The sequence below is a fragment of the Hirundo rustica genome, chromosome 3 (assembly GCF_015227805.2).
Source record: "Hirundo rustica isolate bHirRus1 chromosome 3, bHirRus1.pri.v3, whole genome shotgun sequence".
Classification (NCBI taxonomy): domain Eukaryota; kingdom Metazoa; phylum Chordata; class Aves; order Passeriformes; family Hirundinidae; genus Hirundo; species Hirundo rustica.
Window position 1 is genome coordinate 60,052,179 of NC_053452.1, and position 72,089 is coordinate 60,124,267.

General features: G+C 39.7%; 1 protein-coding gene across 1 annotated transcript; it reads left to right on the forward strand.

The window, feature by feature from the left end:
* The first annotated feature begins 2,853 nt into the window (after nt 1-2,853).
* MOXD1 (monooxygenase DBH like 1) lies at nt 2,854-52,404 on the forward strand. Its single transcript, XM_040058137.1, has 14 exons — nt 2,854-2,910; nt 3,672-3,723; nt 11,800-12,260; nt 15,879-16,025; nt 17,437-17,604; nt 17,945-18,028; nt 35,115-35,294; nt 37,582-37,684; nt 40,382-40,548; nt 41,941-42,132; nt 44,803-44,862; nt 46,577-46,719; nt 49,152-49,320; nt 51,998-52,404. Exons 1-14 carry the CDS (start codon nt 2,854-2,856, stop codon nt 52,160-52,162), a joined length of 2,148 nt encoding a protein of 715 aa, XP_039914071.1. The 3' UTR covers nt 52,163-52,404.
* Nucleotides 52,405-72,089: the final 19,685 nt, after the last annotated feature.

Sequence of the window (72,089 nt, forward strand, 5' to 3'; positions counted from 1 at the left end):
ATGAACAGACTTCAGAGCTGCAGACTGACCTTTGAGCTCTGCACAGACAAAATCATTTACTCCCAAAGGAGATTTCAAAAATTCAAGTATTGTTTCCATTCCGACTCTCAGCCTCCAAAATGCCAATTTTCTCCTCATAGGCAAAGTAAAGCGCAGCGGCAATCTGGTGCTAGCTCCAGAGCCATGGCATAGGGATGTCCTGGCCATAGGTTCTGCTGGTACAGGATTTCCATGCTGGACTGGGGGGAACTGTCCACCCTCCAGGGCCGCTGTAGCTCACCAGAAATAGCACAGCTGTTTCCCGTGAGTGTTAGCACTTCTACCAAACCAAACCTAAAAAACCTCTGGCTTGTCCTGCCTGAGATACTGCAGCATGTCCAAGGCACTAGATGGTCCTGCTGCTTTGGCTCTTGACTGAATGACTGGGAAGATCCCAGCTAACCACAGGTTTGTGTGCATTGGAGTTTTCTTTCTGTGCCTGTTTGCTGTGAGAAGAGCAGGGAGTTGGACATGCAGAGGGCAGGTTGTTTATGAGGGAGTGTGCGGCTGTTCCTCTGACAGTCTCTACAGTGCACACCTATCTCCAGCTTTGCTTCCCTCATGGCATCTGCATGCAGGCTAGTTGGGAAAGCTTATTTCATGCTTTATTTCAGCATGCTGTGTAGGACAGTCCATCATCTCGCCCTGTACTACATCCCATGTTGTGTACAGGCTCCCAAAATGTCATCAGCACCACCCTTACCAAACTGAGATGTGCTGGCGAACTTCAAAGTGAACATTTTGCACTCTTTTGTACAAATGCTTATACAATGCATGCTCTGGGAAACACTAGTTTGACTTCAGTGACTACCATTGTGCTTTAAAGGCAGCAATTTTGTACTAGATGTGTAATTCAATCATTCTTTTGAAGAGTGAGTTTGTCATCTCCATATGATTGAAACTTTATCTAGAAGTTTCTATCATCTAAGAACATAATGCACAGGCTTATTAGAAAATAAAGAAAAAAGCTGAATTTAATAAACATTCTTCATTCCTTCATCATCTTTGCCCTCAGAAAAGATAAATGTACACTTTTGGAACTGTCTTAAGGATCCCTCCTTTAGCACACAATTTTACAAAGGCCGAGTGTCCCCGAGGTCACACCCTTGGCCTCGACAGGCCCTATCACACCCCTGCAATTTCTCCTTAAATTAATCCATATCCACTTGCAGGTGTTAATGTTGTAGAAGAGAATATAAACACTCAGCGTCTCACAATTTTCTGTTTTGTCAACCGTCTGAGTCTGTACCTTTGAAGTTACTGCTATAATTGGAAGAAAGGTCACACCAATCTATTCCCTCCAAAGATTGCTTTCATTTCACCAGTATCTAATTGATTTTTTTTTCTCTCTCATTTCTTATGATGCCTTAGGTAAAAATAATTTTTGGTGCTTATCTTTTCATAAGCATTTTTTTTTCTATAAGTTGTTTTGTAGTTTCATATATCACTCGCATCACAGTGGGTGGTTGCATTCTGGAAATCCCAGCGACACTTGTAAAATTTTGTCAAGTGAAAGCTAAAAAAAACCAAGGAAGCATTACTAGTTTCCTTTATGTACTAGTTTGATTGGTTTTTACTGAATTAATATGCCATTTTGGTTGAGTACCAGGCTCTTTCTCTTTCATTTAAATGTGAAGAAAACACATTTCAAACAGTGTAGCTTCCTTTTAAAACGGATTTCACACAGCTCGGGGGTTTCAAGGGTCAACATGGCTTTTTGTGGGCCACGGTATTTTTTGTTTCCATCCAGATTTGCGGAGGACTGGGGAACGTCCGTCCAAAAGCATCATTCTGCTCGTTGTTCTCGCCCCGCCATGGCGGTGGTGCTGTGAGCCGGGGAAGGGAAGGCAGCTTCTGCTGCGGGAGCGCCGGGGACCGCACGGCCGGGCTGGCCGAGTGCCGGTGCCGCCGGGGACGGCTGCGGGGGTCTCAAGGGACGCGAGTGCGGTTCTGAGATGCGGTTTTGTAGCTGTCTCGGTGCAAACCGCTCAGGAGGTCCTCGTTCTCCACTTAGAATGCAAAGAGAACTCTCCCGACGGGGGATCTCCTGCTCAGCTCCATCCGTCCGCCGCACCGTGCGCTCGCACTAAGTGGGGAGGCGGCCGAGAGTGGGGAAGCGCTCGTCTGCCTCCAGGCTTCCTCCCGTGGAATTCTTCCACCGGAGTTAGAGCTGCCGGGGGGCCGGGGAGGTCTCCCGTCCACCGCCTTCCCTCCGCTTCCCCGGTCAGGAGGAGACTTTTGGGTGGCTGAGGCGAACTCCGAGCATCTCGGCGAGCAGCCCCCGCGGCGAGCGCACGGCAGGTGCTCCGGCCCCGACGGGGGAGCCGGGGCGGCGGCCGGGGCCGGGCCGGGCCGGGGCGGGAGCGAACAAAGCGGCGCCGAGGACGCGCTGCCCCGACGGGGCCGGCGCGGTGCCGCCCGCAGCGGGGGCGGGGTGACCGGGGCACCCGGCCCCCCTTCTCCCCACACACACACACACGCACGCACAGACACACGGACAGACACACAACCCCCGCACACGCACACCGCGCCCGGGCACACGCCGAGACGCACAGGCGGCCGCTGGTGCGCGGCGAGAGGATGCGGCGGCTGCGCCCCTGGGCGCTGGTGCTGGGCGGGCTCCTGTGTGCCTGTGCCTGTGCCGGGGCCGGGGCCGGGGCCGGGCCGGCGCCGCGGAGCTACCCGCACAGCGCGGTGCTGGACGGCGCGGGCGCCTACCGCCTGCACTGGGGCCGCCGCGGCAGCGCCCTCGCCCTCCGCCTGGAGGTGCGCACCCGCGGCTACGTGGGCTTCGGGCTCTCGGCCAGCGGCGGCATGGCCTCAGCCGACATCGTGGTGGGGGGCGTGGAGAGGGGCCAGCCCTACCTGCAGGTAAGGACCTGCTCCTTCCCCGCGACTGCCGACCCGGGTCCTCTTTGTCCGCCCACCTTCCCCCCGCTGTCCCTATCTCGGGACGCCCTTCTTTCCCTGCCCCAGGTTTCTTCTGCAGCCTTCTTGCCCTGCATACCTGTACCTCTCTACTTCTTCCTTTCACCCTTCGGGCTATCCCTATTCTTCTACGCTCCTTTCCCTGGGAGGAGATACTTCTTTTCGATCCGTTCTCTGCCAGCCTTCCCTCTAAACTTCTACATGGATTTCGTTAAAGGTGTCAGGTTTCTTTCCTCTTTATCCAGAAGATATAACAGCCCTATTCCCTCCCTTTTGGGCACCCTCTCCCGCCTGCCCGCTGAGCCTAGACCCGCGGAGGAGAGGGGTGGGAGGGCAGAGTCTCTCCCAGGGAGGTGTGGTACCTTTCCCCTCACCCTGCCGACAGCTGGCGGAACTTGGCCGTCCTGGTGCCGCCTGAACTTGCTCTTTCTAATCCCGCCGCTATGAGGGCAACATCCCACCAGCTTCCAAGGCTGCCGATGTCCCCTTCTGCTGGCGCACAGCCGATGCTGCTCCTTTTCTTGGTGTTCCTCCTCTCCTCACCTGGAAGTGTTTTGACCCAGATGTTGGAAAGGACTATGCAGAGTAAACATTGGGAGAACTCCTGGTACATGTCCTTGGTCTGGTAAAGCAGACTCAGAGGTGCCCAACTCTATTGGCATCATTTTCTTGAGGTGTTTCTGTAGTGTTCTTGATATTGTCAGGACTACGTCTGGGAACAGGAGTGTGGAATGGAGGCTTTGCTGGTGCTTACAAGTGAGTCATTCCCTCCAAAAGGCGCTGGTGGGCAGGTGGAGTAGGAGCCATAAGAGGGGAGGGGACCCACGCCTTTGGTCCCCTCTCATCAACTTGAGTCCAGCAGGCAGGACGTGCTCTGGGGTCTAGGGAGCAGGGCAGCTTGTCCCATGGATGACTGATAGGGGAATCTGGCCTGGAACGACATGTTGTCACCCACAGCTGCTTGAATAATAACTCGGAGATGCAGTTTAAGAGCAGGGTGGTTGTTAGAGTATGGTATAGGAGAAGTCATCGGTCCTGATTATGTTAGAACTAGTTGATCTTTGAAGCTGCTGCTTAAATTTTAAAAGGTTTTTCCTTAAGAATATGAATTTGCTGTTAACAATTCACCATAAGAAAATAAAATGCGTAATATGATCTCCCTTGACTATTTGTCAAGGTTTTATAAAATCAAAACTTTTCCAGAAGAATTGAGCTTTTAGTATAAATATTTTCCTTTTCAAAATTTCTTACACTCTTTCTTTCTCCCATTAGTTTGCTGTATGAAGTTTAGGCAAATATTTGTCTTCCTTAAGTTCAGACCAGTGATTTTCAGAATATTGCTTTCTCCATATTTCAAAACGAAGATAATTTTTCTTGAAGCATAAATAAGAGACTAATAATTGTAAAAAATAAAACCACTCTAGTCTGCTCATTGAGCAGTGAGCTCTTCACTCACAGAATGAAAGGCTTTCTGAAAGGCTTTGCAATTTGAAAGACATACCTATTAACCATTAAAAGAAACCCAAGATTTTTCCTGGTTAATTCTCAGATCCTGTTAGGATAAAGCCAGTCTTTTAGAAAAGCATCCAAACCTAGTGTAAAGACATCCAGTGGTGGAGAATCCATCACTTCCTTTGATAGTTTGTGGCAATAACGAGTCTCAGATGTTCCTGATTGGCAGGATTAGCTTGTCTTGATTTAGCTTTCAGCTATGTATTTTCTCTATATGTTAAAAACCCTACTCCCCCTGCATACCGCCTTCATAAAGTTATTTCTATGCTGCAATCGAGGCAATCAAGTTACTTCTCAATTTTCTTTTTTGTTAAATATATAGATTGAGCTCTTTAGCATCACCGGACATTTCCCCCAGCTCTCAAAGCACTTTTGTGGCTCTTTTCAGCACCCAAAACAGGTTTTCAACATCCTTAAAAACGGCCCCATGCTAACTCCATTCTTCCACAGGTTTTACCCACCAACATTCTGTTACAAATAGAAAAGGACTGCAGCAGGACTGCCTGCCGATACAAACCTACTGATATTTCCCTGAAACACTAATTTAGCACATAAATTGTAATGCTAAGAGCTATGAGTTACTTTCCTGCACTTTTGAGTAGGTGAGACGCAGCAGAAATACTTTTGTTATGCTTGCTTGCCACTTGAGGCTTGCTCCATCTCCATTCCTTCTTCAGATCTAGGTAGCATGGTTTCTTTTTAAACTGAACTGAGGTTTTTTTTAAAAGTTGCTCAGTTAAAATTTTTCCATACTTGCACCAACAAGGAACGGCCACAAACAAAGATGATAAACAAAATTTGTCCAGAGACTTTTTCTGGTCAGGCAGCAGGGAGTGCTAGAAAATGAACAAATTGTTCTAATATATCTAATATCCAATTCTTTCCTTTACTGGACAAACAAATACAGTTAATATTTTAAAAATTTATTCTGTGTTAAGTGTAGATCATCATAATTTAGATTATTTCCTACTGAAAAAGATTTTTTCATAGATAGCAGCCTTAAAAGTATGTGGTTTTATGCCTAGCTGCACTCCATGAAATATGTACACCCTATAATGAATGAACCTACTTTTCTCTTTGGTTTTAGAAATATGTTTTTATTCCATGACCATCTGTTGGAAAATGTACATCGTGGTCTAAACTCTTAGAGGGGTCATTTTTTGGTTTCTTTGAAAGTTTTGAGATGCTTGTTAGTGGCCTGACATTCAGATGTTCTGAAACACCTTTATAACCTTTCAAGTGGGCATTGAAATTGCTAGTCCCTTGGGTCAATTTTGCCTTTTTCCCCCCAAATTCTCTCTCCTTCTTTAAAAATAGAAAGTGTTCTCAGAGGTAAGAGTTCTCTTCTGGGAATAAACATGTAAATATAGTTAGACTACAGGTTCCAGTTAGGGTAAAAAGCACATACTCCTGTCTGTGGAAGATCCATGTATTGGGGTAGAGGAAAACTGCCAGATAGTTTTCAGAGAAAAGAGAGAAAATGTTTCCTCTGGCATTTATTCCTCATCCTCTCAGAGCAAGTAAATGCTATTCCCACCGTCAGCAAACAGTGTTTGCCTTGAAAAAACTTGGTTACTCAAAGTCCTGGATATCCAGGGTTGGGTTTTACTTTCTCAGTTTTCAGCATATCCTGAACTTGGGTGGAATGAACTGTTTGGTTTGGTTTCCTTTTCTGTGTTTGAGCTGTATTTAATCTGAAAGTGTGTCTGACATAAGCAAAGGTTCAAACAATTTGGAAGTCTGTGGCTTAGATTTGTCTAAATATATCAAGGTGAAAAGTGTTACGATGAAAAGAGGAACAAACCTTCATGGTGTACCAAAGTAGTTTTTTGAAGAGCATTAGAATAGAATGATTAGGGAATTATACATTTACTGTCCTAACGTTTCAGAAGTTCGATACTTGAAATGGGAACCTAAACATATTTTGGGAGAACGCAGAGGACATGGCATGGATACATGTACGCATACATGCATGATTTAGTGTTTTGTTGTGAAGGAGGCACCTCCACCAAGCAGAAGGAGAAAAAGGAGATCAATGAACAGACTATTCTCACACATTACTGAGAGCCTGTGGTGTCAGAGTAGCAGACTGGGTGGCGTTTGGTTGAGCGTGTTTGAGAACAAGAAGATACCGATGGGGGTCGGTATTGGAAAGCTGGGAGCCGCCTTTGTCTCTATAGGGAGGAGCTGGACTAAGGAGGGTTCATTCTTAGCAAAATGTTACCTTGATATATTTCCATGGTCATTTGCAGCATGTGTTACTCTTCATACAAGATCTTGGGGCAGCCTTAGATTTTGCATCTAGTTTTGTCATTCTTTTCTTCTTCTTCTTCTTCTTTTTTTTTTTTTTTTTTTTTTTTTTTTTTTTTTTTTTCTTTCCCCTAATGCATCTCTTTTGTGCTTATGAATTGACACAGCATGCATTTTCTTGCTAGACCCATGCCTTTTCCTTGGTCTCCACCCCTGTCTGGAATTGTGCATCCCCACCCACAGCACGTAGCTGCTGAGAGCCCCATTTTGAGGAGAGTAATCCTCCTTGATGAATGCCTATTTTGTGCAAGTTATACAAGAGGGTTGCATTGTTAGAATCTTCTGTTGAACTTGCACAAAAATAGTCCCTACTCAGGGTGAATAGGGACTGTGTGTCACTAAAAAGTACTTTATTATTCATTAGAGCCTTGCTTGTTAACTGTCACCCAAACTAAAGAATATCTGTTATCAAATGTATCCCATAGAGTTAGCTTAATTGCTCACAGGGAAGTACTTGGAAGAGATTTTAAAGGACAGAAAACACTGAGCATTTTCAGTACTTAACGATATGCCGCTTTTAAGTGCACTCATGCCAACAGCAACAAAAGAAGTGTTTAGAAAACAACTTGAAAGGCACCAAGAGAGAGATGCGGAGCAGCGAGTGCCACACTGACATATCTCAGTCAGTGTTTTGTTGGAGGTATTTCATGCCTTTGGGCATTGGGGCAAAATCTCCAGATGACTAATGTCTCCCTCTTGGCTTCAATGTGAGGCATAAAGAGACACTCCAGTGTACATCTCCACTGGCTGGGTGCTTTGTAGTTCCCTTTGAGAGGTACAATAGTTAGGACAAGGAAGCAACAGTTGGTGGACAAAAGATGAGAAGAATTCTGAAGCTTGTAATTTGCGGGCCTTCGGGGGACTGTTTTCAAGAGTTTGGTTGGGATAGTTTTTCTTTGTTTGTTTTTTCTTTTTTTCTTTGTCGAATTTTTTGTTCTTTGGATTTTGGAAACACCAAGAAAATGAAATTTTCTCACATCTCCCCAAAAATATGGAATTTTAGCCACTGTGAGTGATGCAAAGGCTTAAAATAATGGGGGATGATTTAATTCCCAATATAAACAAGTATCACAGAAGCAGGAAGGGGAAGAAGGGAGATTTTCCAAGGCAGATCCAGAAATTTTGAGAACAAGTATCCCTAAGTGTTGTGCTTGAAAATCCCCTAAGTGTTTTTAATCTTCCTCATAATTGAAGTAATTAAAATAATTAAACCAGAAAACTTGGACTGGATAAATGTGGCTCCTGTGTAAGGAATGTTCCTTGTGATAAAATGCAGTTCTGAGATTGTATCGTGCAGTATCTCCTCCTTACTGATTTTCTTTCCCTTAAAACACTTTGCTACATGTTTTGTCTAGTCTCCTTGTTTTAGGACAGCCTTTAATCTAGCTTTATATCTTCTGATATAACTGGAATATAAACTCTTAAATTCACATTTATTCTTGATGTAAAGGCTTGTATAGGGCCTTGGTACTCTGCCACAATGCCAAATTATCCATGCCAATATGCAATGTCGTATTTCAGCCTTTATCCACTAGTGCCTCTTGCACCTTCTTGTGCTGTTAGATAGGTCTCCACACTTCAGTGTTTTCATTTGTGTGTAGAGAAATTGATATGTTTTACTTCTGATATGTCTTACTTCTCAGGAATGTCACAGAAACAAAGGGATGCCACTGCCAGCTGTAGGCCACCCTGGGCAGCATTTAACTGTATATAAGAAATATACGGAAGTGTATTCAAGTGTCCCAGTCTGAATGAGAAAAGGCATATTTCTAAGTAAATAATTGTGTTTCATGTATTAAAAATAAATGCCCTCTTTTTCTGAAGAAAATTCATGAACATATACATACATGTGTACAGGCATTATCTGTTTCTGTAAATACACAAATGGAAATGTGCATATTTGTGTATATGTGTGTCTGCATTTAAAGTACAGACACATACGCAATTATCTGTTAGAGAAAAAAAAAATTCAGTCCTTGTCAGAGTTAGTAGTGCACCTGAAGTAAATAGTCCACACTCTAGTGTGTGTCAGCCAGTTTAATTGGAGCTGTACCAGGAATTGTGTACAGCTTATCGAAACTGCCCGTTTGAGAGATCGAGGCTTCCTAGCAAGGACTGAATCACTTCACACTAATCTGCTGTGTAGGTAAAAAAGTCAAACAAACAAAAATAACAACCCCAACCACCCAAAACCCCACTCACCCAAACAACCAGAAGCAAACAAAAAACCCCTGAACAAAAAACCAACGCAACATGCCCCCACCCCCTCTCTAACTAGTAAATTAATTATAAACAGACTGCTCATGGGACAGTAGCTGTGATCTTACTGATCCCACTTACTTTAGGAACTTGATTGTTGCTGTACCCTTTGTATGGTTATTTTTTTCATTTGCAGCCAATCTCAAGATTGGTTCAGTCAACTGGAATGCTCTCAAGGTGTTCTTACACAGCACAGCGATGCTTTCAGGCTCCTGCTCCATGTTAGATTGCTGTGAGTGGGCTCTGCTTTTCCCCAGCATAAGAGCATAGTAAGATCTTTGCCTGAAACTCAAGCTGAAATTTATTTGAGGTTGCAAAACAGTTTGGTTTGCTTATTTGTAAACTCATGCTCTGTTTGGTTCTTGCCAAATACAGTGTAAAACCAGCTTCTTTTAGGTGGTAACATCTAGTGTATACTGGAACCTTGAGCAGCAGGATTCCATTTAAATTGAATGCAACAATAAAAAAAAGAGAAATGTTAACCACAGTTATTTTTTTTGGAAACCCAGAAGGGCATAACATGGTGCTTATTTCAAACAAATGTTTCGTTCAGTTCTTTTCCTTACTGTAGCAGTTCATCCACCCTATTTATACTAAGATAAATCCTGTCCTGTGCTAACTTTCATCTTTGTTACAGCTTCATGATCCCTTTTGCCAAGCTTCTCTTTGGTATTTAGCATCAGATTGGTAAATTGGGGATTGTCCTAGGGTGACTTTATGATGCTTGTATCCCCAGTCATCTGTTCTGTTTATGCTGGATATTAAATTCTGCACCTTTAAAACTAGATCTGAGAGTGGAGGAGGGGAGAAGGAGAAGCAGTGGATTGTCTGTGGTGGATGTATTCAAAAACATGAAGGTAAGAGCTTCAGCATTCCTGCTTCCAGGCTGTGTTATCTGCAGCACGGACAGTGGGAGAGAGCTCTCCTTTGCTTTTAGTTAGTTTTTAGCTAGCTGAGGCAGAGAAGTTCCCCAGACGGTGGCTTTTCTTTTTCTTTGAACTGATCAACCTGCTCTGGACTGAAGGCCCAGAAGAACACCAGGATCTCACACCTGTGGCCCACCAGGGCCTGGGATGTGGCGTTTTCCATTGCAGGAGGGACTGATAAGAGACTGAGTGAGCCGAGCTACACCCCACAACAAGGACTTTCTGAATTTGCCATCTCTTCAGGACAGCAAGAGGTTTTATTGTTTATTGTTATTCAGTATTTTTATGCTTGTGAGTACTCTGTTTGTTAAATAAACATTTTTTTCTACTTTTCTCCAAGGAAATATTTTTCCAAACCAGTTGAGGGAGGGGCCACCTGAATCTACTTTCTAGAGGGTCCCCTTTGGAAGTTTCCTCCCAAATTTGCCCTAAACCAGGATAGGGATGTTTCAAACTCCGTGTGTTGGCTACAGAACATCAGTAAGGGCAGGTTGAAACACAACTTGTTTTCCTGTCCTTTCGCATTCCTGACATGTCCCTTTTTTTACTTTTAAGTGTTAGACTGCTGTTGGAACAGCAGTGATGGCCTAGTTAGTGAAGAACGGCTCACATAAATTGGGTTGGCTGAGTTTCTCACAAGCTGAACCCACAAGGCGATTGCTGGATGGGGCCACAATCTGAGAATTATTTTATGCTCCATGAGGTTGAAAGGTGATATATATAATTTAGGATGGGAAATGGATATCATAAACAAAACAATCTTGTACATTGTAAAGATCTGGGGAGAGAGTCCCATAAACACCTGCTTCAGTCTGTGATGACAGCTGGTAGGGCTTTTGGGGTCAGGCTTCCCTCTGCAGCTGTGCTTGCATTCTCTAAGGAGAAACCAGCGTCTTCATATCCTTAAGAAATTACTCTCCCTGACTGTTTGTGGAACAGAAATCAGAAACCGTATATACCACCTTTTTTTTTTTTTTTTTTTTTTTTTTTTTTTTTTTTTTTTTTTTAAGGAGAGAGGCTAATGGTATCTGGCAAACAGTATAACATGATCTGCCTCACATCTGGAAAAGAGCATAAAATATCTTGTAATGTCAGGAAGATTTTTCATTTTCCATATGTTGTTTCAACTTCTAGGTAATGTGCGGAAGGAGATACTTAATTATTTGATGGATTGCATAACTTAGTCCAGAGTTCAATATACCATTTTATGCAGTATTATCAAAGAGAGTACAAAAATTTTAAATGTTTTACATGTAAACAATTTACATAAGAAACGCTGAAATAGACATCTTTGTTATCATGTTGCATGACCAATAACACTTCTGAAGCTTTTTTAAACATTTTGTCTTTAAATAACCAAAGATATTCATACTAGAAAAATATAGTCACTTCACCATTCTATTTCACTAATTCCTACACTTCTGTACAGCTGATGTGTAATTTGAAAAATTTCTCTCAATTAAACATACAATATATATATTTTTTGTGTATAAGAAACTGGAGAATCTGGATGCAAGTACTGAATCAGTACATAAATCCGTATCGTGGATTTATCCCCACGCATGTAAGCATTTCAGAAATTCAGTTTTCAGGACTTGAAAATTATTGTAGAGCTGTTGGGACTTGCCTTGGTTTGAAAGACAGGTGTCTGCTAAGGAAGGCAGGAGCCTCCCTTGGAATGGAAAATGCAAACCCCCTTCCTCCGAATTATTATAGTTTTGAAATTAAGGGGCTCTCAGGCAAAGATGTGGTAATAGGAATAACAGTTCTTTACTAATATGTCTAATAAATAAACAACAGCCACTACGGCATTAACACCGAACAGAACCACAAACCCAGTACCGGCCTTACCGGCTGTGGGCGCTCTCCCCGCCGGTGCAGTTCCGCTCACGGCCGGCAGGGGCGCTGCTGGCCCCCGGCGGGCAGGGCAGGTGCGATGATTCCCCCGCGGCTGCAGGGGGCGCTGTGGTGCGGGCTCGGGGAGCACGCGGCGATGGCGGCTTCGTCAGGATGGGAAGTGATGGAAGAGAAGCTTTGCTTCACAAACCCCTGGGGCTGTTGATCCCGGTGCCCCAGCAGAACTCTCAGAAGCAGCAAGCTGGGCCCACAGGATGTCTCAGCGGGCAGACAGGGAGTGCAGGGCTAGAGTGCAGCAAAAGCTCAGAGCAGTACCAAAGAAGCAGCAGGGGCAGGACAGCGGCGGCCCGGCTGCCAGCAGAGCAGGGAGAGGTGAGCTCAGGATCCCAGACACCTGAGCAGATGGAGAAAAGTCCCTCTTTTAGTGAGGTAGGGTGTTAATAAGGTCCCAGTTCAGCAGCTGCTCCTACAAGCAGAGGCTCACCCTACAGCAGAGGAAGCAGCTCTGGGCTGGGATCCAGCAGCAGCACCAAATTTCCTTCCCCAAGCAGCAGCTCCAACCGTCCTCCTCCAAAGCCAAGAGAGAGCCAACAGCTGCACCAGCCCGTCGTTTACCTGCACAATTCTCGCAGTATCTCTCCCCTTGGAGAAAAAGTCATGGATAACAGAAGTGCAACCAGGTGCCCTCCTCCCCTGAGCTTGAGCACTTTTATTTTCTTAAATACCCAGTTGTTAATGTTTCTTAGCAACTTATGGGGAAAAATTTTATAAGTAAAAAGGAACAAGAGGGAAAAAACCTAACCCCCAAAAAGACTCCATGAAATTTGTATCAGTGTAATCTACCCTAAAAAAGGCACAGGTTTTCTAGCTAACTGTGTAGGCTGGCAAAACCAGATCTGTGTAAAAAAAAGATTGTACCATGTTAGAGACTTTTCCTGCTTGTTGGGAAGAATAAACTGTTCCAGTATCGAGCCCATTTTAGAACTATCTGTGATAGATATCAAAGCACTGTAATGCTGTGGATTAAAACATCCCACTCCTTTCTTTACAGAACTAAATAAGTGAAACTTGTGAATTTGGATGAGCTCTGTTTTACAGTGGTCTAGACCTGAGAGAGTTTCAAATTAAATTTATATTTCCTTAGTTTAGCTGAAGCCCAAATGCCCAGCTTACCTTCTCTGGCCTCTGCTAGGTCCATCCTCTGTACTGCAACTTTTCAAAGGCCTTCAGAGATATACATCTTTCTCCTTCGACTAGACAAAAGAGTGGAGTGTAGGCAGTCCAAATGTGATGGGTTTGATTGCATTTGCACCAGGACTTTTGGCTTTATTTTTTTACTCTGAAAGGAAGCATAGAATATGTATAAAGGTACAGACAACATGATATATCTAACATTTTTTCACTATTCCAGATTGCAGATTTTTCCAAATTGTGGCTGGAAAAGATGTGGCATCACAGATTGTCACTGCATCATCATTTTTGAAAACCTTTTGTTCATTCTGTTTTGTACACTGCACATCTTAAAGGCTTTTAAGCTCTGACGAGTAAACCGAGCAGTCAACAAAGTTTGGCTTAAAATCTTCTGTGTGAACAGAGAGAGATTCATATAGTTCCTGCACAATATGGCAATATTTTGTTTTAAAACTGGAAAACAAACCACATTCATGTGAGAGGCTGAGCAATCAAATTTTGAGTTGCTCAGGGTTTTTTGGTTTTGCTGGGTTTTGTTGTTTTTTGTTTTGTTTTGGGTTTTTGTTGTGGTGGTGTTTTGTGTGTGTGTGTGTGTGTGAGTGACGTTATTTTATTTTTATGATAAATATCTGGATAATTTGCAACAAAGGAGGTAAAAATAGCATTAGCTACATCTAGCCACAAAATAATTTCAGGTGGAATCACTGAAATCAGCAAGGTTCTGTTCATTTTTGACAGCAGGGGTGGGCAGCCAGTGCCTGAGCAGACAGCAGTGTGGGTGTCCAGTACAACTCTCATCCCACAGGGAGCAGCCTGGTCCTCTCTGGGGGCCTGGGCTTTGGGGCCACCTTCCCCAAAGCATTCACCAGCAGCCACGAAAATGAGCCCCTGGTGGTGAGCCAGAGCTGTGACCTGTCTTTGACTGTCATCCAGGCAGGTGAGATAATTACACTGACAACCACGTTATCATGGCATATCTGAGCTTATACCTTAATTACAGAACTTCTTTGCATTATTTTTGCATTCTTGCCTCAGGCTCATGGAACTCAGGACTATATCACAAAGTGTTTTTTTCTGGTTAGAGCTGTGTCCTCTAGACTTGTGATGAAAAGGTGAAGTTCACCACAAAACATTTGAGTGTGCACACCGTTTCTTCACGTTTCTCAGCTTCCCTTCTCACTGGTTTCAGGCAGGGAGTCTGTTCACATGAGCAAAAGCTGCTCTTGACTTGTATTCTCCAATATTTCAAAGTGTGGGTGCTTTCACTAAGAATGTCTTCCTCCAATTCAAGGTAACATTTAAGCAAAGATATCACACTTCAATAAAAAATGATGTTCAAAAGGTTACGTTTCTTGTCCAGACAAATACTTACCAACTTAGAGATGGAAGCAGAGATTCAAAAGAAGAGTGTTGTCGGAGCAGGAATGGTATTATGTATAGGCAATACACTGCCTCTTTCCAAGTTCTAATGCAGGGCTAAAGTGGAGTGTTTTGATCCCATAAAGTATCTATCTTCAAAGAACCATCGCAAAACAAGTCTTATTATTTCTGTCTGGAAAACAGCAAATCCAAATTTCTCTAAACAAGTACAACTCATCAGTTTGCTTTCTTTCAGGTCCCAGCCCTGTGTTTTGCTCTTTTTAGTGATTATTTTTCCATTTGCCTATTCTCTCATGTATGTACTTAATCATTTGTATTTCTAAGAAGTGGTGACAGGAAAAGAAGAACTCTCTGGTGTCTTGCCCACACACAGATTTCTAGGGTGGAATTAAGTTTAAGATCACAGCTCCTAAATGACCCTTTAGTGAATTAATGGAGTTTAAGTTATTTTTCACTGGTATCAAAATACTTGGGCATAACTTTTTTACTGTTTTTCAGATTGCTTACTTCAGCCTTAATGAAAGGGAAAAGCTAGAAATCTCTCCAAAAGTGAACAGAGGTCCAAACAGCTACAAAAATAAATGCCTGCCGGGACCAGACAGTGCTGCATTATTTTGCAAAGACACCACACAATTAATGGTGTCTGCCAGTAGCCTGTTCGGCATGAGAAATACATTAGTTAGTTAAAACCTTCCCCACTCCAAACCAGGAAGAAACAGCCTAAAACTCAAAGGAGGGTGACCAGAGGAGGTGCATCTGAAGCAGCAGCCAGCCCTTCCTAGGTGGCCAGGGTGGAAGGAGAGGGAGGGAGGGGTCGCAGCTGCACGGGGCTGCAGGAATCCGGGGTGAGGAGGTTAATGACCTGACATTGCTGCCATGCTACTCCTTTGTGCCGGCCTCTGCAGAGCCCTGGATGGGAAGCATCTTTCTTACAAACAGCTCCCTTGCCTCTTCCAAAACCTCAACCTAATCCCAGCAGCTTTTGTATGAAATGAGCACTTTTCGTGCTAGTTAAGCCGTAGGGTTTCTGGTTCCAGTCAATGTGCATTCAAGAGGTTTGTTTTTTGTGGGAAAGAAAAAAGCATAGGAAAAGCTGTGGAAAAAAGGAGCGACACTATTGTTGATGCAAATATTAAGCGAATTTCATTCTCTCTGTAATTTCTCCTGGAGTTTATGGCATCCCAGTTATGGTAAATAAACTTCTTGGTTGCTGGATCCAACCTTTATTTCTGCAGTTACATACAGGCAACACGTTGCTAAAATTACTTAAGGCATTTCTTTAAGCTGTTTATCGAGGAGGGTTACTTTCTTGGAGATTTTGTATAAAAAATAGTTCAGTGTCACTTCAGATTTATTGTTTGATTCAAAACTGACACTGCAGAGTTTTCCATGTTTTGAAAAAGGCTTCAGTACCGGACATAGAGTTTAATTTTTAAAATTAAATTTTAATAATGGGCCGCCTTTCTTTTATAATAGGATTATTTTACAGATGAAAATAGAGTACTGAAAAAGGACCCTCAACAGGATTACCATCTGGAATATGCCATGGAAAACAGTACACATACGATATTGGCTTTTAGCAGAGAGCTGCACACTTGTGACACGAATGACAAGAGCATAACGGTAAGAGTCTCTGGCTGTATGTAGACAAACGAAGTAATAAATAGAGGATAAATGTATATGTGATTATTAAGTTGGTAATTAGAATCTCTTTTTAGTAAAAGGACAGAATTAGAGAAATTAACTTTCCAAAATATCTGTGTGCTCAGATTAACTGGGTAAAATATTTGTGCTAGCTTTATTAAACTATTATGTTTAAATTTCAGGTTTCTTTGTTCTTCTACTTTAATACATTATGTTCTGTAACTTTTAACAAGTGTACACAGGACTGAAATAAATATCTCTGGGCCATCAAGTCCTATGTGCCATTATTATAACCATTCAAGAGAGACCAAACTGAGAAATACTTTTACGATTCTGACCTAACTTGTAATTTATCTTAGAAACAGATTTTTTTAAAAAATTGGAGAAGATACATGTAAAGGGTCTGTTTGTTTAATTTCTTTATTCAAAACTAAAAATGAAAGAATTTTATGGTAAGACTTTTCCATGGTAAAATAATTTTCATGGTAAATTCTTCTGTTGCCCTAGGGATTGCTATGCTATTTCCTAAGCATAATTTTAAATTGCATGAAGCTGATGACTTTGGTTTTGGGAGTGACAGATAGATTAGAGAGATTTGCAAGTCTTTCTCTACTTTGGCTTGTTTACTACTTCTTTTGGAAGCATTACTATGGGAATAAAACACTATATTCATTACCTGTGTTTTTACAATATATGCAATTGTAGCAACATGAGAAGCTGAAGATGCAGGAAACAAACCCCACCTGTATAAACCACCAGTTTTCCAGGGAGTCAATGGATCTCTGGTTTGAACACCTGCTCCAAATTCTCAGTATAATTTAGCATTTTGAGACACTTCAGGATTTATTATAGTACTTTGTCTCAAGGGTCATTATTGTAATCTGAGAATCCGAGGTTTACAGAGAACTGATCTGTGCAGTGGCTGTATGTTGATTTTTTAGACTGTTCTGCAATTGAATTTTAATTTTCAGTACTATCACAATTCATTGAAGGTATTCGCATCTTCACAGACCTGAGCCTGGAAAATGAGGGGGAAACATTCTGGTTGCTGATCAAATAAGTGACATCTGTTGAAAAATGTTTGTAACGTATTTAGTTGATCACTTCTTTATGAGTCTGTTCTGCCATTTGAAGATGTGATTTCAGTTCACAACATTAGGGGAGGAATCTATCAGAGAACAATTTAATTTCTGTGTATTTCCAGTTAACCTATTGAGTAGAAAACATTTTTTATTTCAAAGGCCAAATTGTGTAGGTAGATGACTCCTCCTCTGGAATACATTGTCGTTGTTTAAATGCACCTAAGTCACAGCTATTCTAGGAATTGTAGGAACTGTGTAAGGAAGATGTTGCTCCTATCCCTTGTGGACATTTTGCTTTGTTTTTTCAGGAGAGCACAGTGCGGGTAATATGGGCCTACCACCATAAAGATATGGGAGAAGCAGGTAAAAATTACCATGGATCTAATCGTGGTACAAAGAGTCTGCGTTTGCTGAACCCTGAGAGAGAGGAAGTCTCATCTGCCTCTTTGCCATACTTCGACTTGACAAACAAAGACGTAAGTTACTCCATGTTGTGGGTTTCTATGGACATGGGAATAAGGTGGTAGCCAAATCCTTGGAATTCCACAATGGATAGTGTGACTTTTATGTATAGATTAAATATAAGGGAGAAATTCTTCACTGTGAGGTTGATGAGGCATTGGAACATGATGCCCATAGAAGCTGTGGATGCCTCATCCCTGGAAGTTTTCAAGGGACTGGGCTTTTCTTTTAGTGAAAGGCGTCCCTGCCCAAAGCAAGGGGATTGGAACTGGATGATCTCGAAGGTCCCTTCCAACCCAAACCATTCTGTGATTCTATGATAATACTGTGTCCTTGCCCTTTTTATTAAGACAGGTGCCTGTGCCAGACAAGGACACAACATATTGGTGCCAAATGTTTAAGATTCCTGTACAGCATGAAAAGCATCACGTGACAAAGGTGAGTGATTCAGACTCAGAAAATTTAGAGGAATTTAGATGATTACACTTCAAATCATTTCTTGCACTTTTGTAGTTTTTTTCACTGCTAACTGGAGGGAATGCAAGACCTCTTGTCTGTATTCACAAATATGGATCAAGTGTTTGTGTATGTGTGCCCAGAACCTGGCTCAGGTGTGCCCTGACAACTGGAATGCACAGTGACAGACCCTTTCTTGCAATTCTTTTCTACTTCATCCTCTCTCCCTCAAGAAAATGAGATTGAAAATTATTTCTGTCTGTAAATAGTTCTGTCAAGGACTAAGTAAAATTGTCTAAAAGCACGTTACATCAAGTTTCTACTTTTATACAGGAATTTAATTAATTTCTTTTAACAGATAGTAATTTTAAATTTAAAAGTAATTCAGTGATGATGTTTGTTCAAATAAAGGGCCAGGTTCTTATTTGATTCCAGTCACCTTAATTTGATGACCAATGTGGTACCAGGTTACACATACACCAGTACTTTCAGCAGTTTAAAACCTAAATATTGTTTAAAAAAGAGATGAACATTGTCGTTTATTTTAAAAATAATGAAAATATGTGAATAAACATTCACACAATGCTCAGCAGGATCCTAGGTGATTTGAAAACCCACATGCATAAACATGTTTTGCTATATCACATTTTATAACTTTTCTTTCTGTTTAAAATTGAAAGCTTAAGAGTGCTGAGGGAAAGATGGTTCTCATATTTCTCCCCAAAAGCAATATACTGAAGACCTTATAAAACAACAAATGACTGAAATTTTAAATTAATTCAAAGAACTTTAACATGTGATCTCAATGTCTGTATGATAAATACCTATAACTGCTCTGAAATATTGTGTGTTTCTGCATTTTATCAGAATTAATTAATTCAAGGCCCAAATTTCTGCCTTCAGGTACTTGATCTTTAATTACATTTGAAATTTGTGACAGCTACTTTCACTGTATGAAATGGAGAATTTTCTTGTGTTACAAAATGTATGTCAAGAGCCCTAGTTTTGTTTTCAGCTGAGAGACCTTCAAAATGGTAGTACCAGAATCAAGCTTTCCATGTTAAATTTGGTGGAAGTTGTAGATATTTGCTGTTCTGCTGAGAAGTTCCTTAGAAGTATTCATTAGTTATAACTTCTGAATTTATTTTCTAAATGCTTTGCATGACTGCACATACAGTTACTAAGTTTTTTTTTAAAAATGGTGTTTGGTTGAAGCTAAAACAAGATTTGAGCTCAGAAATACACTGGCTGATTTTTCAGAATAATTTTATATTCTTTATTTTTACAATAATGTATGAAGAATATTATAGAAATGGTATTTTCAAATCAGCATTTTTTTTCAGTTAGAAATTAGAGCAGAATCTGCAGTGATTTTCCATCTTCAGAAAAGTAAGAAAAATTCATATTGTTGCTTAAAAATTTTTAGAGTGAGAAAAATGCATACAGAAAGAGAGTAGATTTAAGTAGGAACATTTCCTTAGCCTTTTTTGTGGGGGGACACAACTTATATTTTCCAATAAGTTTTAAATGCCACATAGAGGGTTGTTGTGGAATTGTATCTATGTGCTCTTGCAAACTGATTAAACATTTCCTAAAGCCTACTGATGCACAAAGGATGGAGCTTATGGCTACTGGGGAAGATATTAGCTGTGCAAACAGAGCTTGAGTTTCACAAAAGGGAGGGTGGATGAACTCTTTGGCCTGGTCAAACTGTCTGGGTTAGTTAAATACTTACATAGATACTGATTCTGGATTCCTTCTGCAGCACAGTTTTCACACAAACCTACACGTCATTTTTACAGAGAAAAACAGTGTAGACATGGTACAAATTTGTCTGTGGCATAATTTAGTCTACTTCAGTAGTGTGTATGTGATCTGGCTTTGGCCATTTCTGTGCTCCTGTATGATTTGGAGTGCTGAACCGCTCAGTTTAGCACTTGCTGGACAATGTGTGCTGTCAACAGTGTGTGCTTAGCTGTGCTGGTGTGTCAATCTGCTGGTGATCTGGGGTCTCGAGTAGGTGCAACAGCCACAGTTGGAATGTTTTTCCTACTTTCCACTGTTCTCTGTTATTTCTTCCTCTTGAAAATTGCTCTGAGCACTTTATAATAAAGTACTTTTTAAGTATCAGTTTCCTCAGGAAAGTATGATGTTTTAATCAAGGAGACAAAAAAAAAAAAATTAATCAGACCTGTCATTAAAGGTAGATGTCAAGACTTTTAATTGTCTCTGGTTAACAAATTCTAAATTCAGATTCTGAATTTAGAAGGATTTTTTAATGTCTATTGAAGATGCATTATTTAAAAAATATTATTCTTTAAGCCAGAATGTATTTAAGGTATTTACAAATATCTAATGGTGCTACAGCTGGCTAACTGATAATACTTGGGTCTTAGGGTTTGCCTGCAGTAGTGTTTTACTTTCTCCTCTTTGCACAAGACAAAGAAATATCTAGAGCAAGAGATCTCAATATTAATCAAAGATAAATTATGTAAGACCTTAGGTATTTTCTTTCTATTTACCTAATATTTATGTTACTTTCCAGGAATCACAGGTAAGGGGAAACAGCATATTTGCATTGATCAAGCTGCTCTACATGATATGTAAATTGTGCAAGAGATAAGATTTTAATCTTCTGTTAATCTCATTGGTAAAATAATGACATGGATTAGTAATTTCTCCTTATGCTGCATTTACCAATGGAGAATTGATCTTCACTGCAATAAAGGGACACTCATCCAGGTTTAGAACTTCTCTGTTAAATCTTCTTTTGTTTCACATTTCTTGCAACATTCTCCTCGGGGAAGAGATTGTGTCTTCTTACATGTGCCTACAATGCCTTCTGTTTCTAATGCCTTCAGGAACTTCTGGAGAGACAACTCATAATAACATGCCTGCTAAGAAATAAAACACAATAAGACAGTTTCTCAATAGCTGGGCATAATAGTGACAATAGTTATCCAGAAAACAACCAAAACCAGGCACTGAGGTAGTTTTGTGACTCTAATGGTTTACATCACTCCTCAGCTTTAAACTGCCTACCTGGCTGAAATTATGTCTCCTTGAAAATTTATTAAACTTCCACAGGATTTCCGCCCAGGGCAATTTCTAGTAACAGAACCAATTAAAAGTGTATTAGCTAAATTTTGAAAATAATATAGGCAGAACAGATGAAAGGAATTGCTTGGAGGAAATAGGCATTCAGGCATTCAAATCAGATGTTTGCAGGATGGCCCTGCAGTGGTCCCAGAGTGGTGGACTTTGGCTGCTCTTCACATAGGAGAGCACACGGCTGCCTCTCTGCAAACTCCTCCTGCAGCTACATGTGCATTGGCCTGTTCTGCTGCTCTGAGCTTCAGGCAGTGGCCTCAGGCTCACTACCCAAGAGATTTTCACTTTTCTCACATGCTGAAGTTAGCCAGAGGCTTTCTCAGAAGTAGGTTTTGTAGAAAAAAGCATTCCACCTATTCGGCCAGACTTTCTGGCGATGGGCTTAAGACCATGTCTTGTTGGGATTATTTGCAGTTGTCTGTAAATGTCATTATTCTGACTGGTCCTGAATGTGCCTTTTAATCACATTCCTGAAGAAAAACTCTCTGGTTTCACCAACTACACCTCAGGAAGAAACTCCCCTCCAGCAGGATCTCTCAGAAGGAGGGAGAGCGGGATCCACTGGTAGAGCAGACACGCAGGTCTGCACACCTACCCCTGCATGAAAATATTTGTCTCCCTGCTAAAGCTATGCTAAGTGCAGGTCCCTGGGTGTGGCAAGCCAACACATGCAGAGACACCACTTCACCAGGGCTGGGAGCAGGGCTGGCAGAGACAGAGGTGATCATCTCAGGGAGCACACCCTGAAAATGGGTCTCTGCAGCATCCTCCCCCTTGTAAATTACCTGGTTTGTCTATTTCTTTTTGCTCATTCAATTAAAAAAAAAAAAAAAAAAAAAAGTTATTCAGTGGCAGCAGACTGGATCTTTTGAAATCGTACCATTTTTGTACTGTAGAGATGTCCGATTTTCATGATTGTCACTGTGTGTGGATATGTGTATGCTGACACATCTCTCTGTTTTGACAAGTTGTAAGACTATTTGCTGATAATTAGTTTTTTTCTGACTGTTTGCTGAATTTATTTTTTTCCTCACTGTGAGCAGGCATCATGAAGATGTTTACCAGCAGCAAGAAAGTGAAAATTGGTTTCACATTCATGAGAAGTACTTTCCAGTGTTTCAGTAAATACAGGTCTTGCTTTATATTCAAAGCTTGTTCTTAACTGCTTTTTCTACTTGTTCTACAGATGCAGCTTTTTATTACTATCTTTAGTTTAGGTTTCAATACTCCGTGTCTTCTGTCATTTCAATTTAACTGTATTGCTTATTCAAATAACTGCATCTGCTAAGGATTCACTCTGTCTTTACATTTACATCAGGTCTTCTATGTGCCTGACTGTTCTACTGCAATTAAAAGACCTTAAGATACAGTGTTTCTTCTACTGTCTCTAGATTTTCTGTGAATCCTCTAGACCTGTGGTCTCGCTCTCCACCTGACAAATTGTTTAATGCTGTGTGTAAACTGCAAATTTAGAGTAAATACTGGTGAAAGACTGGTATGTATATTCTACATGCCAGACGTGCCATAATCTATTTGTGTGAAGCTTTTCAGCATAGCATGCCTGTGCTAGTTCCAACACTGTAAATTTCCCCCCTATGTTTTCTTAATTTCTTTTAAAAACACTGTGTTTTCTTCAGGAAAAGTGGTTCCCCAGGCTTCATTAGTAATAATCCCCTAGTCAAAAACATGTCAAATATTGAATTTTACTCCAAGAGTGGGAAAAACATTTTAGGTAAAATAAATCCCAAAATCGGGTAGTATGGTCACTTAGCCATATCTGCCTGTCTTTTCTCTAAGAATAACTCATTACTCCTTAGTTCTAAACTTTACAGGATGTTTCAAAACTAGTATAGTCAAACACCAGCAGAAATGCTGTGATGTGGCTGTGCCCAAGAGCATAAAATATTTCTGATTCTGGAAGAGAACTTTTTAAATAGGATATCCAGTTTTAGAGGGCATTTGACAATGGAAAGGAGGATAGTAGTTTTATTTTATAAGCTCTCAGAATTTTCGGTTCTTGTATAAAGCAGTCCTTCCATGAGCATTATTTGAACCTGCTTATGAGAATGGTGTGAGCAGGTTTAGCTCTGCTGAAATGGGGAAGAAGCCCCACACTGGAGATTAAACTGTGTAGTCAAAATTCAGTATCTCTTCAGTACAGCTCATGAATACTCAGGCAACATAATAAAGACAGTAAATTTTCAGCCATAGAGATGGACTTCCTCTCATTTAACTTGACTTATCTATGGGTCTGAGCCAGCAGTTTAATTGACCTTACAGTGGCAAAATTGTCTGTTTGTATCATCCTAGAGGATTTGTCAGAAATGTATGAGCTCAAGCACCCTGTGTATGGTTCAATCTCTCTCTCCACTGATGGATAAGAGAACCCAGACCACCAGCCTGTATTAGATAAGTAACTCCCAGATGAATGAATCAGGGGAGATGTATCCCAATCAAAAAGGTCAAGGGAGAGAAGAGACAGTGATAAAAGCAAAAATTGCAAAAAAATACTTTTTTAAAAACAAAATTTGCCTGTAGGAAAAATGATCTTTTCTCAACCACAGCCCCTTGTAGTTTTTTTGACACTAAGCTTACAATGTGACTAGTGAAACAGGCTGATCATATAACCAGAAAAAAACCTTAATTATTTAATATTAGCTGAGACGTGTTACATTAGGCATATTTTTATATCAGCACTAAAGTTTTCCATTGCCGATCTCTTTAGAAGAGGGAGCCTCTTTTCAATTAAAGAAAAGCCTGTATTAGAACACACCAGCAGCTGCCAGTTAATCTTCATGTTCTGTTTCGAGGCAAACTGATAAGGAAGTAAAAACTCCAAAAACTTGTTGCCAAGGGTAACTCTGCTTTTTGACAGTGGAATGCTTTAGCAATACCAAAGACCCCAGTGTGAAAATACAAAGGGACTCCAGTTTAAGAGACTGATTGATTGGAAGCCAGAAGGGCAGCTTGTAGCCTGCAGTACCTAAATGAGGGCACTGATTTTTAACTTGAGCGATACCAGACAGTAACTGCTTGTTACTCTCTGGCCTGAACTTTTACATTTTCCTAAATGTGATAACTAGCAAATTGCATCATACAGCCTGACATAAACAAATGTTCTGTATTTTCCCATGCATTCCCCTACAAAGCAATTTCAGCCCCAGTAAATTAGATTGGCAACCAAACAATCATCTTACGCTGCAGAGCTTGTAAGCTATCTGCCCTTTGATCTGCAGGGCTGGCTCTTTGGTGCAAGCCTGAATTGGCCCATTAGGCTTTGCAGTGCTAAAGATTCATGTAACTGAACAGGCTGAAAATTAAAAGTTTCCCAAGCACTGTCTGAGGAAATAACAGAAATACATTATTGTCTCATATTCTGCTAAATTATTTCGTATGCAAAATTGTTTAAGGTATTATTCTGTCCTGTGATCACAGATTAAATTATGTATGACCACAGATTTTGCTGTCCTACCAAACTTTATATTTCTTACATATTTTTATTTTGCGGTAGTCTTCTTTCATTTCACTTGGGTATCTTAACTGTAAGAATTCTTAAATTATACGGTTATTGCTGCATTATTTATTCCATACTTGGCATGCAAAATAACCCACTTCATTTCTGTCAACAGCAAAGTTGAATGTCTAGTTAATTTAATCCATTTTCTTCGTTTTTTGCTCTTCAAATGAAAACAACATCCATCCATTATGGCAATTTATTGGCCGTGCCAGCAGGTGGTAAGAAGATATGTGTGCTGCGTGATTTTTTGGTTAAATAAATGTCAGATGACAGCAGCCTTAATTTAAAATGTGACCAAAAGAAAGCATGGAAAAATGGAAAGTACAATTTCTGTGAAGATCTCCGAGTTTTATCTCTCAGTTCTGAGAGGATTTGTGTGTTGATTAACCCTATTTTGTCTTGTGCCATGTCTTTTTAGTCCTCATCCTTAGCTTTATATATGACTTTCAAGTAAATCTATGACTAGGTGATGCGCTGAAAAGATAAGAAAATTGTCCGCAGTCCAGCACTTCTTGTCATAGCAGTCAACAAAGCACTTCAGAGCAGCACTGGGCCTTCGATGAGCTGTTACAAAGCATCTTTTGTGAGAATACCAGAACAGCAAGCTCGTACGTAGTAAAAACTCTCTTGATGGGGCTTGTGTGGATGGATCACAGAACAAATCTAGGCTGATCCTACTAGCCTGTTGGCATTGTTTCTGAAGATCAACCTTCTAATTCAGATAAATCACATTGTAGCAGCATCTTAAACAAATTTTCAATATGGCAAATTAAAGTGCTCCAATAGTATTTAAATGGAGCAAATCTTTTTATTCCCATCTAATTGAAGAATTTATTTTCATTACAAATCTTTTAATCTGCAACCCCAGCTACTGGTAGTAGTTTTCAGAAAATTATATTATGACTCTCTCTAAGGCACAACAGTCACAGCAATGATCAAAGCATAGATTCATAAATTCCACATTAGTAACAGTGGAGGAGTAGGCAGACAATGGTCGGAAAAGGTCTCTCCACTGTGTCCACACATAGCAGACTGTATTGGGTTTACATGGCCAAGCTTTGGTAGCAGGGGGGCTACAGGCTGACTTCTGGGAGAAGCGGCCGTAAACTTCCTTCATGTTCCCAGGTGGCTCCAGGATGGACCTGCCACCAGCCAGGGCTGGGCCAGTCAGAAATGATGGGAATGCCTCTGGAGTAACAGTTTTAAGAAGAAGAAAAAAAGGGTTATTGTGAGATGTAATTGTGACCAGTGAATAGCAGAGTGAGAACATGCAAGAGGAACAATTATTCAGACCCCAAAGTCTGTGCAGGAGGAGGGGTGGGAGCTGCTCCCGATATGGGAGCTGAGATTCCCCTGCAGCCCTTGGTGCAGACCATGGTGAGGCAGCTGTGCCTCTGCAGCCCAGGGAGGATCACAGGGATGCAGAGATCCACCTGCAGCCCGTGGAGGAGCCCCTGCTGGAGCAGGTGGATGTCTGAGAGGAGGATGTGAACCTGTGGGAAATGTGCTGGAGCAGGGTCCTGGCAGGGGCCTGCAGACCCATGGAGAGAGGAGCCCACTCTGGAGCAAGTTTCCTGGTAGGACTTGTCACCCTGTGGAAGACCCATATTGGAGCAGGCCATGCCTGAAGGACTGCACCCTGTGGAAGAGTGAACCACCCTGGAGCAGTTTATGGGATAACTTGCCCATGGGATGGACTCACATTGGAGAAGCTCATGGAAGACTCACCCATGACAGGGACCTCACCGTGAGGCAGGAGAAAGACTCCTCTTCCTGAGCAGTGGGAGGAACAAAGTGTAATGAACTGACCATAACCCCCTTTCCCCATCTTTCTCCTCTGCTGTGTCTTAAGTTGCTGGGTCTAAAACTGTGGTTTTCTGTTTTATGAAGAGCCAATCACAGTTTTGGTTTCTAGATAATTGCTATGGTATAATTTTAATGCAGACTTTAAAAGAACCATGTAATCTGAAAATAGCCCTTCTTGTGTGACTTCCTGCATGTGTTGATGGGTGATGAAGTCCTGCAAAAGGGTGTACTAGGATCTAACTCTGGGTGAGAAAATGTGGAAATAGTATTAATGTGATCGTTACTTAACTGCATGTATTTTGTAAGCCCTCTTATGTTTGTATATTAACCCTGTGAATATAAATTCTTAGGGAGTTATGAGCAATAGTTCCTGAGAGTTGCTCTGGAGACTGTCAAGTCAAAATGATGAGCCTTGTGCTTATTTTATCCCCTGCTTTCCCTTAAACTGAAGGTGCCAGGGTGTGCACGTCGGTGGCTCCTCTAGGAGCTCAGTATCCAGATGCCTAAGGTCTTTCTCACATATGGTCCCTTTTGGTAGCCCCTCACAGAAGTCAGCATGTCATTTTCAGAAAATGTGTTTCCTGGCAGTGCGCTTCTTTATGTGCAGAACAAGAAAGGGACGCGCTGTCAATTCTCATGTGTTCTGTCTTCAGGCAAAGCTGCGTGCTCACTCCCAAGCAGGAGGAGAAAAAGTGTAACGTTATTTAGCTGCTTGATTTGAGTTGATTGTTTTGCAGTTCTACAATAGAATTTAAACATCTTCCATTGGGCCTCAAAGAAATAGATATTGCTGTGCAAGAATGGTGATTCCGTGAACAAATGGGAGTACCTTCACTGACTTTATTACTTATACTATTCATATTGTATGTTCCTCTTGAATAAATATAAATTCTTTATTGACTACCCATTTTGGCCTTAGGTCTGAAACATATTTGGTTACATATTACTTTATTATGATATTGTTTTCATAAGGAAGTAACGATGTTCATGATTAATTGCCAATTAATTCTGCTTGAAGTGTGTGAACTGTTCTGCAAGACTATGGCCATCCTGAAGACCACAACCACTGCCGGTGGCTCTGCTGCTTAGGAGTACAATGAGTGTACTGGCAGGATGCATAACCAAATGAAACATGTTTTTGCTTGACCTGAGCTTTTTATGAGACTTCTCCTCAGGGTTATACTTTTTAACTATTGCTAAATGCATTATCTTAAATCTTCAGGCGTACGTCAGGCAGAAACAATGTTTTATTGGTATTTCTTTGAGATATCCTTCCTTTGGATTTAGTCTAAATTACTGTAAGTCTTTAAAGTCTGAAACTCCTTATGAATGGCAGAGTTCCAGGTAATTAATTAGGGAAAAGAGCTTAAGAATGGGCTTGATGGCAGAGAGAACAAGAAGTCCTAAACCTATCTTTAACTCTGGTTTTTAAATGTTTGGGTTTATTGTTTATTTTGTTTTTTGATTCCTCTTTCTTAGTTAAAATATTTGAGGTGTTGGACAGAGTGACCTGCAGAAATTCTGGATGTACAGTGTAATTATTAGTAGCACTATATGGGGGATAGAAGAATGTATGTAAATTTAGATATATAGCCTTCTCCCCAGGGTAAAATCACAGCAACATTTTAATTTTACCTGAGAGTACATATTCTTTTCTTTAGAATAAAAAAAATCTTTAGAATAAAAATTCTAAACCTTAAAACAGAGATATGGTATTTAGTTCTTAATGTTGTACACTAATAAAACCTAAATAAGAGCCTTCCTTGAACAACACAGTCACAGAGTAAACAAATCATGTTTTTTTATACCAAGAACAGAAAATAACTGTGCTTTGAATAAGATTTTCCGTTTATGTGGTAAGGACCTTACCTCCTCAGTGATGTTAGAATTTTTGTTTTACTTTTAAAAGAATACCCAGAACCAGTTAAGCCCAAATGCCAACAATACAGCTTCAATCAATCAATCAATCAATCAATCAGATAACATTGTTATTTCAAATTAAAATTATGTCTGGTATTTGAATCTCATTTTAGGAAAACAAACAAACAAACAACAACAACAAAAAAAACCCCACAAACCACCTCCACACATACTAAGTACAAATCACACAAATTTCAATGCCTTAAGTTGCATGGAAGTTTCAGTCTGGAAAATTTCCATCCTTCAAGGAAAGCTTACCTAATCACATTATAAGATTAGGGCTGAGAATGGTTTCTGATGTCTGGGCCTTTTTCTTGTCTACCTCTCTTATTTTATTTAAATACAAAAATCAAGAGCTGTCACTACATGCTCATATTTTTCTCCAGCTGGAAGGTATGAAAAATGTGTATGTGTATGAGAATAATTTGGGTTCACATTTTTACCTTTGAAGGACAATTCAAGTTAAGCAGTAATGCTCCCTGTTGTACCTCAGATGTAATCATCCCTGATGACCATGAGGGAACCAGAAGCAGTGGCTTTGCTCTACTTCCTGCAATTAACTCACCAAAATATACACCTTTCTAAGTGGCACAGTGTAAACTCAGAAGCACTTGGAGTAGAGACTGGTTTATTAGAGGTGATGACTAAATTTAGGATCTGGATTGTACAGTGAGGAAAACAGCAATGAGCACTAAGCTGTGTATATGAGAATGATCTCAGGAAAGATTACAGCATCCAGTCCATGCTAGACTGCAGCCAGCTGAGCAGTGGAAGTGTCTCTTTCAGCTCTAACTATTCTGTGGCATTAATTTAATGCTTTCTGACAGACAGGGTAGGGTGGAGGCATGGGGAGGGTGGTCCCTGCCTGACCCCAGAATGCCTTAACTCTGGGCTGAAAGTCTGCAGCAGATTCATGCCGCAGGTGTGACAATGGTATAGGCAGGCTCTTCTAGTAACATGAGATAGCTGTTCAGTTCTTAGTCTTAAAATGCTGGTCCTCCCTGGAGTCATGGACTTCAACACCTACCCCAGCTTAGAGGCGTGTTTCCAGCTCTTGTTTCAGCTCAGTACACCTCTGGGTTTTGTGTAAGAGGCAGTGTTAGGCTGCAAATGTCTGGTGGTTTTCTTTCGGAATATTTATAGGAAAATAAAGCCATATTAGTGACAGTTTTTTATATTTTTATTTGGTTTTCTGAAGAAAAATCTAAGACTCTAAAAGTGATATTTTAGATAAACATTTGATCATTTCACAATTGCGTTTTAAAAAATCTCAGAAAAAATCTTGATGAGTTCTAATGAGAAGAAATCATGTCACCCTTTGAAAAAGATAAATTTTTACTGTATGTGCTTGGTACACATTTTCAAAAGAAGTACAAAGACCAAAGCATTTGGTAAGAATGTAATAGTTCTTCCTGATGAGGAGTGCAGAAAGCAGAGACCCTATAACTTGGTCTTCTGCAAAATTTTCAGATTAACTCAGCCAGTACTCAGTTTCACAAACATCACTTTTTGCTCTGAGTTAATCAGAGACATGGCAATTTCATATAAATGAATTAACCAACCAGAGACTAGAAACTCTCCTATATGTAGCAGTGCTAGTATAAAAATCAAATTTTTACTCTTCATTTTGAGAATAAAAAATTACCTTTTCTTCCCTGTGTCACTATTGTCTACCTATATGATGTGTTGTGTAAGGCTGCAGCCTTATTCAGAATCATTTACATGGCAATATACCGTACCATCGTGTCTTTAAAATGTAAGATTAATTTGGAACTACATGTTTGAGCCAGAAAAAAAAAGAAAACCATGATTTTCTTTGACATTTTAGTGTAGAAACATAGCTGTAAACAGATCAGAAACCTGTTATTTCCATATATAAAAATAAAGTCAGGTTTTTGTTTCCTGATATTTGGTGGGCCATATTTTCTAAATAGGGTCACTGTGGGGAGATTGTGAATATATTTTAATAACTTTAATCATTCCCACAAGCAGGCATTAAGAACAAACTGTGTTTATTACCATCAAAGAAATCAGAGCAAATAAAAAGACGAACAGGAATAAGCAAGAAAGACTTTCATGTTTCTGGAGATGTTTTTAACTTGTAGGAAATCTTACTTCTTGGACCACTTCAGCTGTTTGCTTTTTCCTCTTGTCTAATACATCACACATTAGTATCTTGATCCTGCTTATCATCAGCTTGAGGTGCAAGGTACTGTTATGTTAAATTTTTGGCTTCTTTTTTAAGGGGGGGAAAAAAAACCCCAAACATATGACAATGTTCAGATTGTGCAATAGATAAAGAGATTATAGGAAACAGAGGAGAGAGGAAGAAAAGTTGAGGATGAATAAGCTGGCCCTGGCAGATATAAACATTTTCTTTGTTCATGTAATGCCAGCCTGTTGACTAAAATTGGGCTTCTATTAAAATGAGTGATGAACAGTACACACGTCATCTGTTTTAACATTATAATGACTAGATTTTTTTTTTTTTTTTTTTAAGTCAGCATTTTCACAAGTCCTAAGAGATTCAGAACCATGAAGGGAGCTCTCAGCCTGCCTGACCAGTACAAATCAAGCGCCATGACCATAACCCATGCTTTGGTTGCAGAAAGCAGTGCCTTCAATTACATTTGAATGTGATATATTTTAAATGCCTCCTTCCTTGGGAGCTCTAATTTGAATTTCTGGGACTTTATAGTACATCTATTATTTTTTTCTTCTGTTAATGGGAGTCAGGTTAGTGTATTTCAGTGTGCTCAGTTTGAAAGATTTTTGGCCAAGCTTTCAAGAAGTGTGGAGAGGAAGAAACATAAAGCAAATGATCATAAATAATAAACCATGATCTTCTTCCTGCAGGTTTTATGAAAAACAGAAGAGGTTGTGCCTTGTTGCATGCACTTATGTTTTACAATCCCAAACACTTCGGGCATTTTGATGTGGGGTGGATGTAGGGCTTTTGTTCTCCATGCCTCTGGCAGTTAGGAAATGTCAAGCAGAAAATGCACTTTGCCTGCAGGGGAAGAAGTCACCGAGGTGCCCAGTGGGGCAGTATCTCTGCAGGCTTATTCACAACACGGCAAAGAGATGAACCCTGACAGCTGGGTCTTCCTTGCATGTCAGCAACAGTGAAAATTAAACAGATGAACCTCAAAGAATGAGGTAAAATGGTGAAGATAGGTAGTTATAAGCATATTCCTTTTTAGTCTCCTTTCAGCTTCTTGCTTTACTTCTTTGGCTAACAAGAGATTGGTAGGAAGTGGCAAGGACAGAGGAGGAAAATACATTTCAAAGTCACGTTTTTTTTCATAATTAATGAAAATGAAAGGTGGATTCCCATTTTTCACTACAACCCATCTAAATTACTCAGTTGTCGCTTATCTTATTACTTGGCTCAAAGTGTCATTTTACTATCCTCTTGTAGTAAGACAAGAGCAAACAAAGCTGTGTATAAATAACAATACAAATAAAAATTAGCTGTTCAGTTAAATCTGCAGAGTTTAATGGCTATTATGTACCATGCCTGTTTTTTATCTTTTTGTGTGTGTGTATTTCGCTCCTTTGCCCTAGTGTGCCACTTCAAATTATTTTCTTTCCATAAGTATCCTAAAAGTTGCACAGATTAACAAAACAGTCATGGTGACTCTTCAGGGCTGGTCCCCTATCACTGTGAATGGAGTTTGGGAAAAGTAGAGCTCTGAAAATTGTGTTATCATTCATTGAGGCTACAAGTACTCTGGTAAACAGGCCACCCTGATCTAGATACTTAATTATAGATACGTGCTTTAGCAACTAATTTTACACCTAGGACTACTTATATGCACTTCTAAATGCATTAAATATTTCCTGAATTTGACCCCTTATTTGAGAAACTCATTGATGTTCATTATTACTTGTAAGGCTGGCCAGAAAACAAATTCTTGTCTATTTGAGGAAAAAAAAAAAAAAAAAAAAAAAGGTTTGGGAATTTCTTTTTGGCTTGGAGCAAAGTAATCTGTACAGATTTGTTCTTTGTAGAAAGTCAGAGAAGAAATGTGAGGGAGCCTAAATAACCAATCTGTTCTATAAGCTAAGATGACCAGTCCGCTGAGTAAATAGAGCAGCACTCACCTGGCATGTAGAATGGCACATTTAAACCCCTGCTCCAGTTAAACATTACAGTAGAGCATGGGATTATATTTTTTCATTTTCTTTTCTGCTGAAGTTATTCTAGTAAGTAAATACAGTTAGTTATTCTTTAGATTGAGCCTTACGGAGATAACCATTAAAATATTTCCATACATGTTGGAACAATGCAGGATTAATGAGATTTTCCTAAGATTTTTTTAAATAGAATTTTGACCATTCTAATATTTTCTTTCTTTCTTATTTATATGCTGTTTGAAAGGGGAAAGAAAAATTTCTCTTTAATCAAGTTGTAAAAACATGTGAAAAGCATAATTTCACTGCTGCTCTTCATTTTTTATTTCTGCATCTGAAGAGTGTAAGTTTTCCTACAAGATGCATTGGAAAGCTGTGTAAGGATTTGTTCTAGTTTTTGTTTTTCTTTTCCTCACTTAGGAAAGCCAAACAAAACTGATTTTTGAAGTGCTGTAATTGTTTAGGTAACTGACACTAAAAACCAATGGCAGGATGTGAGTTTCTAATTTTGGTGATGTCCCATGGTTTTGAGGGGAAGCTGGTTTTGAAGTAGCCATTGTAAGCACAGCAGGTGCTGGGATCTTGTAGCAGCAGGCAGAACTATCACATGTTGGGACAAAAGTCCTTTTTTCGCTCAGCAGATATAGGGATAATATTCCCATAACCATTTTCTTGATTAACATATACAGTATGCAGAGCTTCAAAATTCATGAGGTACATTCTGGTATTTAATTTATAATTTACCATGTTGTGACTGTGTTTGGGTTCTGCAAACCCATATTTATTTGGATAAATATGCAGGTGTATGATAGACCAGAGGAAAGAAGAAAAATCAAGCTGAAACGGATTTCTGAATCTTTGTCATTCAGTTTGATATATTGGGGAATACATTCTTATTTCATGGGAAAACTGGCTCATCTTCTTCAAAAATAGCTTTTACTTCCCTAGTGCAGTAATTCACAATGATGGTAATGCTAGCTGAAACAGGGATTACTGAGAACAGTACAGATGATCCCTTATGGAGTTTTTTTGTCTTGCCTCCAGAATAAAACTTTGGTCCATCTGAATTAATTGGTTTCCTTCCAATAACTTCTAAGAGCAGTGAAGTGGGTCGGGCTCTTCTTGGGTGGACATGCAGGTACTCAGCAGCATCTGCACTCCCCAAGAGCCCAACTTCAATATACTCTGCAGATTCATGTCAGCAAGGGTGCCCTGGATGCACACAGACTCTGGCTGCTTCCTCCTGTCCTTCCTCTTTCGTAATTGATCTAGTGGTTTGAGCAATATGCAGAGAAAGAAATTGTGTTGACAGTATTTTAATAATGTAATAAACTGCTCCTGCTTACAGTGTTCTTGTCCTCCAGTAGCACATGAATGTACTTGCAAAATGAAATTGATGCAAATTTAGGATGCATATATATTCTTTCCCTGTTCAAAGTAACCTTCTCTTTCCTAATACGGAAAGGCAATTCTGCATGGCATCCTGCATCTTAAGAGTTGCATTGTCAGAACTTTACTTTTCTTGTGGAAACATTAATCTTTATCTTATTGAACTTGAAGGTAGATATGATAGAATGATGAGATCTTTGAAATATATAGATAGATGAAATCTTTGAAAGCAAATACAAGGGAAAAAAACTCCTTTCATTTTAATACTGTCTTCTATATGCTGATTTTTTGTGGAATATTTTTGTTCTGAAATGCAAAATAATTCTTTTCAGAGGTTTTGTTATTTGCCCCAGGGACATCATTTCTGACAGAGATGATTTAGCATCACCCATCCAAACAGAGAGTGAACACTTACATGGAAATTAAATAATTTTAGCCTACATGGAAGTTCTGCAGTCTAATTAAACTGGGGGCACTGGAGCACCACTGAGAGCCCTCCAGCTCATCACTGCCATAAACAGGCTGGAGCACCCAACCTCTCAAGAATGACTTCATGTTAATAAACTCTTTACAACCAAGCAGATTAAAAAAAAAAAAAAAAAAAAAAATTATATATATATATATATATATATATTCTAATTTCTTGTAGATATCAAAAAAAAAAAAAACAAAAAAAACTTAAAGTCCATTTTGAGCTGCTGAGGAATGTGTGATATACCTGTAGGCTCACCCTAGATGTACAGAATTTATGGGCAGTTGTAATTTGAAATAGTACAAAAGAGGAAGAAACAGGAATGAAAATCTCTGAGTAGTTTATATCCAACCTCCTGCTGGAATGTGGCTAAACAAGATTGGGCAGGGAGAACGAAAAGTGACAGTGGAAGACTAGGATGAGAGAAAACAAGTGAGATTGTAACAGAGATTTTGTCCAGATGAAGATTTTTCTTTCCTGCTCCTCTTTGATGCACTTGGGTAAAATCAAAATTTTGGAAACATCATTCTTTGAGTTTGCGGAGTGCTGGGGTTGAATCTCAAGCTAAGTACAATCTAACACTGAGTCTCTTCTTTTAAAATAAAAGTGCCATAGAATTTTTAGTCCTGTCTACATACCTGCATTGAAATAGTCACATTGAGATATGTTTTCTTTTTTTTTTTTTTTTTTTTTTCTTTTCATTTTACCATTGATAGGTTGAGCCATTGATCCAGAAAGGCCATGAGAACCTAGTGCACCATATTCTGCTCTACCAGTGCAGCAGCAATTTGAATGACAGTGTCCTGGACTATGGGCATGAGTGTTACCACCCCAACATGCCAGACTCTTTTCTTACGTGTGAGACGGTCATTTTTGCTTGGGCCATTGGAGGAGAGGTAGGATGAATGTCTGCCTGGCATGGTTCACCAATGGAGCTTTGTGAGGGGGTGTATCATCATGAAATTTCTTCCTAGTATATTAGTGATTACTTAATCTGTCTGTTTTTAGGGGTACAGGATCACATAAACGCTTTGCCAGTAAGTCCTCAACCTCCTCTTAGCCTTCCAAGTATGTAATGCAGTGGTCATCCTGAGTGACAACCCAAAAGTTATGAAAACAGTAGAGGGAGAGTCGATGCCTTAGAGGGGAAAGATAGCTTTGGAGCATGGAAATCTGTTGCTGTATCAGCTTGTCCCATCTGATGTGGAAATACAGTGCCTCCAGCAATGACCAGTATCTGCTACCTATGGATAATGACAGAAAGAAAAGCAGTGTTTGTACATGACTTCATAAAAGACACAGAGGCACAACTCTCCAAATGAAGCTGTACATAAATTTAATTAATTTTGTGCCTCACCAGGACCTGGTTTCACTGTTGCTCTGTTCAGACGTATCGTTCTGAAGTTTCCTTCCTGTCCAAAGAAGCATCATTTCAGTGTAGGAGAGATCCTGTGTCAGTGCAGAGCCGGCATAAGGACCACTTTGCTCATGGCAGTAGGGCATATCCACAGAAAATACAGGCTGTGATGCCATGCTGACCCCAGGCTGTGTTTGCAGCTTAGTTCATGTTAATTTAGACTTCAGTTAATGCTTTCAGCTGACATAACACAGCATGACTGCCAAAGGAATCCCAGCTCTTTGCGCCCTTGATTCACTGTGTGCCCACCCAAATGATGGTTTGGGCACAGAGAGGGACTGGGGTGACGATACTTTCTGGAACCTGCAGTCCAAAACCCTCTGCAAATGCTGCAGTGTGAGGAAGCTGGAGTTGCTACGTGGACCCATCAGAAGAAGTTTAATCCAGTACAAGCATTATCCCTGGTGTATGCTTTGTGCATTTTTGCCATCAGCTATGCTCTGACCTAGTATTTGTACTTTCAACTATCTTAATCTAAGTGAAATTAAAAATTCATACAAATAAGTTATTATTTGACAAGCCCTATGGAGGTTTTTGCAAGGATGAACCTGTTGTTAAAGACCTGTAGAGAGGAATCTGACAGATCTGGGTTACGTTCAGGTTTGCCCAAGTACCCATTTCACTAACTTTAGCTTACCCTTACAGAGAATGAAGGTGATAATAATTTTTTACTATGTATGACAATTAACTCATTAATGTCCATCAAGCATCAGTAAATTTTGATCTCAAACTGCACATTTTAGAAAGTTAGAATGTCAAATTGAATATTGAAATATTAGCTATATACAATAAAATGGTGCAGATTAATTACAATTAAAGTTAACTTGCTAAATGAGTTCATGTAGGAGATACTGGTATTTTGATTTGAATCGGGAGTGAGCTTTTGAAGTTAGTCTCCCAGTTAATCCCACTTACAAAGCTTTGTTTGTCATCATGAGGGTTTGAGAATTTGCCCAGGCCTCTCTGGGATGAAGTTAAAATAAACATGCAGGGGTGAACCCAGCACCTTTAGCAATGAAAGGGGTTCAGTGCATGGGATCTGACCAGAGCTTGTCCAGGGGAGCATCAACTGGGGGCAGTGGATGCAGCACAAGATGTTTCACCATGCAGAGCTACTTCTTTTGCTACTTCTTATTGGCTTGCTAATGGAAATGTAGCCATGAAGATCACCTTTATTGTTCAAATCATTTTAATTAGAATACAGTTACTTGTGCACAAAAAGCAAGTTAATTACATGCAACTTCAGTATTCCCTGGAAATTACTACTTTTAGAAGCTGGGAACATTTAAAATGTTGATTCACTTCTTCATAAGGGTTTTATTTTCAGACTAAGTGCTTGTTGATGCAATGTTTATAAGTTTAAAATGGAATTTTTCTTTTCTGCTCAAACAATAAATACAGAATAAATAATCATAAGATCACAGGATAATGCAGGTTGGAAAGGACCTCAGGAAGTCTCTAATCCAGCCTCCTACTCAAAGCAGGGTCAGATTAGACTAGTTTGTTCAGCCTTGTCCTCTGGAAAACATGGGATCTCCTATTTTATATTGACATAGTTATTAAGTTTATTGAGTACATAATAGATATATTTTATCACAATGCCCTGTTCAGAAAGCTGTAAAAGAAGTTATGTTTATAAATTTTATCATTAATATAATCGTATCATTGCAAGAAGGAGTCAATGTACTAACAAAAAGAAATTAACTCTTAACTATGGCAAAAAATGCCTTAACTCTGTATTGATTTCTGTGTGTATTGATTTCCAGGGCTTCACCTACCCTCCTCATGTTGGCTTATCCATTGGCACAGCAGCTGACCCTCTGTTCGTCCTTATGGAGGTGCATTATGACAATCCATCATTCACAGAAGGTTTGTAGCCTCACACTCTTTAAAACATGCCAGACTGGAAAATGTACCACACACAAGTGCTCATCCCTGCACTGCATGGCAAACAGAGCAAATAAAAAGCTGAGGGTTATTTTTTTCCTGATCAATAGTTCCTGGTTAGCAGTGTTTTTCCCCCGTCCTTGAAATTTTTTTTGTAGTATTTTTTTAGATAAACATCTGCCTGAACTGTGGGCAGTTTCTGAAGTATAGACTCAGGCTTCTAGACCATTCACTGAGCAAAATCAGTTTATCTTAAAAGATAAGCTTTTCATTTATAATAGTGTTTTAATATTGCTCCTGAATTTACTTTATATTTAGAAGAAGTAAAAGGAAGAAACCAAGGATCCCAAGAAAATCAGGGTAACTTTTAGGATGCCTTTGGGAAAGATACTTTTCTGTTCTGAAAGAGAAGTTTATTTATCAATTACTGTACCTGAGAATATTGTGGTGATTGGTACCTATGAACTGAGTAAAATCCAATGCAGTATAGTATACTGGCCTTTCTTTACACCCCCATGCGTTAAAATAAAATTTGCTATGTGGGCTATGACATTCTGCCTTACTGTGGTTTCCCGTCTTTATCTTTTAAATTAATCTTTTTTTTTTTTTTTTTTTTTTTTTTTTTTTTTTTTTTTTTTTTTTTTTTAAATTTAGTGACCGACTCTCTGCTTTTGGTGTGTGGGATACAATAAACTTCATTTGCATCCTTACTATTGTAATCTTTTTCATCAACTGTTGCATGAAAACCCAAGAAATCACATGCTGAAAAACTGTGCCTGATTTGGTTGTGTCCCTAAATCTATAATTTTGTTTTAATTGACTGTCCCGCGGGATAGTATTGGTTTAGCTGAAGTAACACAAATGAAAAGCTGGAAATCAGTGATGTTTTGTTTTCTTTTAAGCAATAGGAACAATTTTGCCTTGCTGGGACAGTCCCAAAAGACCTGGGAAAATTCAGACAGCATAGGCAGAGCAGGGTGTTTGTAATCCAGGTCATGATTCTCCTCCTCCCTGGCCAAATACACAGTGTAAGATTGTGCCAGGAGTGCAATAGAGTAGACCTAGGTGCTCCATCTGCTTCAGGTGGGGCCAAATGGGTTCTTCTGACGCAACAGCAAACCTGCCACTGGGTCACCTTCGTTTGTGTGTTTTGGCACCTGCATTTTCCCGGTTTGGGTCTTGTGGTGAAAGGCTGCACTGTTTGCCTCCCATTGTGACCAGGGGTAATGTTTTGCTAAGTGACTCAGACTGGTAGTCACTCTTGACTCACACTCAGGAGGAGTTCAAACATTTTTCAGTTTAACATGGATGGGTTTCACTGTCTCTGGTTTTGTAGTCCTTAACATTGACTTCTCATTTGAAAAGTGTCCTCTTTTGAGATTATCAGAAACTCTGACATACCGGAGTTCTGTCATACAAAAGAGTGTCTGACATTTAGACATTAACAACCTCTAACAATTTCTGAAGCAGAAATACTACAAAGGAAAAATTCATATTAATGAGGTTATACAAATATCTCCAGGAGGGGAGTGAGTATGGGTTCCCAAATGCTGAATTTAGGAAGTTGTGGGACATGATATATCACCTTAAATATGACTCATATGTTGCAGAAGGTCTCATAGCTGATTACCATTCTTAATTGGCTATGCACAGTTTATATCCTTTGTTCTTTAATAATTATATGCAGTACTCCATCTTAGGTATTTTAGTGACTGGGTAACAGTCCCTGCTCTGTCCCTCTGCCATTTGCTTATCTTAAAATAGACTGCTGATATCATATTGATGTAAAATTTGGCTTCAGGCACTGCTACGTCTGTTTTGTTTTTCAGAAAACTGATATATGTCACTAGGAAGCATCTTACCTTCTCTGGGATATTTCATATGTTTTTTACATTTTTCATTTTCAAAATTGAAATTATTTCAGTTACTATTCAAAAATACAAAGAAATGAACAGGTGAACTAACAGAACGTCGTTCCTCTGAAAACACAAATTAATCCTTTTTCATGTATATCTTGACGAATAAAAATGACTAAGAGAAGACAAGTATTCTAAGCCTTTAGATTATAAAGGCAACATAAATTATTAATAGATGCACAAGCACATATGGCTAAACATATGTGGGTGAACAAAATAGATTTGTATTATTTTGACACAGCCTCCAGACAGCAGGTTTTGGTTCTTTAAACTAAGTTTTGAAATCAAGATAAGTCCTTGAGTCAGAGCAACATTAAAGTATTCTGTAATTCTCTTATCTACTTCACTCGAGGTGGGGGTATTGTCTACAAGTCTGGGACTTAATAAGGTAATTTTTGTGTTTAATTGATGCTCTCTTAATTGGGGAGATTGTTAAAGGGATGGGTTTTTTTCATCTTAGCTAGGCTGTAATGTAACGGGCAATCCAAAGCAAAGAGAAAATACAATTAATGGCAGGACCCCAGATGAAGAAATAGCTAAAATTCTCAACTAGAAGACAGCATGTGGCTTGAAAATTTTAAAGAGAAAAAAACACTTGCTGCTTATGGTTTCACTCATTTCCATGTTACTGAGGTTGATTCCTTGATTTTCATGTAGAAAACTTATGACATAGCATGACAAATATGAAGCTATTTGGTTTGGCTTTTTTTCTCCTTTAAAAAACTGATTTTTAGCCATGGCTATCTCTGTTCTTTTGTTGCAGGCTTGATAGATAACTCCGGTTTAAGGCTAATTTATACTCCAGTTTTAAGGAAATATGATGCTGGGGTTATTGAAGCTGGTCTTTGGGTCAGCCTCTTCCACAATATCCCACCAGGCATGCCTGAATTTGTGTCAGAGGGTCACTGCACACTGGAATGTCTGGAAGAGGTATGTTCCTTGCCTGCATCCACTGGTTTTCATTCATGGAAATAATTGGAAGAGTCACTTGAATGTCTTGGGAAGATTGATAGCTACAGTTAAAAGATGTGAGCAAAGGCATCTGGTGGTACATGTTGTCTTCCAAAATGCTGTCTTTTTGAACTGGATACTTGGCCTGCTCACTACTCAGGCTGCTTTACTTATTTCAGTAATAGTGGATGACACAGGGCTTGTAATGCTTTAGTTTTGTGTGCAATATGTAAGCATACACTGCTTTCCATGGCAAAGCTATTAATAACTCGGAATAGCTAGCCGAGAAAAAAATAGTTGAGGCTAATTCAGACCTGGGCATGTGCCAGAGGCTTCTAATGTTGAATTGAAAGCCTGATAGGTACTACACCAACCACAGAAACAGAAGACCTGAAGAAGTTTTACTTTTATTAAGTATTGGTTTCATTAATATAACTTAAATATTACTTCAGGTAACGGAAGCATTGTCTAAAATCTGTGGTGACTGTCTAATAGGAGATTCTCATATACTTTGTCATTTATAGAGAAAGATTGAATTAATAACATGGTTTACAATGAAGGACGAATTAGATAAAAAATTTAGATTTGTTCTTGCTGGTGTTAAATGTTGTGTATTGTCCTGTCATTTTTCAACCTTAAAACTCTTGAGTAATCCATTATCATGAGGTTTCTGACCCTAGGACTGTTCTTGAAAGGTGTTGTGATAACAGATTATTTCTACATTGAGCTCTGAACAAGAATTAAAGTTGAGCATACTCAACACAAAGTTTAGATCAGTAGATCTCAGCTAGAATGTGAGTGATGTCAGATTTGTGTCAATTTGGAAGAGTTAATTTGCAAATGTTTTTGACCTGGAAAAAAATTCTAGATGTAATCTTACAGTAGTATTTCACTACCAGTTCACCTAAAGATGGAAAGCAGAGAATATTACAGCTGCAGCCTCTCAATTTAAAGTGCATCTCTCAGCATCATTCATAACTGCATAGAAATTCCTTTTCCCAATAAACATCTACATTCATTAGTATCAGCCATTAGCCCCAAAATAATGTGCAGGTTTGAGTACGACCCCCTTGAAAGTCTTAAAACTATTGACAATTATTTGTAGTCCAGTTGATTCTTATTTAAAAAAATGTTAGGAGTAAAATCATGTTTTTGTTATAAAAAATGATCACAGAAAAAACCCTAGCCTTATTTTGTACATAAACCCTGAATTTCTCTAACGGTTTTGGTTTTGCTCCAAACTGTATTTTTCAGTAAACTGAGTGAATTCAAAATGCATTAAGGAATGTGTTTTCACTCTCTTTGTAGACGGTGTTACACTACATTACTTTACATTTGGGACCACTGATGATGTCGGTTTCTCTTGGCCAGGCTCTAGGTGCTGAGAGACCTGCTGGGATTCAAGTGTTTGCGGTGCTTCTCCACGCTCACCTTGCTGGCAGAGCTATCAGGATGCGCCACTTCCACAACGGTGAGGAGCAGAAGCTACTTGCTTATGACGACGAGTTTGACTTCAACTTCCAGGAGTTTCAGTACCTGAAAGAAGAAAGAACCATCTTGCCAGTACGACACTCTTAATTCTTTTCCTGAAAGTGTTTAAGGGATCATGTGCCTAACATTTTCTCACATTTAGGATTAAATTTGCTACAGAATTTCTTAGCCCATCATCATAGAATTATTGGATGTTCTGGTAATTTTTCCACTTATCACTGAGTCACTAATGCATTAAAATTTCAGTGTCTCAGGAGTGTCCACATGAGTCACCACAGAACTGGCTTGGTTCACCAAATCGAGCTGTTCTTTGGGTATGTTTGATATCCATAATTTGATTTGAACTTTACTATCACACGTTTGAACAAAGCAGATTAGAAAATCCCTTGTGTGCCTGGCTGTACCATCTTCATGCACCTAGAAAGGTGAATAATGAAAATGCCACCATATAGGCTGTAGGCTTTACAGAGCTGTGGGACCAAATAGCCTATCTTCAGTGTTAGCACACAGCAAGTATTCAGCCTTACAAACATGTTTAAAAGTCAGCCAAGTCTTCTGATTGTTTCACAGTTTTTGTTGTTGGGAATAAAACTCCATGCTCGTGTTCCACCTGATGTTTAACTAGCAAACAAAACCCTTCGAAAGAAGAAATCATACAACTCTATCTACTGTATTCCTGAAAATAATGCAACATAACTTGTAGAAATATTCCAATTACAATTATACTATAAAGCAGTAGCTATGCATAGGTATTGCATGAAAAGAGTCTGTATTTTTTTGTGTGTCACTCATTTAAAATTATTCACTTTTGGGTTTTTTGTATCTTTTTAAAGTTTTTGTCATGATGACAGAAATTTTAGTGCTGCAAAGTCTGTGTGATCCAGATCTGGCCAGCAGAGCAGCTTGTCCTGGTGTGTGTGAACAAGCATGTTATTAAATTGCCATATGCAAAATGTGAAAACATTGAATTTGTTTACAGTTAGAACCACTAAGGGAGACAGATCTAAGAAGACCATTGAAATGACAGAACTTCAGAAATGGTCAGGAGCCCCATGGTTTAAACGTCAGGAGCTTATCTTCATGCCCTTTTCTCTCTTATGCCTTTTCTCTCACACTGTGAGACTTTGATATTTGTACTTTAAAGACAAGAAGCTAAAATGCTAACTTTATAGTTTAATTTCTACAGCAAAATCTGGATGTTCAAGTGCAGAATTTACTCTTTGAAGTCAAATTGCTTGTAGTCTAGGGGCTTCAAAGACAAACGGGTGTTATCTCCTGCAGGAAAAAAGGTTCAAGGGTTTAGGAATAGGGCTGGCAGAAGATGACAGGTTTGCAGAGAAAGCTTGTAATATTTTTAGGAAAATCCATGCAATTATAGCAGAAGGCCTCTTAAAATTCAAGAACATAAGGGAATAGACAACAGAAAAACTGTGAAGGATATTTGATAGTAATAGCAACTTGACAAAAGAGCCAGATCAAGTAGAAGATGGAATTCTTTCTCTGATGGGAACCGTTTTTTATGCCTTTCATTGTTTTCATCTTATGCAAAGCTACCATATGTCAGCTTTACATATGTCATCTGGTGTAATTCAGAGAAGAATTTAATCAATTAACTAATAGTATGATTTTTCATGTAAGTTCTTGTTATTCTGTATTTCTATAAGCACTCCCAAGAATGTATCATTCTTTCAGCTTTGGAGTCCGGGTTATTTGTTTTTTTCACATAGTAGCACTCTCTTCTCCTTTGGGAAGCAGCAGATCTAGCCTCACAGAAGGAACAATTTTAGTGAATGTTATCCAGTCTATAAGATACGAGAGCCAGAGACCTCACTGACGGGAACAGCATATTCCCACTGGAACCAGTGACACTGTGCCAGTTCACACTGCTTCAGAAACCTCTGTCTCCATTTGGCTGACATGAGGCTGAGGCACCTCTTTCCAGCAGTCTGGAGTACAGATTGTGTTAGACTTGATCTGGAGAAAAAGCCTGTAGGAAAGGAGAAATTCTCAGCCTTTGAAGGGTGATCTGTTTTTTTTCTAGGGAAGTATAAAGGTTGATAAGGGAAGATGATGATACGAAAAAAAAAAAAATCCACTTGATTATCATGGTGATTTTCAGATTTGTACTTGATTAGGTACAGGGAGTGAAAATATTTCTAAACAGTAGGTCAGTTTGTCAAGACACCAAAAAGTTAATTGTGTGTGCTTGAGAAGGTAAGTATTCAGCCTTTCCCATACGTATCTGTCAATGTAGTGATGCCTTTGCCTGCCGCTCCTCTACTCCCAGGCTTGGCAGAGATATAGTTGTTTTTGTGATGTGGAATGCCTTCTTTTCCTCATTTGCCAAATACTTCTATTGAAGTTGGCAGTGTAAATTAGCCTGAGTAAAATAGCAGTGGATGAGTTTTGGAGCAAGAATCGTTTATATACATTGTCTTCTATATAATTTTACGGAAAATTGGATGATAACTGAGAACCTTCATTGTTATTTTAAAAGGAATCCAGACAATACTCTTAATGAGACTCTGTTTAAAACCATGGGAGATCCCTGAAGATTTGGGGTAATATGAATGCTAAATGCCAAGGCTTTAACATATGGCAATTACCTAATCCTTCACTCTTTGAAAAGGTCATATCCTCTGCTCCGATATTTATTTCAAAGTACTTGCTGTCATCTGTGGTTACCTGAAGCTGATGTTGATAAACTTCAGAACTGTGAACTTCCTAAATTTCATATTTCAGGGGGATAATTTGGTCACAGAATGCCACTACAGTACCGTGGACCGAATTCGCATGACATGGGTAAGCAATATTTTGGTGAATCAAAATAAGTACACAGATAATGTTGGGGACTAAAACCTTTTTCACTGAACACTATTTTTAAAAAGTTAATTTACTTGCTAGTAATGCCTGTGTATTTGTTGTCTTTCCTTTCATAGATTCTTAGGTTTTAAAGTCATCTGAACTGTTGTGATCTTAGTCTGACGTCATGCATAAGGCATTCATATGACTAGTTTATAAAAATAAGCAGGTCAACTCATGAAAAATCCTTAGAAGTCAAACTTTTCTAGTATGAGTGTTTTCTTCACAACATGTATTAACATGCAAATTCTGCATACTCTAGTGAATTATTTTTATGAACTTGTTACGCATTTTTCCCTGAAGGTGTAATTGCCAGTTCTTACATATTGATTTTTAGATAAGCTGTGACCAGGATGTTCTCAACTAATTAGTCTTATGCCTAACAGAATCCAGACAGATTGAAGGTCCTTTGGGTTGGGAAGAGGGGTTGAGGAACCAGCCCTCCTTAGTGGGGATGTCCAGCTCTGGTTTGGCACACGGCAGTACAGAGTCTCCCAGAAGCAGCTTGAAGGGGGAACAGAGGCGAGGCACTGGCCACTGCAATGCGGTCACTGAATTTTGGAGTTGAAGTAAATTTGGTTACTTGGACATGAGTTGGACTGTGCCAGTTGGCTAGGAACACACAGAGCGATGCCAAACCCACTATGCCTATGGAAGGGATAGAATCCGACCCTGTGCCAGGGTCTGATTCCACTTCCTGGGGAGTGGCTGGATCCAGACCTCTGGGAAGTGAGACGTGAGGAGTGTCTATTTTGCAAGGAAGAACTGTTCCTGGCATCCAAAGAGCAAAGGGATACTTCTCCCTGAATCATGGCTTGCATGTAGGCACATGCAGTAGTTATTTAATGAAAAGCAAAAGAGCAAGAATGAAGCCTTTTGAGTTTTAGTCCTGTTTTCCCATGTGGCGACCACACTAACTCTTGGCTCACGTGTTTTGTTTACTCCATTCCTGTTCCTGTGGTTCTGTGAGACTTGTGGAACTGTTCCCACCCAGGATTTAGGAACATGCACTTTATAATCTTGTCCACGTTTACCAAGATTAATTTTAAGCTAGTTGTTTGCCCCATGGTTCTCAATGGAAGGCTGTTTAGATAGAAATGTTTGTTAGCTAGAAATGTTATTCTAATTACTGATTTTATAATGCACGCTAATTTTTTCTTGAGTCAACATTATCTGTTAACATAAATAATTCTTTTTCTTCTTGCTCTTTATTGGCATATGTACTTACAACCTGAGTTCATATAGATTTATATTCCATCCCAGCCTCCATTTCACTAGGCAAAGCTCACTTAATTTCTTATTAAACAAATTAATTATCCTACAAGATTTTTTTTCTTCATCTGTGCCACTTTTCTGAAACGTGGTAAACCTAAGTACCTCGGGGACAACTGAAAGCCAACCTGAACTTCAGATAGAACACTTCAATATAATATGAGCCTTATTTTATTCTCAGTTGTTCTTTCTGATGTCTGTTAACTTAGAACCTGTTGATTAATTGTGTAATAATCTCTTGCTACTTGATAACCTCATGTACAAGATAAACTTGTCGGATTGGACCTCCTGATACACCCTTCATTAGCATATAAATGCTAATCAGTGATTTAATCTGTGGGATTCCAGGGCTACCCTGATTAAAGAAAAATCCCATTTTCAGGGTGGTCTGAGCACCAGGAATGAAATGTGCCTGTCATATCTGCTCTATTACCCGAGAATCAACCTCACCCGGTGTGCGAGTATTCCCGATATAATGGAACAGCTGCAGTTCATTGGTGTCAAGGAAATCTATAGACCAGTCAGGTATGTAAAACGTTTATTAATATGTGCAGCACCTCTGTTTCTGTCTGTTGGATTCTTGGATCATTTCTATACAACTTTTCTTTCTTCTGGTAGAAAGAAAAGAAACCTGGTCACTCATGCCACTTTTTTGGTCATTATGCTGTGCTGCTATTTCTCCTGCCAAATTATTTTGCTTTTTTTTTCTTCTAATAGAAAAGCAGTTTCTTCTTTTAAGGAAATAATACTGTTCACATTGTTTTGCTTTGGTTTTTTTTTCACCACACACATCTGTAAAAAGGTTATGTATCAATATTTTAAATTTTTCAATTTATTAAAGCATGTCAGTGTTTCATATATAGAGAAACAATTTTGAAAAGGAATACGTGAACATGGTTATTGAATTTCCCTGAGTAGATTTGTTGACAGGAATTCTGAGGACAAAAATACATATAGTGCTTAAAATTAAAACATCTCAACACCAGATTGGAAGCAGTGAGAACAGTCAAAAGTGGAAAGTGCCCAAATGAATTAAATACAGAAAAATAATCAAACAGTAAAAAAGCTGAATGCACATTTTGTAGTGAATTACATTTGTATTGTTAGTTGCACTAAACTAAGTTAATAGTATGATTTTAAAATCACATACACTAATCATAGTAGACTAATAGTGTTTCATCACAAATTTTAAAAGTTGTCTTTGCTTATACAGTTTATCTTAACCAACCATATAAAGCTATTATTGCAAAATAATTTGACATACAGACTTAGTGGTCTTAGTTCTAAAATTTATATTCAAGGAAGAAGAGTTTGAAAGAAGTCACAGTGCAATCAATGTCTACGTAATTTTCCACACCATTTCCATTTACAACCACTTCTAATACAGGGAGAACAGAGTTTCTAAATTAGTCCTATCTAAAAGAGTCTTTCTGAGCTTAGAAAGAAAATATTCTAACAAATGTATGCTCTCTTGAGTGTTCATTCATGATAACTGTACTTAAGGAAAAAATGCACATTTGGCCTGGGGAAATAAAGATGTTCTGAATAGAGTAAGTATGCAGACTGTCTGCCACAAATGGAATAGTAATTAGAAGAGGAGATTATTAATGCCTCTAGTATTTATGACCTAATCCACAATTCTTGTTTCATTAAACTCTGTCAGCCTAAGGATATGTGACCTGATCCTCATCTCTCTTGTGTCAGTTTAACACTAGAACTGCTTCACTGACTCTTCCAAAGTCTCTCTTGACTTACACACAAATGCAAACTGGGAGTAGGATCAAGGCATTATGGCTCACTTTAAAACATTTTTCCTCTGTCTGGTGGCACAGGCAATGGTTTAAGTCATGAGGAGCAGAGATGAAAGTAATTGGGCCACAGTAGTGGCCCAAGTACTAAAATACTTGGTTAAAATTGCAGCCTCTACGTGTAGATGTTGAGTGGAATGGAACTCTGGCATACACAATTTCCCCAAAGCAAGTGGGAGACAGCCTACTACAAGATTACACAGATCTGTCTGAAGCGTTCTGAAAAGATAACTTACGCTCCAATCACAGTATTAATTAGGTTCCTTGATAAAGTTTTAGATACTTCTGTTCTTCCACTAGCTGTATTGTCTTTGGGTTTGTAAAAGTTTTATCCTTTCACCATGTTGTCTCTGTTCATCTCAGCAAAGTCAAACAAGGAGAAAGCAGAAACAATAGATTTTTTTTTTTTGTAATTTTTCCTTGTTACCTTTTTAAAGTTTACTTTACTATATTAAGGACATGAAATCTCATTCCTTCTCTTTCCACGTTTTTGTCTGGTGGGAAATGAGATTTGTTCATGGGAAGGATTCCCACACTTGGGCAGATAGATCTTTCAGAGCAGCACAGCAGGTCTCTAATCCACCCCTGGCTCTTACAGTGCCCTTACAGCCAGCTTGTAGGAATATGCCAAGGGGAATGTCCACAACACCAGTTATTATCTGCTGCCAACCCCATGCATAACAGAGCAACTCCTGTGCTAAGCTCAGTTTTGACTGGAGCTTGGTAGAACCTTCTGGAAGCAGTTTTCTAAAGGCAAAGGTTTATTGGCAACCTGGCCTGCCAAACCTAGGAGACAGTGTGGTTTGTTTTTTGTTTTTTTGAGAAGTTACAGCAGAAGATCTGCTTTGTATTGCCTGTGTATTTGGTTTGTAGATCAGAGAAGAGCGCTGTAACTCTTGAAGTTCTTCATTTCTAAAAGCATCTTGCAGCAAGTACTAACCTGCTGACAGCCTTTCATAAGTCTGTCAAAATCAATGAAACATCAGTTTTCAGTAGAAGAGAACTTAGTTCAGGATGTGAGCTAGGCATAATATACATAGTAGTAGTGCATTTATTTTTCTGAGTAGATTCTCCAGAAATTTTCCTCATTCATTTCAACTTGATAGTTTTTACCTGTTTTTTAAAATCTAGTTGTTTATTTTTCTTTAGGACTTGGCCTTTCATTATCAAGAGTCCTAAGCAATATAAAAACCTGTCTTTTATGGATGCAATGAACAAATTCAAATGGTCCAGATCAGAGGGTCTCTCCTATAATCAACTTGTGCTTAAACTACCTGTGAACGTGAGATGTTCAAAAACAGATAATGCAGAGTGGTCGGTAAGTCTTGTGTTGAAAAGGAGGCAGTGATGCCATGAAAATAATTTGATTGACTGTGTTTCAATGCATATAAATAAATACCTGATTATATGTCTTCAGGATGTTTACACAGCTATATTTCATTTATATACAATAACAAATGATATTAAAGTTTTACCAGTGCTTTCACCTAACATGACTTCTAGAAGCATTTAAAAAGAATAGAAAAGTTGGGGCTTTGATCAACACTTGGGATCAGTAGCAGGAGGATGGAGTCTTTCGGTGGGTCTGGGACTGATCAGAGAGCAGCCGTGTGTGTCCAGGTTAAGTGACCATGCCACGAAGGTCTTCCACCTTGGCTGCCTCCATGGTCAGGGACTTACATTGGGGTCTTGCAGTGGATGATTCAAAATCCCTAAATCATCTTTCCTCTCTGAGACACCCTCTAGGGGAAGCTTACTGTCTGCATAATGAAGCCTCTTAATCTGCCTTCTTAACTTGGGCATCTAGACAACTTAAAGTTGTATGAGTACTCTTCCAAAAGTCTTGCTTTTTTAATGGTTCTAGAATTGTCTATAGTATTGGGCCAGAAAAATAAAGCTGGATAGTCTGTTCCTTTTGTGCAACTTAGTAAGATTTTATCTTCCATGGTTTTACTTTCTCTATTGTCTTGATGAAAAAAGCTGTAAGATAAAAAAATTATGCATTCTAAATATCTATTGGTATTTTACCAGGACGCTGCTGAGAAAAGTTGTCATCTTTAATGTTGATGTATGTTTATAAAGAATGGCTAGTGCATGTGATATCATCCCTGAAATGGATGCTTAAAAATATGTATTCCTCTTTGAATTCCTTTACAGACTCCAAATTCAGGGCTCTTACTTTTTTGAGATTTTCTGCTCAGAATGAGAGGCAGTCTCATTGTACAGGATTATTTCCTATTGTGATTTCAGTCCAGTGTAGCAGAGCTGCTATGAGATACCACTGATGAAATACTTCCTAGGAAAGGACTTCTGCCTCATTCTTCTCACCCTAGAAGATAGCCCAAGTTTCCTCACAGTGTGTCACACAGTCCTTTCAGATGGTGAAGAAATTGCTCCTCCTGCAGCAGCATTTTTGGGTTTTTCCAACATAGGCCAGACTGTTCTGCCCATTGGATGTCAAAGGAATACTGTGTGCTATAAGTAATCAAAGAGGTTCTGTTTTTTTCAAGTATTCTTTGTCCCACTGTAGACCTCCTGTGAAAGGTAGTCATAGACAGACAGTCCATGTGACTGTTCACCAGTTTTGGTTAAACTTCTTGACCTTTACAGCTGCTGGCTAGTAGCAGTTGCATAGCCACCCTTTCACTGATTATTTGTCAGAGGACAAGTTAAGATGATGAAAAGCACAGAAATTTTATCAAGAGGGGATAGGCTGAGGGTTTTTTAATGGTACATTTTCTGGAAAATTCTGTTCCTCTTTATCTTACAGGATGGAGGAACGATACTTACAACGTAAAGAATGTAGTCAAAGAATGAGCTCACTGGGACTGGGAATTCTTAGCTCCTCCTTAATCATAGTTTCCTTTTTCAAATGACAAGGGCATATTCTTCAAAGCTAAGATTGGGACTCTTTCCTTTCCTTTCCCTTCCCTTATTAGTGATATTACACTTAAATGACCATCCTCATCAAAATCAGGAACAGATTTAACTTGAATGGCCAAAAACCCCCTGAGTTGTTACAGGACTGAAAAAAAAAAAATCTATCAGAGGAGCTGAGTTGAAAATACCTTCATCCTTCTATAGAGAGTTGGTCCCTATGTCAGTTTTAGTTTTGTGTTGTGTTTGCTAAGGTTAAGTCAATATTCATTTGGGGTTTCTTTCTACAGTACAGAATAATAACAACATAGATGAAATCCCCAAAGCAAGCATATGCTGTACAGGTGCCATTCAGAGTTTTCAGAATGTGCCCAGGAGCTTACTTTCTGCAGAGCTTGTTTTCTTTAACATGTAGGGAGAAAATTTAGGAAAAGCAAGCTGAGCAATGTACACAAATGTCTCTAATTTCATGTCAAAAACATAGCAAACATGTAGTTATCAAATCCCATAAAATTACACCGAGTTCTACGGGAAGAGTGAAGAATGCTCAGTATATAGCAACATGACACTGCTGTATGTGACCTTGCTTGAGCAGGGACACGGAACCAGATGACCTCCAGAGACGCCTTCCAACCACAACCATTCTGTGGTTCCGTGGAACAACGTGTACACAGTTTCAGGTGTTTTGTATGCCTGGCACATAGAAATGAGTGCATTCAAATATCATCCTATACCCCCATAGCAGAGTGACCCTGCCAATTTTCATTTTTATTTGACAGAAGGATGAAAACAACAACCAAACATGCCAAACAACCCCACGAAGCAAAATAAGGTTATTCAAATCAACCAACCAAAGTCTAGCCTTGCTTTACTGGAGAGGATGCCAGTGTGTACTGCTGCTATCGAGCTAAGAATGTTGGATATGCACACTGGCTGATCATTTGGCATGCAGTATATTCCTATTTTTACTGAGCTTGATGCTTCCACAGTGAGACTCACAACCCAAGTACAAAACTATCAATAGATTATCAGACAAACTGCCAGTAATCTTGAGAGCAAAAAGTTTTCTAATCTTATGTGACAAAACTCTGATAATTTTTTTGTTATTTTAATTTCAGATTCAAGGCATGACAGCTTTACCTCCTGAAATAGAGCGACCATACAAGACAGAGCCAGTAATATGCAGTTCATCTTCCTGTTTAAGTTGCAGTTTATTCCTTACCCTTTTGTTTATTGTACACATCACAGCCGGTACCATAGGAAACACTGGGCCCTTTGTATAATAATTTTTATTCATTTGTGTTCTGTATGCCATGCAAGTTATGATGTGTTTGCACTGTTGCAATTGTAGATTTATTTTTTTACTTATTAATGAACTAAATTTGCCAGATCAAAACAAAATGTGTACATCCTCTGGAAACTGTGGGGGGTTTTGTTATCAATGTAAAATATGTATGAAATGCAGTAGGTACACTGACACATTGCATATTGAAATCTTTTCCTGTACCATTTTCTTATACTTTGTCCTGCCTCTTTCACATGGTGCTTTCAAAGTCATCTATGTATATGGGTAAAATTAATAAACTAAAAGCAGCTTAGTTAACCACATTCAGCCTGGTCTGTGTTATATTATTTCTCCTTGATTCTTGATATCTGCAGGTAGTGAAATTACTGCTGTATGGACAGGCATTGCAAACTTTTATTTGGGCACATCTGGCTGACACGTGCCATAAAGCTGTGGGAAAGATTCATTCAATGGGGACATTTCTGGGAGCAACACGCTGCAAAACCATCTCAGCTCCTGAGACATGGGAGCTATGGGTGTTAAAGGGATGAAAACACAAGCAGAACTCCAAATCTCCCCGTAGTGAATCCTGTACAAGTCCTTTGGCTTCGTTGGCATTTTTTTTTTCCTTATCCCAGGTAGTTCAGGGCTTTCCTTCTGTCTTAACATATTTGCACAGTGAATAAATCTTGGGTGAGAAGTAGGCGCTCCTTTTCTAGATTTGATCTGGACAGCAGGAGCAATAAAGATTTATCTCACATTTAGGCTCTGGCATGCACAGGGAACTGAGCCTGCCAGGAGCTATTTTTAGCACATGCTGAGCATTGCAATAGGCCAAACTGCTGATTAAGAGGTTGTCTTTCTGTCTCATATGTACAATGTTTTATTTATATTTGGAAATCGGCAACTTTTTAACTCAGATGGTGTTGGGTAGGAAAAATTCCTGAAAGTGACACAGTTTATTACTCCCCAGTGAAATTATGCCACACAGTAGAAAAGGACTTTGAACATAAAAAAAAAAAAAAAAAAAAAAAAAAGTTCATTTTTGTAACCACACTGCAGTTACAGTAAGCTATAATTTTTGCAGTATTGCATAAACACTTCTGGAGTGTGGCTGCAAAAATAAGTCTAGATGCTGAGAGTGCTGCCCTGATTGTTGCAACACCTGCTCTACAACTAATCTCTGTAGACTTAGTTACATGCAGGCTTTGTTATGTGCATTTTATGTCACTGAGCACTTCTGTGCAGTGTGGTGAGTCCAGAGCAGGTCAAGAACCTGAGCTGAGATAAAATGGTTTTCTGTGATCGCGGCACGCAAAGCAATCACATGGAGACAAGAGATTTGCAGGGCAGAGTTGCTCCTCAGAGAGAGAGCAAGGCTGAGAGCCTCAGTCTGTTTATTTCTTATATTTTATACATTTGTGGGTCTGGTTGTGGATTGGCTTCTGGGGTTACCACCTCTCACCCCAGTGGCTAGACCAGCTGTCAGTTACAATTATTTTCAGGCTAGAAATATGTAAACAAAGGACGGGGAATGAAAAACAAAATGTTTATTTATGTTTCCTATGTGTGAGAAAAGTGAAAACTGCTCCTAATATTGTGCAGAGACTAAAGAAACCGACTCCAACTAATGAACAAGTAGAAGGCTTTAAAAAACTCAGAAAAACCAGGGTGACAGTTTTCTGCCCATTTTTGTTCACTGTTAACGACTGACACCAGCTCTCAGTGCAGTTCCTCCTCTTAAGGAGGGCAGGCTGTTTTATGCAAAGAAATAGCACATAAGAAGGAAGACGAGGAGAGGATTTGGGAGTTGTCTTCTCTGAATTTGAGAAGTGAAAAGGAAAGTATCGCAGAGCTGTTAGGGCTCCTCTGCATGTAGCCAAAATCACAGTGCATGTGATAGCTGACAGGAGAGAGGCACTGAAGCAGCTACTGTCTCAAGTAGAGATAAAAGATTTAATCAAGGATAGATTAATTTTCTAGGAGCTATAACAACCTCATTAGAGAATGTATGCATAAAGGGAGTTTAAAATGAGCCATGAAGGCAAAAGTTCACAGGATCTGTTTTATCCTCCTGATGTACTGATCTGCACTTGGTTAGGAACATCTCCTATTTGGGAAAATTCTTTACCACTGTTGGGTAGCTACTTGCTCTAAATATACCTGGACAATGATATATTCTGTCATTCTCCCCTTTGGTCCTGGATAAGTAAGGAAATAGTGTATTCCAAAGAGCATATTAATTTTTTTTTGAGATTAAACTCCTGAAGTTTCAATAAAGAAATGTAACTATGTAGGTGTCTTCTTTCTGCCAGCAGAACTGTGTTCTGTTTTGTGTTCCCAAACAGAACTGGTTGAAAAACAAAAATCAAATAATAGTTATGGTGAATTATAGGCAGAAAAGTCTTCTGAGTGATTATTTGTACGTATCTGTTCACTGAAAAGTGAGGGACATCCTCCATCTAAGATATCATGGCATGTAGGATGCATCCTACTGTAACAGCAGTTGGCCTTTCTTATGCTCAAACCCATCACTAAGGTGGGCATGTTTTAACAGCTTTTCTTCAGGGAGCAAGGGGTAAAATAACAGGGAATGAAATTAGAAAAGAGCTTCTGTGTTGGACAGGGGAGCCCTTTCACATGCAGTGTCGCATTTCATTTGCCACTACTGACACCCATCCTAGGTCGATTTGATTTGCGACAAACATAAAGCAGATCTAGGGATATTTTCCATTCTGTCTGTTCTCTGATTTGATGCAGTTTCTTATCTACAGGGATTTCCTTTCTGTGGGCACCCATCCTAAGAACACATGAACAGCTGGGTGTTTGTTTTTGCCATCCAGGATGACACAAGATGATGTAAAGCAAAGCCAACTTAGAAAGGATGTTTGTGAGAGATAGCTGCCAGCATATCAGGCAGACCTGTCATATACACTAAACACTCATTTTTCTTTAACCCAGAAGTATTTTACGATTTCTGGAGGAATGGAAAGGAAAATTTTGCTTCACAGGTAAATAAAAAGAGAAACCTGTGATAGAGTTCTGGGATATTTCCAAATAAAAGAATCCAAGACAGATGTGAGCACATTGTTAAAGAAACTTAAAAGCAGGAAACAAAGCAAAAGAACAGTCTGAAATTGTTGAAAATTCAAACAAGTTAAAAGTGAGAAATGCCATGAGCTAACTCTGTGTCACTGAAGAAAAAACATGGGAAGCGCACACTTAGTCACACTGCACATGAAAAAGCTCTCAGACACAGATCTCTGTGGTGTTCTCTCATTACTGAGCTCTAGTAAAGCATATGTTCTTTGTGTTTCTACACAAAGCTTAATTGTTATAGTTAAAAGCATATACAGTAAATACTATTATCAAGCAAACCATGGTCGTGGAGAAATTGTGTACACACTGGAAAATCTATGACTTGTGGATGATGAGCCCAGAACTGACTACGCATTATAAGTTATTTTAACAATTATGTCATTCATGCTTTACTTTGTGTGAAAAAAGTGTGTTAAAAGTTTCTAGTGAGAAGCTAAATACATAAATATTTTAGTGGGAATAAATATTTATTGGGAATAAATATTTAGTGGGATCATTCTCCAATAGGTGCTGAAAATCCAATTCTGTTTTAATAATTTTCCCAAAAAAATGGTTCAGTCACCTGTCACTGGCAGATTATCTATAGATGTACTATTTACAGTATTTAATCCCTTTTGGGTTTATTATTTATCCATTACAGGGCTTCAATTTAAACATGTGGCTCTCCTCAAATACTCCTCTTATCTAAATCGACAACCATTTGGGATTTTGCCTGTGTGTAGTAAAAACAGGTCACAGAGCGTCTGAGATGGGAACACTGGAGTTTGCACAGCTCTAATATTTGTCTAATATTTGTAGAGGAGAATGTCATTCCCTGATCTCATATCCCATCCTGGAGGCCCATCATACAACCCCAGGTCAGCCCATTCCTCGGCTGCATGGAGTGACAGACATCTAGGCTGGGTGCAAGCATGGACCAGTGCAAGGGTGAGAGGCAGAGCCCCAGCTGGTGGGAGTGCCGCTGTATTGGGCTTAATTCCTTTCACTAGGGAGATCTGGCTGGCTTAAAATTATCCCAGATGCTATAGGGACACAAATTTAATAAACAAAATCCAGCAGAAACTCTGGCCTCATTCTCCTCTTTCCTGCCATCAAGCAGAAAGTGACTATTTTTAGACCAATTATTACTACTGGAATGTTTAAGAATTCTCATCCCTTCTGCCCTTTGCCTCTTATTTCTGATTTTTGGTACATCTGTGTCTTCCATAAGGGTGAGAGAGAGAGAGAGAGAGAGAGCAAACTTATCATCAACCTTTTGGCAGAGGGTAAAGCTGGGAGAAGAAAACGACAGCTGTGACACAGAAAGCTCCTCTGGCCCTCTTCCTCCACCCCCAAAGAAGTCTCTCTAGGTCATAGGTGCCCTCACAAGCATTTGCCATCCCCACACCAGTGTCCTGCAGGTGCACTGAGGCAGGCACAGGGTGCCAGAGGGGGTGGGTACAGCCATGAATTTCCCTACTTTAGCCCCTGCAAAGCGCTGACGGTCCGAGTGCAGTTGCCCCATCTACCAAAACCTAAGGCGTGGTGCTTGGGGTACTCACCTAGGGAAAAGGTATGAACCCAATTTATGTTTGTACATCAAATCAAGCAAAGTAGACTATTTACCTAGACTGAATTTTTAGTTTTGTGGTGCCTCTAGTCTACAGGAAAACTACAAGGTAACAGGCTAACATTAGAAAATTTAGGATGACTAAAGATGTGACTTACAGTCTGCTTCTGGGCATAGTAGCAAAATATTTACTTTAAGGAAATGTCTTTTTCTCTGCATGCAATGGACTCGTGTAACAGGAAACCTGGGGCTTCACATCTCCAGGACAACATATTGCAATTTCACTACCAATGGTAACTAACACTGTGGTGTGGAGCTGAGCTCTGAGAGACAGAAAGCTCTTCTTGTGAAACACAAACAGATTTTATAAATACTCCTGGAGACTCAGAGAGCTACTGGCAAGGTAAATTGCCTTTTGTGAGGCTGCTCTCTCCTTTCCTATGGATGACCCCCATGGGTGTGCATATATATCACCTTGTATATGCTTCCAAACTTCTTGCATCCTAGCAAGCAAGAAAGCCATCTGGGAGCTGAATGTGCTTTTCTCACTACAGACTCCAGACCAGACTAGTTGCAGTTTACAACAGTTTACAACTGTTACAAAATAATGAAGAAAAAAATAAAATAAAATAAAATAAAATAAAATAAAAATATATATATAAAAAAATACTCTTTTAGTTTTAGAAGCTTGAGAAAGTATTTCCTGAGCACATTGCCATTATTTAATTATGATTTAAACTCCCCTCTTTGGAGTGATTTTTAAGAAACATAACAGTATTTTTTCACTAAAAAGTTCTAATCTCTTGAGAGAAAATTTGGCAAAATCTAAGCTGCTAACTCGTCCCCTGCTCCAACCTGTGAACTAGAGAATAAATGTTCTTACAGCTTGACATGATACTGTGAAACACTTTGTATTATGAAGGAATAAAAATAATGTGACAATCTCAAATACCTATCAGCACACATTTTCAGAACAAGGGAAAATATGTTAAAAATGCCTACTTTGTTAAGACAAATAACATTTCTTTGGGTCTCCTGTTGGTTTCATGAAGAGTTTATGCCCTTAGATCTAAAAGAGGATATGGAGTACATTTTTCTTTCTCACAGGTTGTCTTGAGTTTGCATGACTAATTTGTCTTTAGAAGATATCTTAAGATGTTTAAGGGGATAAGGTTTGAAAACTTCTTCATAATCTGTGCAAAACTTTGTAAAGCATTTCTGGGGAATACAGTAAACTTATATATAACAAGTCTGCACTATTCTGTGCAAACCATAGAAGCTGCTTGAGTGTTGGCCATTATTTGTGGCATCATGTAATAAATCTGGGGGAAGCTATTCCTGGATTGTGCCTCTCTGGGAGACTGTAAGTGAAATACTGAACCTGGACACATTTTAGACTTGACAGGTTGGATTCGCTGCTGATGTGAGGTGACACAAATCCATTACAGAGCTATATGAATCTACCTCCTCCTTCAGCAGTAGAGGGGTTAGTGTTCTAAGGCTGTCAAGACAGAGAAAAGCAGGTCAGAAAGTTGAGAAAGGCATCTCAGGAACCAGACCGTGGGGAAAAAATTAAAGATAGATGTGCCCAACTGAACATAGGTTAGTGTTTTTTACTAGGGTGTGGAAGAACTGAGCTACAGAGAGAAGAAAGATGATCACTGAATTATAAAATTTTCAAAAATAAGTATTTTTGAAAACATGATGGATGGAAAGAACAGATGAGTTCATAGATAAAGTGTTGAACTGAGCTTAGGACTCCCAAGTTCAGTAGTGTATCCATGCCATCACCAGAACTATGTCTTCATATAAACCATTCAAGACAGGGTGATGATGGATAAATCTGTGTAAATGGATTCCACAGGGAGACAGAGGACTGCTAGAAATGTACAGAGACTCTATTGGTTCTGAAGCGAAGAAATTATTAAAGAGATTTTTTGGGAGGACAATTAGGCATAGCAAAATTATGGAAGGCTGTAAAAGACAAGTAGCCAGAGTCTTAGATTATGAAATCTGTCCATCTTGTTTTTCATCTCCCATATGATGTCCTAGCAATTTTTTATCTGGGACAGGTAATCTTAGATTAGGCAAAAACTCTCTACTTTGAAGGACATTCCTGTCCTGGCAGAAAGGTAGTCTGGTAACCAGACGAGATTTTTCCCTTGTAAATTGAAAGATAAAACACGTCTTTTCCAAGGGCCTCTTTTTTCTGTAACTATCTAACTGTGTTAAAGGCCTAATATCTGTCTGCCAAAATTGATTCTTAGAAACTGTTCTTTTCTGGCTTTTTTGTTTGTTTGGTAGGGGTTTTTTTAAACCAGACTGGGGCGTTTAAGGATGTGTCTATTTTTCTGTAAAAAAAAGTTTGTATGGCATTGCAACAGGTTAAAAATTTTGGAAATTACCAGGTGAGGAAAAGATTTGGTATTAGAAAAATATACATGTTATATTATCTAGTCAGCCTCAGACCCAACAGGGAGAGTAAAATAGATCCATCTATACAACATCCTCTTCAAAGTTTAATTTTCACTGAAAACTCTCAATTTTCAAATATTGTTGTTCTTCTTCCATTCATTGTTGTTGAACTAGGGGTTATCTTAATTTCTTTGGGTTTAGTTCCCAGCTGGTTTACCACTGTATTTTCCTTTCTCTGGCTTCCCTCCCATTATTCCTGGTCTAACCCTAGCTACAATTTTTCTATTCCTCTGCTACCTTAAAACATGTAACACAAGATCCCAGCTAGTGTTACTACCGAGGTTTTAATTTTTCTTTTGTATTTTTTTTTTTTTTTTTTTTTTTTTTTTAAGCCACAGATTTTACTCTGTCTGGCACAAACGAAAGGTTATTTTTGCCTTTTTGGCCCTGATGAATACTTGAAGTATTCTCTGCTGCTCTTGCCTACAGGGTGGGATAGCAGCAGAGGAGGAACTTTTAAGTGTTGACTTCTGGAATGGTAGCAGGTAATTGCCAGTTTCCCCACAACGTGCTGGGGACCCACCCCCCTGCCCACCTGCTAGCTTTGAAGCAATGGACAGCTGAGATACCCAGGCAGGAGAAATGGACTTGCCAAACTTGTCCCTTTTTTTAAATCACATCCAGCTTGTATTTACTACACTGCTTAATTTGCAGAGGGGGGAGGGCTATTCCCTACAAGCAGGAGTAAAATACTTCTTCTCCCCCCCACACCCATCCGTTTTCATGGTTCCCTCTTCGATTTTGCTTTAAAAGCTGGAAAGGAGAGAACGAAACTAAAAAAAATAACTGCTTATTGAATAGCACTCTCTGCTGCCCTCTGGGAGATCTGCACATGGGATCAGCTCGAAGCTTTTCAATAAAAGGGACACTTCATACCGTGAAAGAAACTAAGAGCTGGTGTTAAACACCCTTTTGTGCAGACCCCAAATCCTGTTGTTTGCCCTCTCAGGCAAGAGAGATCTCACTGGCGGTGAAGGAAAGGAAGGAGGGAAGGCTCAAAGTACACTCAGCCATTAGAACCCCATCCTCAGCCCCCATCTGGTTTAGTGCCTGCTGACGCAGGGGCAGATGCAGGTACAGATGTCAGAGGGGAACAGCTGAAATCAGGCAGTATCAGTGTGCTTCACTTTCTAAAATACCTTTAGAAAAGTAGAAAACCCCCCAACAACAGCTAAGCATCTGCCTTCTTCAAATAAGTCATTTTACTAAGGTGTTGTCCAGGGACAAAGCCGGGGACATTTTACGTGTAAACTATAATTTATACCAGGATAAAGGTATTCACAGTGCCTGGCCTATTCCCGGAAAGAAAAGGGAAATATTGGTATGAAAAGAGAACCAGAAAGATGGACTTACCTACGCCAAGTTATACTTATAAAGCAGAATTATTTTTAAAGTGTTTAATGCCCTCCAGAGCTAAAACAAAGCTGCTAGGCAGACAAAACCTCATCACTGAAGATGCAACATTTATACTCACTTTCTAAGTTTAACTATGTAAATAGCAGTATCTGAGGGTGTCAGGCAACTCAAAAATGACAGGAAATTTAAAAATATTAAAAATAATAATAATAATTTTAAAAAAGCAGAATCAATAAGGCAGAAATAGAAAATATTTAAAACTAAGCTCCTGCCATCTTGTGGTACGAAGGGAGTATTACTCCAGTTCTGCGGCCCTCCTGGTCTTGTTTCTCTGACAGCCAGCAGTGCCTCAAACACCCATCGCTGTTTTAAAAAAATGATAGGCTGTGGGAGAGGGAGGGGTTAAAATACTGTAACATTTCAGTTGTCGCTTAATGGGAACTATTAAAATATCTTTATCAGTTCTATCTGCCTATTTTGTTTTTTCATTTCACCTTCCCATTAGCACACAGGGTGTTTACTGTGCATTGAGAAATACCATAACTATATGGGTGTGCTGAATCTGGCATCCCAAGAGGGGTGAAGCTGCTGCTGCTGCTGCTGCATGTCCCCAGGTCCAGCCAGTGGCAAGACTGAGTGTGTATCCCCAACAGGCACACGTGCACAAACATGAGGCATGCATTACCTGCAAATACACAGACCGACCCCACAAAGCAGCACCGACAGTGACACTTAACACATTCACGGACAGCACAAAGAGCCTAACCCTGTTCCCTCCCCCCAGCAGTTCATTATGGAGACCCATCTGTTGGAAATACTTGCATATACATAATGGGAATCCCTCTGAAAGCTGTCCCCTGGACAGGCAAGCCCCCAAGTCCCACCACCCTGCTTCATTTGCTGGTGTTCAAAAACACACAGGGACACCCCCTCCCTCAACTCCCGAGCATGGTCCTTGTCCTGCTCAGCAGCTAAACTGGTGTGATGCTGTCTGATAACTGCACACTGACACACAAACCCTCTCCCACTCCGGGTGCTGGTACCTGGACACGTGACCCATGGTCCTGACACAGCTCCTGACATTTATAGCCCCTTACCTACACTCGTACAGAGGGAAATAATTCAAAATGGAGCTGAGTGAGAAGCCAGGACAGGATGTGCTGATGCAGTGCAGGGCATGGCCGTACAAGCACACAGACCAGCAGTCTCCCAGAAGTGCCCCATTTCTTTGATTGATTATAAGGATTCTCCACCAGCACCACAACTCTGTACTCCCTCTGTGCAAAGAGATGAGATAGATACATCACAATGTGCTTTTTCCTATTCCAAATAAGCAGCTGGTGAATTGCTTAAATCTGCCAGCCAGTTCTTAGCATTATTCATATTTTGCTGTATTTATTCTCTGCAGCTGATAAGGCAGACCCCTTGCACAAACCAGAGATGAAAAGGCCTGACTTTGCAACCTGGAAGATGTCCTTAAATTTTTTTTCTGCAATTTCATCCTTAAAAATAACAAGACAAGAAAATCAGACAGAAGCGGCTAGGTGCTGCCCGTGGAAATGCCAGCTGCTTTTCCCAGGTGTTGACAATACAGCAGCCAAATGCTCACAATTCAGTTTCTCCTGGATGAGGAGAGAGAAGCATCTGCAATTTTCAGTCAGCCAGGGAGCATTCCAAGCATACAGTGCAAAGCTCCCTGGTTCTTGCAGACAGCTGCACAGCACTCGCACAGGAGTGATAGATATGGAAGAGGGGAAAAGGAGGAATGACACAACAACAGATTTGTCAGACTTCTGCTGGATGTGGGCCCCAGTGAGGAGAGATTACAGGGCTTGCTGATTTAGTAGCTGCACATAAGAGTGTGCTCTAGGCTCTACCTGTACTACCTGAGTACCCCCCTCCTTCCAGCCTTCGGGCCAAGCCCAGTCCCAGGTTTCAAATGAGAGGGATACTTCAGCGCCTTCAGGAAAAAGGGATCAGAACATTTTTACTGTGTGAAAAACAATGTATTTTTAACTAACCTCTTACTTGGAAACCAATGAATCATTTTGGCTGGATTTTTCCACAAACAAAGCAGCCTAAAGCAGACACTAGACATGGAAAATTCTGTCCAAAAGAAGCATTCAGAAACATTATACACTACTGAAAATAGGATCTGCAAATGGGAAATGTTGGGGAAACCTTAGTAGTAACTGCAGTTTTAGACTAATCCTGCTGGAATGATGAATAATTTAACAAATATGTTTTTATTCTTTTCCACCTTTTTTCATCAATGCTGATATTTATCTCTCTTCTAACTCATCTTCTATGGGGACATATAGCAGTAGGTGAGACAAATTAATGAGCTTTTCAGAAGCTAATATAAAATATTACCACTGACTATTATCATCCTGTTCTTCAACATTTTGGTCACATGGGGAAGAATTGGAAAGATTTTTCTGAATTGTGATTATTAGAAGTGAGAACTACTAAAACCTTGAAATTCAGTATTTTTGCTGAGCTTCTTGCAGCCTTATCCAGATTTTGCCACAACTATTCATTCTTAATTCAATTGTGAATTTTAAAAAATTCTGTGCCTTTGTGCAATGAAATATAAATTGCCTTGAAAATGACATATCAAAATCAGTTAGTTTGCCTCCCTTCCTCTTCTGCTCTATTCTCCAGTAACTTCAGTAGAACAAGGCATATGCCAACAATAGATTATCAATTTCTTTTTTTAAATAGTAGGTTAAGGAAGAGCTACTTGGAAAATATTATATTGTTTCTACTGTATCATCCTTTCTTTGGAAAGGTTCATGCTTCATCAAATAACAAAAAGTAGTAGAAAAGAAGACTTATTGAGGTTTGCACAATATGCCTAAATCCATTCTTCCCAGTGGCTGTCCTGGAGTGAGCATTCCCCAGCTCCCCTGCCAGCATGGGGCAAGGGCCTCTGGCTGCCAGCCTTCTCCCACAAACCAGAGGCTGGATGACAAAAACAAAGCCAGCTTGTTATTGCCTCCAGAGCTGAGACAGCAGGTCCAAAGGTAAGAGGGACCATTTCATCCAGCTCTGTAGCTTTATTCAGCTCTTTGGGACTGGGTTTTGGACTGTTTTCTATTCAGCTTCATTTTCTGTTTTCAGCCCTGCGCCCTGGTGGGTAGGTGACTGGACACGTGGGCTCCCTCATCCTTGTGTGCCTGTTTCTGTGCTGCTGGCAGTCACGGAAAAAGCAAGTGGGCATTGCATCAAGAGTAAAATTGAGCTCATGACATCAGAGGAGCTGAGGAACAAAATCCCTATTCAGGGTGAAAAACAGGAGCAATGTGTAGCCTTGACTTTCACACAGCCCCCAGCTGAGAACAATTTTAACCAAATAGTATAAAACTAATAGAGATTTAGCTGTCAGTGATGACAATACCCCTTTCTCCTTCCCACAACAGACCTCTGGTAGTATCACCAATCAGCACCTACAAATCTAACTCTCCTCTTGCAGGACTTCTATAGCAGAGCTTTAATAGTCCTCCTCAGAGTATTAGAAAAAAAAATTCAAACTGGAAAATGCAAGACAAGTAACTTGGTGGAGTGGCAGAGGATTAGACAGCAGACAGACCAAACCACAACAGGCAATTGTTTTGCTCACTGCTTGTCTCTCTGAATCTCAAGATTTCCCTTTGGCAAAAGTGAGCGACCCAAAGTCACTGCAGATGAGAGGCATCATTAGGGCAGGAAGGGGCCGCCAGGATTCTCTATTCCCTGCAAAAACTCTCCCAGGTACCTGTATCAGTCACTGACACTCATCCTTTCTATAGCTGTGGCTTTGATGCAAGACATCCTTGCATCTTTAAGATAAAAGCATTACTGACAACACTTATGGCAAAAGTTATGTTCAAGGGAATTTGTTATGAAATTTGTTTTGCGTGCTTACTAAACATTTATACATGAGCTCTCAGACCATGTATTTCCCAAGCAATTAATCACCATCCCTGAAGATAACTATGCCCTTTTAGCTGTAATATTTTCCCTCCTTTAACCTCACATTCTTTCCTTTCTTTGGGCAAGCCAAGAAAAGTAATTTTCCATTGAAAGCAGTGAATTAATTAGGCTCATGTCTGTTAATTCACACTTTCATCTGTCAACCTGGAAAAGGTTGTTTCTTAGGAGTTGTACAGGCTCACAGGGCTTGGCTTGGAGCCTTGTGTTTTAACTCTTCACACTTCCTGACTCCATCCTTCTCCAGAGCCCTGTGAAGATAGTCACCCTCCAAATCAATAACACAATGTGCCTCATGAGTATAGAGTTTGTCAGGAAAAGCAGCTGAGTAGGGGGCACTGGCTGCTGGTGATCAGCTGTGTTTATCTAGAGTGAGTTAACAAATATGACCGAGTCAAGATGGTGAGTCTACTGTCTGTGGCAGCTGGCCAGGGGTTCCTGGGCAAAGAGAGGAGCTCAGTGACACAGGAAGGCAACAGGCAAATGTTTGCTGTTGGCACACGACTGTTAAAACAACTTACGCAGATCGCAGTGGGCTGAACAATCAGCAAGGTTGATATGATGACCTAGGAAAAGGCTGGCATCCTGGTACGATATCTGGAAAAATAGATGGTTTCTTTCTTCCTGTTTTCTTCAGGCTACAGTTTGAAACAAAACAAAACAAAACAAAACAAAACAAAACAAAACAAACCAAACCTCAAAGCAGTCTGATGGGGAAAATATTTTCTCTGTATGGAGGCCATCCTCATAGCAAATATTAATCAATAGCAAATGCTGTCTTTTTCTCTCTTTTCATATCACCTGGAGTCTATTTTTCTCTATGTACACGCACATACATACATACATTGTTGAAGAACCAATAATCCTCATTATCTGCAGGATGCTGTCTCTCCCACCACATATCACAATGTATTACTGGATAACTGCTTACTGTAAGCAGAACAGCAGCATACAGGTCGAGTTTCCAGCTGAGGCCCTGGGCTGGAAGCTGGGAGATGGAGAGAAGAGAGGGTTGGATATCTGACAGCTTCTGACTAGCAGTCAGCCCGAATCACCCAATACCTCCTTGACATTTCTTGGCCTTATACACCTGGCTGCAGACTGGGCCAAGATGTTCTCTCTGCATCTGAGCTTACCCGGGTGGTCTGTGATCTTCAAGTTGGTTTACACCTATTTAAAATCAGAGCTTTAGCCACTCCCTTAATCTAAATGAGTTTCTCCTTTAATCTCAAGTGTTGAAAACCAATTCATTTTAAAGCATGTGAAATTGCACTTCATTTAACCTCACTTTAAACTCACATTAATTTATGACCACAGAAATAGAAGACTGTAGACTGAAGAAGTCATAGAAGTTTTGAAAAGTATAATCTTAAATCAATACAAGAAACATTTATCCTATACTGTATCTCAGGGGAGTATTTTAAAAATTGTTTTTGATCCACTTCAAGACAGATGACCTGCTGCATCCACAATTAACAACAGCAACAAAAAGAACAATTAAAAACAGCAAGGAAGTAATCTCAAGGTTTTGGCTTCCTGAAGTTTCACAAGAAAGTTTCAGGTAATCTTTCTACTGATTGTTTAATGAAATGAATAACTGATCATTTATTAATTTAATTTCTTTGAAGAGAATTTTGATGCTCTGGACTTTTGACAGGCACCCAAACTGGGTGCTCAAAAGCACTGGCAAGGAGAACCTAAAATAATTTTTGAAAAATTCCACATACCTTCTTATATATTCAGAAGCAACAATTCTGATTCAGCCTCATGATGACTACTGACTCATGCAACCTTTAAAAATCAGCCTACAGACTCTAAATATAATTTCTGATTCAAATCTATTGCACCGTTCACGATTTCTAAATCTCTATCCTTCTCTCACTCCACCTATCTAAGGGGCGACACATATTTTTAGGATACTATTGGTGATTATTTCATGACAGAGGGGTATAACTGCTGGCATGAGCCACAGCTGTGCGCTTAGATTTGGTGTCTTTGCAGGTCTAAAAAGATTATAATACCAAGAGAGCTGTGCCAGCTTTTCCCAGCAGAAGATGTCATCCATTGTGTTCTGCAAGCATCTGCACTCAGCATCTCCAGAAATTATCTAGAAAGTGTCTGGGAAGTGAAGGGCCAGAATTTGCCAATAACAATGAGTTATTTAAGTTGAGTTGGTAGAGTTGAGAGTGAACGCTGAGGGGCTGCAGCAACTTATCAGGTTACCTCTATAGTCAAAGGGAAAAGGGTATCCAAAAAATTACTCAAATCTCAGATAATGTTGGATGTTTTCATCAGCTTACTATTTGCCTTAATCACTGAGAGACTTAAGGATACACTTCCTGACTCATCCTTAATTGGGCATTAATCCAAGTTTTAGTACTGATAGCTCAGAAGATTTCATCTCATCATGTCATTTCTCTCATCAAGATACAACATGGGATTCTTTTTATTCTCTTAATCTGCAGGGTCCTAGGGGCATAAGAAATCAGTAAGAGTTTCATTAATTCTTTCTTCGGGCTTTCGGCACAATCAGGAGAAGAGAGAGGCGGGTTCTGGTCCTCAGTGACATCAATGCCTCTCAGCATGCCTGCATAAACACCAACAGTCCTCAATTTTCCCCAAACGTTACCTTGGGGGATTTCTCACATGCAGTGTAAAGTTAACACAATTGGCCTTTTAGTGCCTTACTCTACCTTTCCAGAGTTCCATGGCACACAAGCGAGAAAGGGTGGCTTGTTCCTGGCCAATTCTAGGTAATATAAAGGTCTACTATCATGGATGGGAGCTGCACATTAGAGCAGCTATTGAATTCTCCCTAGTTTGTGCCGTGGGTGCCACAACTGCAGCCAAGAGTCAAAATGCCTGACAAATAGGACTGAGCCAGAGACAGTGATCTGGTGAGCTATGGCAGACTGTGAAAAACTGCAACATTTATTCATGTCTAGTTCAGAAAAGGTGAGAGGAATTTGGTCTGTAGAAAACAAAATCACAGACAGTTTTTCTGTTATGTGGTATCATAGTATGAAGAGAGATTTGTGCAGTAATTTAAGAACAAAAATTGCAATTTTTTTTTTTTTTTATTTGCAACTGATTGCAAATCAGTTTATGCAATTCATGCCATACATTTTTAAAGAGTCCAATTCACACCCGGGTTTAAAATCCGTTGGGTAACATTATTCTAATACTGGGGGATATTTTGTTTCAACTCATAAAACAGGCATTTCTTGTGGTCAGAGTGAATACTCTTCAATTCTCTGATACGAAAGAGGAATAGTTCAAAGCGTGTCTTGTGGATGGATTAGAAGCATTGCCTCTAATTATTCTATTATTCTAACTATTGAGGAAATAAAAAAGAGTAAATTAATTTGCAGTAGTTTGGCATTAGATGTGATTCACTCCAATGAATCTCAAATGCTTTTAAAAATTGCGCTTGAGGTTTTCTCCCAGTGCGGAAGTAACTGTGGATACATGTGAAACAAAAGAAGACCCTTCATGTCTGCCAGCTGAGACCTCCAAGTGGGATGTCAGGCACGAGACCTCTCCATGGAGAAATGAGTGTGTTTCCTACCAAGATTTCTGTCTTTCCTTCCATGACAAGCATGTGCATACCTCCCTTCCTCCGCTGACAGCTTACCCCTGACCAGGAGTTACCTCCTCCCAGCAGCAGAGACCTGTCCAATTCCCCTCCATTTACGAGTACCCACTCAAGCCCTTCCTGTCCCGGCTGTGGAAAAACACCCACTCCTTGGCCAAGAACACCCAGCTCTCTTGGAGAGTCCAGACAGAACAGGCTCCAGGACTGGCTGTGAATGTGAGGGAAGGATCATGAACAGCACAATGCCGATGGCTTGGCCCACAGTCAAGGCACTCAGGGCTCTCCAGCAGGCTCCTGGGACATACACCTATACTTGCATCTGGATAATTATTGAAATACACAGCTTTATTATTCCTTGTCTACCCTAGATCTCAGTACAAAGCGCACTCTAGGTGATTGATTTCTGAGAAGTGTAACATTGGATCTGTGATAATAAGCTACCGGCAACATACAAAATGTTTATGTTCCACCACAGAGTCCAAATTTGTGAAATAAATATTTGTGCTCTCCTGTGTCTGTGGGATCCTGCCATAGAGAACACTATGTGCTATACTGTGTTTAAGAGCCGCCCACGGCAGGACTTGGGCAGACCTTTCCCTGGTTGTTCAGTGCAGGATTTTCTTCAGACTCTCTGGTCATTCTCTCTCCTTCTTTGGAAAAAAAAACCTTTAGAATATATTTCTGTTAATGTGTCATCTAATATATAAACTATAAATTGTATATTGAATAATATTTTATAATGTATCTCTTTGAAAGGTTGGAATCTTACTGTGCTGAAATGTACTCAGACACATCAAACAGGATTTCAGCCCAGAAACAATAAAATTCAGCAATATTTAGGAACTGAATGATGGAGAAAAAAAGAAGTTAGAATACAGATAGGAATGTTCCACATTGAATGAGCACCTGCCCATTTAGCAAATTCTGCATAGTTAAGAAAATTTATCATTAGTGTCTGGTTACTTATGCAATCCCTACTGTGTGTCATTTAAAGATATCAAAGAAGTAAATGTCCCCCAATCACCACTTGTAAATTGACCAAGTAAGTTTACTAAGAGCACTTTATAAGTAAGGGAGCAAGTGTTTTTTCCAAGAATTCTTTGTGTTCTTGTTTAAGAATAACTCTTTTTTTTTTTTTTTTTACTTTTAAGTTCCTTAGTGTGAAATTTTGCTAGGGGAACTTATTAAGAAGCAATTCTGATCATAGGAAATGTACAGAGAGGAAAGTCATGGCACTAGGAAATATTGGTCCCAGCTTCAATTTTGTATGTACCTCCTCCCCTGAAAATGTCCTTTTCCCTTTTGACTTTTAGACAGCTTTGCCTTTTCTTTCTGCAATGTATGAAATCATCCTAGTAATATTTTTTACTAAGCATTAATATTTTATCACATAATTCTTCAGACTGTTGACATAAATCTAGGGTTTCCTATTATTACTTGTTTAAAACTCATTATTTATCATCTGGAATGGTAAATAGTAACAGTAAAAAGAATCTTTTTTTAAGGGTGAGCAATATATGATGGTTTGATGATTAATTAATGTTTCATCCATTTTTTTTTCTTTTTTTTTTCCATTGTAATAGACTGGCTTGTTCCTGAATTCAGTCTACATATTTGTAAAATAATGTAATTTTGGTATATTGAGCCTTTTGAATGGTATGACTGTACAGTGAAAAACTAGTGAACTTTTCTTGAAATAAGAAGTTTAAATATGGCATCCTTTAGATTTGGCTTATTTCTCCTTTGATCTATCACAGAAAGAGGTAAGGGGAAATGTGACAGGCAATAACATCATCAGACTAAAGACATTAGAAAAGAGATAATAAGAAATCCAGTGTCTAGTTCACTACGTGCTTAATATTCAGCCCAGAGTGACGAACTTGTAAAAAGGCCTGATTTGTGTCCCCAGAGGCATCGTCATGGATCATCTGACAGAGAATCATAGTATGGATCAGTCAGGAGACAGATCTGCTCCTTTGCCAAGAGGAAATATTCTAGGAAGGGAAGGGAAGAGGAACCCTCTCCCAGGCTTGCGTACTACTGTAGAGTGGCCCTTGTGTTGAATACCAGGGAGAACCTAAATACTGAGCCATATCAAGTGCCTCTCACCAGGCATGGCTGGCTCACTGACAGCCTTCGCCAGGATCCTAGCCTCCGTGAGTTACAAGTACTAAGGAACGGGGAATGAAGCTTTCAGTCATCTTCTGGCAAACAGAGGCTGAAAAGTTTGACTCCTGGTGTGTTTCAGATAATCAGATCCCCTTTCCAAAATTGCCTCATTCTTCAGTTGTGTTGATGCTGCCTTGAGTGTGCTGCTTGCTGTCTGCTGAGGGTTGGGGAAGGAGGAAAAACTAACTTATATTCCACCATAGGCACCAAAATTATGTCCTTTGGCTCTGCTTGCAGTGGTTTTTCCTTTTCTTTCTCTGCTTTTGTACATTTAGATTTTAAGATGCGATGATGTTCGAGTATCTCATGGATGACAATTCTCTGCTAGACTAACTACCCGGAATAACACTTCAGTCTCATTGACAGTGAAAATTACCAACACTTCTCAGAGCTGCTTCTGAAAATTTATCTTGCCACATTAGATTTTGTGAATAAATTACCCCTCAAATTTTATTCCATGTTTTTATTTATATACACATATGTTAAACACATCATTTTAGTCCCTGAGATTTGATGCAAATTCTGTGAGCATAGTCTTTGAATTTATTTGTATAAACTGCATACACTTGAACACTTAATATCTATTTTACTATGTTGCTGACTAAATCACTGCAAGCCAGGAGCAGAATAGAATATCAAAACAAAGGATGCAAGAAAATTCACAGCTATTAACAAGGATATTTTGGAGTCCAATAGCACGGCTTTTGCTTCCTCAAATGCCTGCCAGTGCTGCGTGCTGAGCTGTGACAACCAGTAGCTCTGCCACACTGAGCTGTTCCATGGCTATGCTGTCAAACCTCTCTTTTAGCACCTCTTGAGTGAGCTATGACGGCTTTATTATTTGTGAAAATTCTGGAAAATGCCTGTCTTCCTCAGCATGAGTTTCTGACCAAGCCAGTACAAGCAATGAAAATAGCCGTTTACATACTTTCCAAATGAAATTCAGATCAGAAAAGCATGGAAATTCTTGCAACTTCTACCGGGAAACAGTGAAACCACAGCAAGACCCGACCTTGACTTGTGCGAGCTGTGTTCTCAGCTGAGCTACATTCATATTTTCCATGTTTTCAGTAAAAGATACATGCTTTCAGTGGATGTTTCTGCCTTGGCCCACCCCTCTTCACACCCTGGGAAGAAAGGGCCAACACTGCCATATGAATTCTTCTCCCTGAGGGCAGAGCCCGGGAGAGGTGACTGCCCTGTGGCCATCAGCTAAATGCTGACAGTTGTCTTCATGCAGATGTTGGAAAGAGACAGCCACTCGTGACCACGGAAAAAAAGACAATGAGAGCTTTCTCAGGCTTGATATTTTGTTATATTAATAGGAGCACAGACACTAGATCACACGTTTTTTCAGCTCAGCACTGGTCAGACCGTGTGTAGGTGCTGTCTTCAGCTGAGACCTCTGTAGGAAAGAGGTGAACAAACTGGAGGAAGCTCAGTGGGGGACTCTGAAGTGTTGGGAAAAAAACATTCTTCTCATGCAGGGAGGTGGAGAAACAGTGCTGCTTTAGGCTAGGGAAGGAATCCCCACCCGTGAGCAGGTGCTTGAGAAGAGCAGCCAGGGCCCCCACTGTGCTGCAGGAGGGGAGGCCAAGGGACAAGGGACAAGGGGCCTGAGGTGAAATGAGAGGTCCAGGCTGGGCATAAGGAAAAGCTTTCTCATGCTGAGGACAATGGGACCCCTTGGGCCTTTGCCACACCTAAGTG

Coding starts and splice junctions, on each gene's coding strand:
- MOXD1 (XM_040058137.1), top strand. CDS start 2,854: ATGGCCTCAGCCGACATCGTGGTGGGGGGCGTGGAGAGGGGCCAGCCC. Junction 37,685..40,381: donor CAATCCATCATTCACAGAAG/GTTTGTAGCCTC, acceptor CTTTTGTTGCAG/GCTTGATAGATAACTCCGGT. Junction 44,863..46,576: donor ACCGAATTCGCATGACATGG/GTAAGCAATATT, acceptor TCCCATTTTCAG/GGTGGTCTGAGCACCAGGAA.